At 44.3% G+C, this 72089-nt stretch overlaps 2 protein-coding genes across 4 annotated transcripts in view; both read right to left on the minus strand.

The window, feature by feature from the left end:
- Positions 1-19918: 19918 nt before the first annotated feature.
- On the minus strand, positions 19919-53063 carry LOC307215061 (vitelline membrane outer layer protein 1-like). Of its 3 annotated transcripts, none has more exons than XM_079974223.1 (4): positions 53011-53063; positions 24959-25163; positions 21527-21627; positions 19919-21148 (listed from the first exon to the last, which is right to left on the minus strand). In XM_079974223.1, the coding sequence occupies exons 2-4, from the start codon at positions 25127-25129 to the stop codon at positions 20857-20859; spliced, it is 564 nt and encodes a 187-aa protein (XP_079830349.1). In that variant the 5' UTR covers positions 25130-25163; positions 53011-53063; the 3' UTR covers positions 19919-20856. The 3 variants fall into 3 exon arrangements, with proteins under 3 accessions (XP_079830349.1, XP_079830350.1, XP_079830348.1); XM_079974224.1 differs by lacking the exon at positions 53011-53063 and adding an exon at positions 27537-27554; XM_079974222.1 differs by lacking the exon at positions 53011-53063 and adding an exon at positions 27574-27888 and having other exon boundaries at positions 19920-21148.
- Positions 53064-72021: 18958 nt separating this feature from the next.
- Positions 72022-72089, minus strand: part of LOC307213911 (uncharacterized protein) — a 15338-nt gene continuing 15270 nt past the window's right edge. The window contains exon 7 of the mRNA XM_079972144.1: positions 72022-72089. This exon is cut by the window's right edge and continues 610 nt beyond it. The gene's annotated coding sequence lies outside the window, so the exon portion shown is untranslated.

The raw sequence follows: 72089 nt of genomic DNA on the forward strand, positions 1-72089 counted from the left end.
TAAATGGGCACAAGATGTTGGACATAATATTATGATGGCTGACTGGGAACAGTTATGGACCACAGGTATGAAGTTCACGGCATGTAATGCCTTAAGAGAAAATTTAATGAAAATAATATACAGGTGGTACATGACACCAGTCAAGCTTGCAAAAATTTATCATTTGCCCGAAAATAAATGTTGGAAATGCAAAGAGACTGAAGGTACATTCTTTCACCTTTGGTGGACATGCCCAAGGATTAAGACTTTCTGGGAGATCTATAATGAAATGAAAAAGGTATTTAAATATACCTTTCTGAAGAAACCAGAGGCCTTTCTCCTGGGCATGGTCGGCCAATTGGTGTCAAAGAAGGATAGAACTTTCTTTATGTATGCCACAACATCAGCAAGAATACTTATTGCAAAGTACTGGAAGACACAAGATTTGGCAGATGAAGGTGATGGACTACATGGAACTGGCGGAAATGACTGGCAGAATCCGAGACCAGGGAGAAGAGTCGGTGGAGGAAGACTGGAAATAATTTAAAGACTATCTACAGAAACTTTTTAATGAATGTTAGAAGGATGTTGGAATGAAGTTATGTGGTTTTGGCAGAAATGTTATAAGGGTTTAGGAAAAAATAGACTGTTAATTGGTGAAAGGAGGGAAAGTAAAGTTACACTATATTAAGATAAATTACAGAACAAAAATTGGAAAAGATGGAAAGGATTTGCTGAAATAGTCAACCGAACTAGAATACAAAAAAGGGAGGTGTGAGGAGGTCAAGGAAACAAGCAAATGAAAGATAAGTTATGGGAAGATTTTTTCTTTCTTTCTTCCTTATTGTGATGTGTTGTCTTGGTTTTGTTCATTGTGGTGTTTTGTTTTTTTGTGTTTGTTTTTTTAAAAATAGATATTAAATCTAATTTAATCATAGCTGATTTGACCGTTTCATCCTGTGTATTCCATTTTAACAGCAAGTTATACATTCTTGACAGTATCTTAGTTTTCGGTTCTAACAGTTCTGTTTCCAATTTTGATTTTTCCACCTGGAAGCCTATTTTTTTATCCAATTTATAGGCCTCTCTAATTTGATAATAATGCAACCAATCTCGCACTTTATCTTTTAATTTCTCAAAACTCTGCAATTTCAATGTATCTCCTTCTTGTTCTAATATCTCCCAATATTTCGGCCACTTGGCCTCCATATTGAGTCTTTTCAGAGCCTTAGCTTCCAAAGGTGACAACCACCTTGGGGTCTTGCTTTCCAATAAGTCTTTGTATCTTGTCCAGACATTAAACACCGCTTTCCTGACAATATGATTTTTGAATGCTCTATGAGCTTTAACCTTGTCGTACCATAGATATGCATGACACCCAAAAGCATTATTAAAACCTTCTAGGTCCAAAATGTCAGTGTTCTCAAGAAGCAGCCAATCTTTCAACCAGCAGAATGCTGCTGATTCATAGTAAAGCTTAATGTCTGGCAGGGCAAACCCACCTCTTTCCTTTGCATCAGTTAATATTTTAAATTTTATTCTGGGCTTTTTGCCCTGCTAGACAAATTTAGAGATGTCTTTCTGCCACTTCTTGAAATAATCCATCTTGTCCACAATCCGCAAATTTTGAAACAAAAATAACATTTTTGGCAATACACTCATCTTTATAGCTGCAATTCGACCCAACAAGGAAAGCTTCAATTTTGACCAAATTTCTAAATCCTTTTTAACTTCTGACCAACATTTCTCATAGTTATCTTTAAATAAATTCAAGTTTTTTGCAGTCATATTAATCCCTAGGTATTTCACTTTCTTAGCCACAATTAAACCTGTCTCATTCTGAAACCCTTCTTTTTCCATTGATGTTAAGTTTTTCTCTAAAACCTTAGTTTTTACTTGTTTAATTTAAATCCTGCCACATGACCAAATTCTTGAATCAATTCTAAAACCCTTTTCGTACTAGATTCTGGCTCCTGTAATGTCAAAGCCAGGTCATCTGCAAAGGCCTTCAATTTATATTGTTTGGCTCCGACCTGAATTCCTTTAATCAACCGATCCCTTCTAATCATGTTCAACAGTACCTCCAGGACCGAAATAAATAGTAATGGAGAGATAGGGCAGCCCTGACGTGTTCCTTTTTCTATCTTAAATTCTTCTGTCACCACATTATTGACTATCAATTTTGCTTTTTGTTCTGAATAGATTGCATCTATACCATTTTCAAACCCCTGTCCCACTCCCATTCCCTTAAGATTTTTCTTCATAAAGTTCCAAGAGATATTATCAAAGGCCTTCTCCGCATCAATGAGAATCAATACTGCTTTTGTATTAATATTCATTTGCAGCAGCTCCAAAATATCAATTATGTTCCTTGTGTTATCAGACAAATGTCTACCTGGTGGAAAGCCTGCCTGATCCTTATGTATCACTTCTGTTAACACTCTTTTTAATCTATTAGCTAGAATGTCTGCGAAAATTTTGTAATCCACATTTAAAAGGGAGATGGGACGGTAGTTCTTGAGTTGTGTCTTTTCAGATTCTATTTTCGGTATAAGTGTGACGAAAGCTTCTTTCCACGTCTCCGGCGCCTTCTTCCCCTCCATAATTCCGTTACAGACCTCCTTTAGTGGTTGAATTAAATAGTCTTTCAAAGTCCTATAGTATTTGGAGGTTAGCCCGTCCGGCCCTGGAGACTTGCCCAGTTGCATATTCTGAATGGCACCTTCAATCTCCTGTTCTGTAATTTTATAGTTCAACATTATCTTATTTTCTTGAGATATTTTTTGTAATCCATTAGTTCTTAAAAATTGGTCTATATCAGTCTCTTTCTGTGGCCCTTGAGTATAAAGTTGTTTGAAGTATCTCTGGAAGCACTTTCTAATCTCCACCGGATTCTGAATTTTTTCCCCTTCGATCTCAAGATTTGTAATCGTATTTAACTTCTGTCTTTTTTTCAACTGCCACGCTAATAATTTTCCACATTTATCAGCTGACTCAAAAGTCTTTTCTCTCATTTGTTTAATTTTCCACTCTACTTCCTGATTTATCAGTTTCATATATTGTACTTGATATAACTTAATTTCTCTCAGAATCTCTTGTGACTTTGGTTTCGATCTTAATTTCTTCTCTCCTTCTTTTATTTTCTCCAAAATTTTGTCTTTTTTCTCATTTTGAGATCTCTTTTTTATTGCATTCTGTTGTATCAAGAACCCTCTTTATTTTTTATTTTTGTAACCTCAGAACTTTAATAAATATTATTGAAAAAAAAGAAGGGAAATTACCAAAGACTTTTTTTTTCGATGACTAAGAATTGTAATTTGGTTGATATCTGGAGACTTAGACACCCATTAGAGAAGCAATTTACTTATTACTCAGATCCGAATCAGTCAGTGTCAAGAATTGATCAAATATGGGTCTCAAATGAACTGACTCCAAGAATCCAGCAAGTAGAAATACAGCCTAAAATAATTTCAGATCACGACAGAAAAACTTCGAGTTTGCTAACAAATCAGGAAAACTACTTGCATGGCAAATTAAAAAGAGAAAAGAACAGAACACAATTGTCAGGGAACTGACATCAGAGCGAGAGGCGGAGGCAGGGCTCCAGAGCGATGCCGGAGAGGGGACCAGCAGGGGAGAAGGAATTCAGCGTAACACCAGTAGAGAAGAGAGGGAGATGGAGGAATTGGTGACAGGGCTCCAAGACCCTTCACCAGAAACTAGTGGAGAGAGCGCTGGCACGCCCAGCCTTCCCCTTACTTGCGCAGATGAGTTCCACGCAGGGAACATAGGCGGAGACTTGGCGTCAAACAGCTTTTATGCTGGAAGAGGTTCAAGAAACGCCCACTGACGGATTCTGCAAGTGACTAACAGGTCACGGAGGGTGAGCTGTGAGCCTAAGCATGGTTGGGCAAGCAATCAAACTAAGCCGAAGGCAATTTACGCACAAGTAACCCCCTTACAACCATTACAATGATCAACAAAATTATTGTAAATGGTGAAGAGATAGTTAATTCAAAAGAAATCAGAAAAGGAATCTTGGACTTCTATAGGCAATTATATAAAAATAAAGAGAGAAACAACTTAAAGAAAATAGAAAAATTTCTAAAACATAAAAAGGTGCAGATGATCCCAACAGAACAAAAAGACCAGCTGAATACTCCAATAGAAGTGGAAGAGATCAAAGAGGTGATAAAAGAATTGAAGAGGGGTAAAGCCCCAGGGACGCAGGTGGCGCTGTGGGTTAAAGCCTCAGCGCCTAGGACTTGCCGATCGAAAGGTCGGTGGTTCGAATCCCTGCGGTGGGGTGCGCTCCCACTGCTCAGTCCCAGCGCCTGCCAACCTAGCAGTTCGAAAGCACCTCCAGGTGCAAGTAGATAAATAGGGACCGCTTACCAGCGGGAAGGTAAACGGCGTTTCCGTGTGCGGCTCTGGCTTGCCAGAGCAGCGATGTCACGCTGGCCACGTGACCCGGAAGTGTCTCCGGACAGCGCTGGCCCCTGGCCTCTTAAGTGAGATGGGCGCACAACCCCAGAATCTGTCAAGACTGGCCCGTACGGGCAGGGGTACCTTTACCTTTACCTTTAAAGCCCCAGGACCAGATGGATTTACTGCAGGATATTACAAAGAAATGAGAAGTATTTTGCTATTTCCATTGAAAGAAGTTATGAACAATATTTTAAAAACAAGAGAAATCCCAGAAACGTGGAAGGAAGCATTTATTACTCTGATCCTGAAACAAGATTCTGATTTGACTCAAGTTAAAAATTACAGGCCTATCTCTTTATTGAATACGGATTACAAAATATTTGCAGGAATTTTGGTGAAGAGATTGAAAAAGATTCTGACAAATATTATCCACAAAGATCAGGCAGGGTTTTTGCCAGGCAGACAAATGAAAGATAATGTAAGGAATATAATTAATATTTTGGAATATTTGACTGCCAGAAATGAGAAACAAGCGATATTGATGTTTGTGGATGCTGAAAAGGCCTTTGATAATATTGTATGGGATTTTATGTTGAAAAATTTAGAGTATATGGAAGTGGGAAAAGAGTTTTTCAATGGAATTAAGGCAATATATACAGAGCAGAAAGCTAAACTGATAGTTAACAATGTTGTTACAGAAGATATAAAAATATCTAAAGGAACAAGGCAGGGCTGTCCGCTCTCGCCATTGTTATTTATAATGGTCCTGGAGGTCTTGTTAAATACGATTAGACAAATTAAATTAAAGGGGTGACAGTAGGTCAGAATGAATATAAAGTAAAAGCCTTTGCCGATGATCTGGTTATAACAATGGAAGAACCAGGGGAGAGTGTCAAAAAAGTATTGGAGGAGATTGAACAATTTGGAAAAGTGGCCGGTTTTAGATTGAATAAGAAGAAAAATAAAATAATGGTGAAAAATATGGAGTATGATAAGATAGAAACAATGCAACAACAGACAGAGATAGAAGTGGTAAAGAAAGTAAAATATTTAGGAATTTGGTTAATGCCTAAAAGTATTGACCTGTACCAGAATAACTACGTTCAGGTGTGGAAAGGAATTAAGAATGACCTGGAGGTGTGGGGTAGAATGAAACTGTCCTTTTGGGGCAGAATATCTACGATAAAGATGAATGTGCTTCCAAAGATGTTATTTTTATTTCAGACTATCCCCGTTGTTAAGGGGGTAGGGATTTTTAAAGATTGGCAAAGAGTAATTTCAAGGTATATCTGGCAGGGCAAGAAGCCAAGAATAAAATACAAACTATTAACAGATGTGAAGGAAAGGGGAGGCTTCACCCTGCCAGATATGAAATTATACTATGAAGCAGCATGTCTTTGCTGGGTAAAGGAATGGATAAAATTAGAAAATACGGAATTATTGGACTTAGAGGGTTTTAATAACAGATTTGGGTGGCACGCTTACCTTTGGAGTGATAAGAAGAAAGTTCACAAAGGATTTGGGAACCACATTTTCAGGAGTTCACTAATAGAAGTATGGGACAGGTATAAAAACCTTCTGGAGCCAAGAGTTCCACATTGGCTATCTCCACTAGAGGTTATGTTCGTAAAGAAAATTAACACGAGAGGGAAATGGGCTACGTACGGAGAATTAATAATTAAAGAAGGAGGAAAATGGAAACTAAAACCATATGACTATGTTAAAGATTATGTGTATGACTGGTTGCATTATTTCCAGGTAAATGAAATGCTTAAAAAAGATATAAAGGAAAGTGGATATGCAGAAAAAGATTCAAAATTCCAAACAGAGATAATAAATAATGAATATAAAACTCTGTCAAAAATGTATAAGATATTGTTAGAATGGTATATGAAAGACGAAGAGGTTAAATTGGTAATGATACAGTGGGCCAAAGATCTTGGATATAATATTCAATTTGAAGACTGGGAAAAATTATGAAAGGAAAATTTAAAATTTACTGCATGCATGGGGTTGAAGGAAAATGTAATGAAAATGTTTTATAGATGGTACATTACACCAGCAAAATTGGCAAAAATGTATAAAACATGTAATAAGTGTTGGAAATGTAAAGAAAAAGAGGGAACGTTTTACCATATGTGGTGGGAATGTAAGAAAGTAAAGAGTTTCTGGGAAGCAATATATAATGAATTGAAAAAGATGTTAAAATACACTTTTGTTAAGAAACCAGAAGCTTTTCTTTTAGGGATTACAGGAAAAGAAATAAGAAGAAAAGACTGTAAATTATTCCAGTATGCAGTTACGGCAGCAATAATTTTATTGGCCCAGAAATGGAAACAAGAGGAAATACCAACGATTCAAGAATGGAGAATGAAATTGACTGACTATGCAGAACTGGACAAATTGACTGGGAAAATAAGATATGCCCGAAACCAAAAGTTCATCGAGGATTGGGGAAAATTTGTAGATTATCTGAAAAATATATGTGAGGTGCAAACAACGCTAGTGGGGTTTCAAGAAGCACTGTAAAATTTAAAGAGATATTGTTAAAAAGAAATAGAAAAGGGAGGGAAGACAAATGGCAATGCAATTAAAGGAATGTGTATTAAAGGGTAAATATGGATGATTACCAGAAAATCTGAAGGAAGACCAAAAAAAGTATTTTGTTAAAATTTGGATAAAATTGTATGATTATATTGGAAAATTAATAAAAATTTATTATATAAAAAAAACCTTGTTTAAGTTATTTTTGAGTCCCTTTTTAATGCATGGTCTCCCCAGCAAGCTCTCTGCAGCGCTACCATACTGCAAATAGCCAACAATAGTACCCATGTAGAAAACAAAATGGAAAATCCCTTTTTAATGCATGGTCTCCCCAGCAAGCTCTCTGCAGCGCTACCATACTGCAAATAGCCAACAATAGTACCCATGTAGAAAACAAAATGGAAAATAGATATTGTGTGTTTTACAAAAGGGGGGGTTGCTATTGTAGTTAACCAAACTAGGACTCTGACAACACTCACATTCAGACTGCGTCTGCAGTCTGAATTTTCCAAAGTACTAGCTTGCAACCTGAATAAGCAGTTATCTGTTCATAATTACATGTCCCTAATTGTGTAGCTTTTTGGTGCAACCAGTCCAATGGGCCCCAAGTAAGCAAACGTGATAGGGAAAAATTGATCTTTTTTTTTTTTTTTTTTATAATGATTTTTATTAATTTTCCACACATAAAATAAAGAACAATGTAACACAGTATAACTTCATAATCATCGGTTCATAACCTTTTTTCTTTGACTTCCCCATACCTCCCTATCCCTGCATCCTTGTTTAAAATTCTTTAGCAACCCTTAAGTCCATTGTCTTAGTTCTTTTTCATACAAATTTCTTAAGTTTTTTTTTTTTTGTTTACTGCTGCAATTCTTTACTTCTTACCCCCTGACATCTTAACATTCCTCAATTTTACAGTTATTTTTAAGATATATCTTAAAATTCTTCCAGTCCTCTTCCACTGTCTCTTTCCCCTGGTCCCGGATTCTGCCCGTCATCTCAGCCAGTCCCATAAAGTCAATCACCTTTGTTTGCCATTCTTCCAGAGTAGGTAGTTCTTGCGTCTTCCAATACTTTGCCAGTAGAATTCTTGCTGCTGTAGTGGCATACATAAAGAATGTCCTATCCTTCCTTAACACCACTTGGCCCACCATACCCAAGAGGAAAGCCTCTGGTTTCTTAGGAAAAGTCCACTTAAGGACCTTCTTAATTTCATTATAGATCATTTCCCAGAAAGCTTTAACCTTTGGGCAGGTCCACCAAAGGTGGTAGAAAGTGCCTTCAGTCTCATTACATTTCCAACACTTATTATTAGGCAAATGATAAATTTTTGCAAGCTTGACTGGGGTCATGTACCACCGGTAGATCATTTTCATAATATTTTCTTTTAAAGCATTACATGCAGTAAATTTAATACCGGTGGTCCATAACTGTTCCCAGTCAGCAAACATAATATCATGACCTATGTCTTGTGCCCATTTAATCATAGCTGATTTCACCGTTTCATCCTGTGTATTCCATTTTAACAGCAAGTTATACATTCTTGATAAATTCTTAGTATTGGGTTCCAACAATTCTGTTTCTAATTTTGACTTCTCTTTCTGAAATCCTATTTTCCTGTCCTGTTTAAACGTCTCATTTATCTGATGGTAATGCAACCAATCTCGAACCTTAGGTTTTAGTTTCTCATAACTCTGAAGTTTCACCCTTTCACCATCGTATTCTATAATCTCATGATATTTTGGCCATTTAGAATCCATATTAAGCTTTTTTACTTCCCTAGCTTCCATTGGTGACACCCACCTAGGGGTTTTGCTTTCCAACAGATCTTTGTATCTAATCCAAACGTTATACAATGCTTTCCTTACAATATGGTTTTTAAAACTTTTATACACCTTTACCTTGTCGTACCATAAATATGCATGCCAACCAAAGCTATTGTCATACCCTTCCAGATCCAAAATGTCAGTATTCTCAAGAAGTAGCCAGTGTTTCAACCAGCAGAAAGCTGCTGATTCATAGTAGAGTCTTAAGTCCGGCAGGGCAAACCCCCCTCTATCCTTTGCATCAGTTAAAATCTTAAATTTAATTCTGGGCTTTTTGCCCTGCCAGACAAATTTTGATATATCTTTCTGCCACTTCTTGAAACAATCCATCTTGTCCACAATCTGCAGCGTCTGGAATAAAAACAGCATTCTAGGCAATACATTCATCTTAATAGTAGCGATTCGGCCTAACAAGGAAAGTTTCAGCCTTGACCAAATTTCCAGATCCTTTTTAACTTCTGACCAACATTTTTCATAATTATCCTTAAATAAATTCACATTCTTAGATGTTAAGTTTACCCCTAGGTATTTTACCCTTTTTGTTATTTCCAAGCCTGTTTCATTCTGAAAACTCTCTCTTTCTTCCATTGTTAAATTTTTTTCCAACACTTTCGTTTTTTGTCTGTTCAATTTAAAACCTGCTACTCGACCAAATGTTTCAATTAGTTCTAAAACTCTTTTAGTACTAGTGTCTGGCTGTTGCAAGGTCAATACTAGATCATCTGCAAATGCTCTTAATTTATAATGTCTAACTCCGACCTGAACTCCTTTAACCAACTGGTCCTTTCTGATCATGTTTAACAAAACCTCCAGGACTGATATAAAAAGTAAAGGGGATATTGGGCAACCTTGTCGTGTACCTTTTTCTATAGGTATTTCTTCTGTTACCACGTTATTTACAATTAATTTGGCTTTTTGTTGAAAATATATTGCACCTATACCGTTTTCAAAACCTTGACCTACCCCCATCCCTTGGAGATTCTTTTTCATAAAAGTCCAACAAATGTTGTCAAAGGCTTTCTCCGCATCCACAAAAATCAAAACTGCTTTCCTATTAATGTCAACGTCCAGCAGCTCCAAAATGTCTATAATGTTCCTCACATTGTCTGACATATGTCTACCTGGGAGAAAGCCTGTTTGGTCCTTATGAATCTCTTCTACCAACACTCTTTTCAATCTTTTTGCCAAAATGTCTGCAAAAATTTTGTAATCCACATTGAGTAAAGATATAGGGCGGTAGTTTTTAACTTGGTTCTTCTCAGTCTCTGTTTTCGGTATAAGTGAGATGAAAGCCTCTTTCCACGATTCAGGTGCCTTTTTCCCCTTCAAAATTTCATTGCAAACTTCCTTCAATGGTTGTATCAGCCATTCTTTCAGCATTTTGTAATATTTGGCCGTCAGGCCATCTGGTCCTGGTGATTTTCCCAGTTTCATATTTTGAATGGCACCCTCTATTTCTTGTTCTGTTATTTCCTCGTTTAAGATCCTTTTACTTTGTTCTGAGATTTTTGGTAAACCGTATTTTCTGATGAATTCTTCTATTTCTTGCTCGTTGGTTGGCCCTTGTGCATACAGTTTCTTAAAAAAGCTTTGAAAACAATTGTTGATCTCGTTGGGTTTGTGGATAATCTTTCCATCCATTTCTAAACTTGTTACCGTATTCATTTTCTGCCTTTTTTTCAATTGCCATGACAGAAGTTTCCCACATTTATCCGCTGATTCAAAAGTTTTTTGTCTCATTTGCTTTATCTTCCATTCTATTTGTTGGTTCATGAGTTCCATATATTGCATCTGATGAAACTTTATTTCTCTCAAAATCTCATGAGACTTTGGTTTGGACCTCAACTTCTTCTCTCCTTCTTTTATTTTTTCTAAAATTTTTTCCTTCTTTTCATTTTGTTGCTTCCTCTTAATAGAATTTTGTTGAATTAGGAAACCTCGCATCACGGCTTTGCTTGCGTCCCAAATTATTCTTTTTTCCACATCTGTTTTCCTGTTGATCTCAAAATAATCTTTTAATGTTTTAAGGGCCTTCTTGTGGATCTCTTCGTCCTTAAAAAGGGTGTCATTCATTCTCCATCTAAAGGAACCAGTAGTTGTTAGTTTCATCTCCATCTTGACCGCGTTGTGGTCGGAGCACGTTTTTGGGCAGATTTCTACTTTTTTTGTTCTTGACGCCAGACTGCTAGAAATCCAAATTTGGTCTATTCTTGTCCATGTCATTTTTGCTTCTGAGAAGAAAGTTCCCTCTCTCTCTAAAGGATTCTTTGTTCTCCAAATGTCAATCAAGTCCATTGTTTCAGTCATTTCAAAAAAGATCCTTGGTAGTCTCCCTTCTTTCGAGATCACTTGTCTCTGTGCTTTATCCATGTTTGTTGAGACAACTCCATTCATATCTCCCATCATTAGGATTTTATAATCTAAAAAGTCAACTACTGTCTCATGCAACTTCCTAAAGAATTCAGCCTTCCCTTCATTTGGGGCATAAACTCCCACAATTAATATCTTTTCTCCTTGAATTTGTATTTCAATTGCCAGGTATCTTCCTTGTTCATCTTTAAATATCAATTTTGGAGCCAACTTTTCCTTTGCATAGATCACCACACCTCTTTTCTTTACTTTGTCTGATGAGATGAATTCTTGACCGAGTCTCTTATTTATTAATAATTTCCTGTGTATCCTGGCAATATGGGTTTCTTGCAAACATATTATGTCTAATTGTTCTTTCTTCAAAATGTGAAAAACCTGTCTTCTTTTCCGAGGAAGGTTCAAACCATTACAGTTCCAACTAAGGAGTTGCAGAGACATTTTGTATTTAGGTAGCTGTTCCTCCAACTGCTCCAAGCTTCTGCTCTTCCTCCGATGGTGGTAATGAAAGTCCAAATGACAAATTTGCTATATCGGGTGGTTCCCTCTCCTCCACGGTTCCTTTCTGCAAATCCTCCAGATACTTCTCTAGGAATAGTTCTTTGTCCTGAATTGTTTTTATTTTAATCTTCCTTCCATTGAAGTTAAAGGACAATCCTTGTGGAAATTCCCATCTGAATGGTATAGTGTTTTTCTTCAGCAAGTCTACTAAACTCTTGTAATATGTTCTCACCTCTAAAATGTATTTAGGAATGTCCTTAAAAATCTGTATCTGACAATTTTGGATCACCAGTGCCTTTTGGTAGTGCAAATTCAATATTCTATCTCTTTCTTCTTTTGATCTCAATGTAATTAGGCAGTCCCTTGGTTTTTTGTCCTGCCTTCTACCCAGTCGAAAGGCTGATATTATCTCAAGTTCCTCATCTTCCTCCCATTCCTCCCGCCAAAAAGTTATAATGTTCTCTGTGAGAAATTTCACAAGGTTGTCCCCTTCCACTTCAGGCACCAATCTAAATTTTAAATTCTTCTCTTTACGTTGAAGTTCCAGTAAGGCGAGGGCTGCATCATGCTCATTCACTTTTTTAATAATAGGCCCAAATTTTTCCCTTGTCTCTTCAGCTGTTATTTTTGCACTTTCTGCAATCTTTCGTGTTTCTGAATTTTCCTGAATTAATCTATTTATAGAATCTGTGTTCGATGCGACACTAGCCGTATTCACATCCAACCTTGTTGTCAACTCTGTTAATTTTTTAGAATTCTCTGTCGAAAGTTTTGTCAATGCTTCCAGGGATTGATTTATTTTAAGTAGAGCCTGAGTCATAGGATCCATAGAAGCTGGTGTTTTTTCCTGCACAGCTGCAGTTCCTGATATAGAGGCCCTTTTCTTGTGAGATTGTTTTGCTTTCTGCCTTGTTACTATCTCTTCTGTAGGGGCACTCATATCCTCAAGGTCGTTTTCACAGAGTTGATTCCCAAGTGGAAAATCCCACTGTTACTTTTTCAAGTGCAACAGTTTCAAATAGAGCCCTCTAGAGGGAGCATTCAATTGTATCCAAATGGCAAAGATGGAAAAAAACAAAGAAGCAAGGGAGTATAACAGTAGCCAAAAGTTTCCAATGTCCAAATTGTAAAGTCTCTATTTTTCTATGTGGCCAAAATGCAGCAAAGTACATCTAAAGTCCGATAACTTTTTTACAAACAAGTCCCCACTTCTCAAAGTTTGACAGTCCACGTCCCAGGTGTCTTGTTTGGGCAGCCCGACCCCAGGGGATTTGGCAATGGAAGGTCTTAATTTTCCATTAATTTTCCAGCAGATTAACAACGTTCCAATCCCTTCCCCCCTTCTCCTGCCAGTCTGGGGGGAGGTTTTAAGTCCGATGTCAGTTTGACAGCTTAAAAAAATTAGAAAGGTTCCCTTTAAGTGCAGCTTGATTTTCGTTGCTTTATTCCTTCTGCAGTTCCGGGGAGGCAGACTTCCTTAATTTTTGCCTTTCCCGTTTTCAGCCAATTTTATTTTTTAAAAGTCCCGTTGCTTTTCCAATCTTACTCACGGGTGTTGTGGTCAAATTCCAATTGCAGGAAGGAATCGGCGCTCTCCGCTCATGGCGACGCGGCTTCACTCCGCTAGCTGGGTGACGACTCTCAGCACCGCGCTTACCCCGATGCCGCTCAGAAGCCTTTAAAAAGGCTCCCTCACAGTACCGGGGGGCGCAAAGGGTGCCCACCGAATCTCCTTTGTTCACAGGCTCCGCGCCTGTGATTTTAGGGGTCTCCCGCTTGCCGTAGCGGGTGAGACCCGAACTAACGGAGCAGTCCTGCCTCGGAGCTCGAGGCTCGGACCGCCATTAAGCGCTGGCGCCGACCGGAAGCCGGGGAAAAATTGATCTTGCTAATGGCTGCCTAAGGCATCCTCAATCCCTCTCTTATGTCTTCATGTGCTACAGCAGGTTTCCTTCAGTTTGTGAAGTTAGGGTTGCCATATTATTTCAAGAAGCAAGAATCCAAACACAAAAAGTTGTTAAGCTGTCGGGGGGGGGGTTGTTGAAATCCTGGACATGTCAGGGAAAATCTGGACGTATGGCAACCCACCTAGAAAACACCAGAACTTACCTGGGTTGCTTCCACACTAACGGTTTAGTCTGTATTTTCCAGTTGGACGCTCACTTTTCAGGAAGATAAACCTGACCACAATATTGCCAGCTCACTGCACTCCAAACTTTTCTGTATCCTTGTCCCTTTTTTCCTCCACGCCAGATTCATGGTTGTTTTCTTTTACGTAAAATGCAATTCACTCTAAGCCTCTCCAGGATGGATTGACAAAGTGGCATGGAGACTTTTTAGAGCTATTAAATCTTTAAGCATGGCAGTCAACATTTCAAAGCACCTTGCAGACAGTAATATGCAGGCAATGGGTTCAGAAAGAAAGATGGAAAGCAACTTAAAATATATATATTATATTATTGTGACTACTCGATTGGGATCAGGGTATCAAAAAGAAGATATAGATAAGCCTTTACCTTCAGTGAGAATCCGTATGCATGCCCTGAGGGACAGAATTCAATTTTTCCCCATTCTCCCCACTTCCCGCCATTGTCCACTGTGAGGACTGAATTATAGCTTCGATCTCCTGCCTCACAGAGATGGTAGGTGAGGAACAAGAAGACCACAGCACTGGTAGAGAGATCCATGGCAGGTGGACTGCACCAGATCGAGCTGCAAAAACTGAATGGAAGAATAACAGCCTTGAGAATTTATTCCCCAGAAAATGTGGTTCTCCCTCCTCTGCTCAAAATCTTCCTGAATCTTGTGTTTCCCCCGGGAGAGAAGTGTGATTACTTCAGCTTGGACTAAGTGCCTCCAACATCAGAGATACACAATTTAGCAGGGGCTTCGCTCTAGGAACACAGGAAATTGCCTTATTCAAAGCCAGACTATTGGTTATCTAGCTTAGTTCTGTCTACACTAGAGCTACTCTCCAAAGTTTCAGACAGGGGACTTCCCAGCCCTACTAGGAGATGCTGGAGGATATACCTGGGACCTCCTGCAACACTGATCTACAAATTTTTACATGGAAAGGGCATAGCCTTGCAGCACCCCTTAGTCCAACCTTCCCCACAGACTGCAACTCCCATCATCCCCAGCCAGCAAACACAGTGCTGGTTCCAGCTGATGGGAATTGTAGTCCAGAACATCTAGAGATCACAAGGTCGGGGGATGCTGCCATAGATTTGCAACACTTCCAAAGGAATGCATGGTTAAATACCCTGAAATCTTTTGTGAAAAGCGGGGTACACTTTTCACAAAAGTAGGGCCTAATACCACTAACAAGAATGCTTGACTGAATCCCCACTGGTTACTGGCTACTGATCAGGCTTCTGTAATTCTGGCCATGTTGCAAGCCTTCTCTTCCCTTACTAAACTTCTCAGAGCAGAGCAAGGTAGTTCTTCTTACTGTCTCTCAGCTGCCAGGCAGAATGAAAACGTCCTTAAGCCGAGTAAGGAAATATGAATGTGAGCAGGGGATTTAAAGGGGACAGGACCTTTAGGAAATGCCTCCACAACCAGAACCCATTTGCCTGTGGGAGTGGGGAGGGCTGTCAGAAGGGTGAGGACATCATGTCAGTGCCAAAGACCAGTACTGTGCACTGTGCTTTAGAACAGGATTCGGCAACTTGCTGCTCTATGATCCATTATCAAAAACAGGGAGTGATCTACCACCCAGGGATGGGTGCAGGGTGGGCCGCCACCTAGCTGTCTCCCCCCCCAAGCCAGCCCTTTCTCTCTCTCCCTCCCGCCCCCCCAGCAGCTAGCTCTCCCCCCCCCCAAACCATTTGGGCTGCGGAGCTGTCCTGTGCGAAACCTCTCCTACCCTGAAATATACTTGGAGTCCTGCAGTGATTTCGTGCTCTTTATTGCTGCTTGTAAAACAGTGATTGAATTCCCCCCCCCCAAAAAAAAAAACACCCTCGGGCCTTTATATACATTATTTACACAATGAGTCCCGTCTGATTGGCTGATTCTGCTTCCCTCCTGGAGCCTGATGGGTCTTTTACTGCAGGCCAATCAGTTGTTGCATTCTACAATCCTACCAGCCTAATAGGCTGATTAACTTCCTCCTGGAGCCTGATGGGTCTTCTCCTGCAGGCCAATCAGTTGTTGCATTCTAGGATCCTACCTGCCTATTGTTCTAGGATCCAAGCTTAGTACATAACATACCCCCACCCCCCAAACAGCGTGCGAGGTAGTTCTTCTTACTGTCTCTCAGCTGCCAGGCAGAATGAAAGCGTCCTTAAGCCGAGTGAGGAAATATGAATGTGAGCAGGGGATTTAAAGGGGACAGGACCTTTAGGAAATGCCTCCACAACCAGAACCCATTTGCCTGTGGGAGTGGGGAGGGCTGTCAGAAGGGTGAGGACATCATGTCAGTGCCAAAGACCAGTACTGTGCACTGTGCTTTAGGACAGGATTCAGGAACTTGCTGCTCTATGATCCATTATCAAAAACAGGGAGTGATCTACCACCCAGGGATGGGTGCAGGGTGGGCCGGCACCTAGCTGTCTCCCCCCCCCAAGCCAGCCTTTCTCTCCCTCCCTCCCGCCCCCCCAGCAGCTAGCTCTCTCCCCCCCCCCAAACCAGTTGGGCTGCGGAGCTGTCCTGTGCGAAACCTCTCCTACCCTGAAATATACTTGGAGTCCTGCAGTGATTTCGCGCTCTTTATTGCTGCTTGTAAAACAGTGATTGAATTCCCCCCCAAAAAAAAAAACCACCCTCGGGCCTTTATATACATTATTTACACAATGAATCCCGTCTGATTGGCTGATTCTGCTTCCCTCCTGGAGCCTGATGGGTCTTCTCCTGCAGGCCAATCAGTTGTTGCATTCTAGGATCCTACCTGCCTATTGTTCTAGGATCCAAGCTTAGTACATAACATACCCCCACCCCCCAAACAGCGTGCAATCTCTCTTCCCCCTTGTCAACAGGAGCCACGCAGCTGATGTGGATGCCGATAGCGCCTGCCCTCTCCCTCCCTCCTTCCCTCCCTGTCAAAGGGAGCCTTCCCACTTGGCTCCTCCTTGTGCCTCCCTCTGTCTCCAGCAGCCACCCCCTTCCCCATTGGGAAAACCACGCTAAGCCTGCCTCCTGCGCCTGCACTTCTGCATCTGATGTTGGGTTGTGGGTTTGAACCCTACATCATGCATTGCAGGGGATGGGACTAGATGACTCTCGTAGTCCTTTCCAACTCTATTACTCTATGATTCAATTATTAATTTCACTATTCCTAAATAACTTATTTGCACAAATATGTTCACGAATTTATTTATTTTTAGGGGGGGGTCATGGACAAGTGAGGATTAACAATTAAGATCCACCCTCTATTGTGTGGGCAGGTAATCCCTCCCCTTACCTGGCCTGGTTTCCCTGGCAACGCTTCCCCCAGGTGGGATTGGACAACTCACTGGGGTAGGCGGGGACCTCCAGGTATCCCACCTGAGGGAAGGCAAAGCCTATGCTGATGGGGCCACTCCAGATCCAGGGCTGCACGCGTCCACGCAAAAGGCGCCCCCAATTTTAAGTGGGGAGCGGTCATTCTCAACTGGAGGTTGGAAGATATGAGGGCAAAAAGAGCAGTGCTGCCTTTTTAACCTGTGGAGGAAGGAACACGAAAACTCAGAGGGACCAAAAAACAATGGAAATGGTTGACAACACAGACACACACTCACTGACTGGGTCGTCATCTCCAAATACCTGACTGTGTGGACTAATGAGGGCAAATTCAAAATGATAAAACGTGGATTCCTAGTGAGTTACAGCTCAAATGAGGACAAGTCCCAAGACAGATTTTATTTTTACAAGAAACACTTGTTACAGTCCACAAACCTACATTTACTCTATAGGATGTGTAAGAGATAAACATATGCTTCAGTTTATTTTATTTCTTTTTTAACAGTGAAAGAACAGAACAGGCGGACAATGAATGTATTATAGAAAGATGTCTCTCATGTGTTTTTTTGTATGAGAGAAATAATCAAAAGGAATTCTGTAAGAGGAAATAACATATATAGTTTCTGTTGTCACAAAATTTGGTATTCCAATGATTCATAAATGAACTTCATTCCATCTTTCAATAAATTTGTCTGGTGAATGTCTTTTTTTATAATATTTTCACTGAGTTTTAATATAACAACAAAAAAGTGAACTGTAACAAAGTATCAAATGACACAGAGAATTAACCAAACATTTTCCCCAAACGTAACATGAGGGTTAGCATGTGTAATATTTTAAGACTTAATTGAAACAAGAGAATCACTTAGCTTTTTTAATGATCTGGTGCATGTCTACTTCATTATAAGTAAGCTTGTGTTGTTATTGTTTAAAAAAAAAGCAGTCCACATATGCTTGTAGCAGTTGAAAATTGAAAGAGACCCCAGAGATTTCCAAAATCATGCTATATTCTGTCTAAATATTGCCTTATCTGATTCAGGGGGAGGGGAATCAGTTACCCTTCCAACAGATGAGTCACTGCTGCTTACAAGGAAAGACACTTCTAACTTTGTTCTTTTCAACCCTTCTTCCAAGCTTTGTGTCCTTTTAGTAACCTCCTTTATTTGTCCCTTCAATTCATTCACGTCACTTCTATTTTTTTATCCATTTGTCCTATTTTTTTATCCACCTGTTCTAATTTGGATTCTGTATTTTTTTCACTTTGTTTTATGTCCTTTTTAATTTCAGCAAACATTTTTTATATATTCCCTTTAAGTTCTGACTCCTGTCTTGAGCCCTTCCTGTCCCCTGGTGTCGCTCCCTCACTTGTTTTTTTCTGTGAGTGAGTTTTTTTCTTGCTGCTTCCATCCTTGGGCTAATAATATTCTTGCTGTGGTTGTTGCATATAAAAACAGTTTCTTGTCTATGTATTTCACTACCCACAATACCAATTAAGAAGGCTTCTGGGTTTTTTTTACAAATGTTTATTTCAACATTTATTAAATTTCATTGTATATCATCTCCCAGAAAGCCTTTACCTCCTTAAAAGTCCACCACATGTGGTAGAAAGTACCTTCTTTTCCTTTACCTTTCCAACATTGGTTATTTATTTTATACATTTTTGCTAACTTCACTGGTGTAATGTACCATGTACACATCATTTTCATTACATTTTCTTTAAGTGAACAGCAAGCTGTAAAGTTTATTCCTTCCTTCCATAAATTTTCCCAATCCTCAAGCTGTATATTATGGCCTGTGTCTTTACCCCAGTATATCATAACTGATTTAACCTCTTCATCCTTGACATGCCATTCCAAAAGTAATTTATACATTTTTGATAATATTTTAACCTTATTACTTAACAACTGTAATTCAAATCTTGATTTTGTATATTCACATCCATTTTTCTTTTTATCTTCTTTAAACATTTCAGGGCTGGAGGTAGACTTGTGTCCATTATCCATGATCTTCCTGCTAGATTAACTGCAGTGAGTTATAGGTGGGGTGACTTTGAAAAGAGTACAGAAAGTTCTGCATAGGGTATCAAGACTCTTAAAGGGCTTCTGGAAAATTTCACTATATTGCACTAGTGATTTATTGTCTACTCTGGCTTCCAGTCATTTCTGGTTCCAGTTCAAGGCACTGTTCTTGACCATTAAAGTCCTTAAATGACCTGGGAGCATCTTACCTCAAGGATCACCTCTTCCCAGGTCTACTTACCTGGACCCCGATATCATCATCAGAGGCTCTCTTCCAGTGCTCCTGGATACAGGGTCTTATAGGTGGTGTCAGCCTGGTTATGAAATGCCTTACCCTGGAAAGGCCCACCTGGTGCCATCTTTGTGGTCTTTATTGTCCGAAGTTTTAAAACTGAACCTTTGAATTCACAGGGTTTTAGATGTGTGCTGTGTATATTTTTTGTGATGTTGTGTATTCATCTTTATATTGTGTTATTGAAACTGTTGCTTTTTAAAGCTGGAGTGAGGGGGCTGCTTCTATTGAGATTTATTTTTTAATTAATTCAATGTGTTTGCCCAGAACAACACAAAGTGACTTACAACGAGCCATTAGTGCATTTTAGAGAGGGCATCGCCATATCCCAGTTCTCTTTTGGCAATATCTCTTCCCCCACCTCTTCATTTCACTTTAGGAAGCAGTTGTGCACACTTCCGGCTTTCTGCATTCTGAGGCCTTTTCCTCCTCTTAGCCAGGTGACCTCTGCATCTTCCTAGGGCTGAGCACTATGGGAAGCAGCTCCTCCTAACCCACTTCTGTCTGCCACGACCACAAGAGGTGAATGTCTCGCCTTGTCACCCCTAGTTTGCTCGCACACACTCTGACACACATGCTGCCTGTATCTCCTCTTCCTGCTCCTCTCACAGCTGATAAGAAGGGACACACTTACTCTTCATTTCATTTCATTTTTTTATAGGTGAAAGAACAGAACAGGCAATCAATGATATTATAGAAATATGTCTTTCCTGTACTTGCGTATGAGAGAAATAATAAAAAGGAATTCAGTAAGAGAAAATAACATATATAGTCTATGCTGTCAGAAAATTTAGTATTCCGGTGATTCATAAATGAACGTCATTCCGGCGTTCAATAAATTTGTCTGGTGAATGTCTTTTTTATTAATATTTTCAATGAGTTTTACTGTAACAGCAAAAGAGTGAACTACAACGAAATGTATCTCAAATGATACAGAGAATGAACCAAACATTTTCCCCAAACATAACATGACTGTTAGCGTGTGTAATATTTTAAGACTTAATTGAAACAAGAGAATCACTTAGCCGGTTTTTATGATCTGGTGCATGACTACTACATTATAAGCAAGCTTGATATTTTTTTTTAAGCAGCCTAAATATATTGAAAGTTGAAAGAGACCCCAGAGATTTCCAAAATCATGCTATATTCTGTCTAAATACAATCCCTTTATCTCATTCAGAGGGTGGGGAATCGGTGACCCCTCCAACAGATGAGTCACTGCTGCTTACAAGGAAGGACAGAAAGAGAAGCAGTGGGCACAGTGCAAACACACCAGCAGGAGTACTGGATTGGCTCTGCCAGTGTGTTTGCACCACACCAAGCTCCACAATGACATGCCCCTCTCCCTTCCAGCAAGCAGCAGCAGTTCAGCTGTCAGGAGGCCAGGTAAGCACCACCATTCCACCCTGTCATCCTCTGTTGCCAGTGGAAGAGGGCTGTGCAGCAGGGTGGTGGATCAGTCACAACAGAACATCTTCACGTCACGAAGTTCTACTTTACCAAGCATTTGATTCTCATTCGCCACCCTTGTTTGGATGCCACATATGAAGCCACTAGGGCAGCGCTTGCTCATTTTGCCCTCTTCCATCCGTTGAAAGATATCTTTCTTCACTTTAGCCCCACCACTGCAGAGGACCTGAAGGTTACTGACTGCATGAGGAATTAGTGGTTGTGGCAATTCAATAGTCAAAGAAAAGGACACCATGTTGCCTTGGGGGCATTTCTGAACCGCAACCCATTCCCCGAGCCTGTAAAGAGAAGGACAAGGATGGCAATGTCTAAATAGAAATTTAGATACCACAACTTTGTCAATGTATTTTTATTTTTAAAGTCTCTCCAGAGATATAATTCCAATTTAGAGCAAAAAGCTTTATTTCAGAAAGGATGTATAGAACAGATTCACCTTCAAATGTGAACCAATTTGAATTTTGCCTCCATCCCTAGAAGTAAGTTCCACATGACTTTGTACAAGCAGATATATTTGGGGGCTGTTAAACTCAGAGTACGTCCAGATTACCATTTGCCTTTAATCTAGCATGAAATTTTTCAATCTACCCCTCCCGCTCCTACCCCAAACTTCCAAGCAACAAGTTAATAAAGGAAGAGAAATTCAAAAAGCTACTCACTTTCCACTTTTAGACTCTACTGTTTTTCCGTCAGTGCAGTGGAGACGGATGCCCTTCAGAGTGAAATCTTTTCTAAAGGCTTCATTTACATCTCTGCGAAACTGGTGGAGAACAGGGGGCGGGGGGAGAGACTGGTGCTTCAATCTGCATCTGCAGTACTGGCAACATTTATTTGTGAGCAAAACAACATTTTTTCAGTGCAAATTTCTATGTGCAAGGGCTTGCAATGACCTAACTAGATCAGCAATGAGCAGTAGTAGCTCATGTCATGTGCACAAAATTGCCCGCAGGTACTGGACATAGATGACGCAGGTGGCGCTGTAGGTTAAAGCCTCAGCGCCTAGGACTTGCCGATCGAAAGGTCGGCGGTTCGAATCCCTGCGGCGGGGTGCGCTCCTGCTGCTCGGTCCCAGCGCCTGCCAACCTAGCAGTTCGAAAGCACCTCCGGGTGCAAGTAGATAAATAGGGACCGCTTACGAGCGGGAAGGTAAACGGCGTTTCCGTGTGCAGCTCTGGCTTACCAGAGCAGCGATGTCACGCTGGCCATGTGACCCGGAAGTGTCTCCGGACAGCGCTGGCCCCTGGCCTCTTAAGTGAGATGGGCGCACAACCCCAGAGTCTGTCAAGACTGGCCCGTATGGGCAGGGGTACCTTTACCTTTACCTAACTTTATTTAACTTTTTTTGCTCTAACATAAAAACCAAGCACTGGTATTAAAATTTCTATGTGCAAGGGCTTGCAATGACCTAACTAGATCAGCAATGAGCAGTAGTAGCTCATGTCATGTGCACAAAATTGCCCGCAGGTACTGGACATAGATGACGCAGGTGGCGCTGTGGGTTAAAGCCTCAGCGCCTAGGACTTGCCGATCGAAAGGTCGGCGGTTCGAATCCCTGCGGCGGGGTGCGCTCCTGCTGCTCGGTCCCAGCGCCTGCCAACCTAGCAGTTCGAAAGCACCTCCGGGTGCAAGTAGATAAATAGGGACCGCTTACCAGCGGGAAGGTAAACGGCGTTTCCGTGTGCGGCTCTGGCTTGCCAGAGCAGCGATGTCACGCTGGCCACGTGACCCGGAAGTGTCTCCGGACAGCGCTGGCCCCTGGCCTCTTAAGTGAGATGGGCGCACAACCCCAGAGTCTGTCAAGACTGGCCCATACGGGCAGGGGTACCTTTACCTTTACTTTACTGGGCATAGATGAGGATTTACATTCACCTCAAATAACAAAAACATTTCCATCAGTAGGATGGAGATGAACAAATGTGGGGTGGGGAATCAGCCTTTCTATTCAGCAGTGGCAGACCTTGGGGTCTCAAATTTCAGGAGCGGCCTGTACAATGCCAAAATTTGGCACCCCTCCACTTCCTGACTTCCATTCTAAATAATAGTTGTGGCACACTCTGAGGCACCCCCAGAACTCTTCATGCAGTGCGACCCAACCAGCCACGCTCCCCTAAATCTGTCCCTGCAAATTGCTGGCATGGACAACCTGCATCCACTTCTGTGCAATCCAGATGAGCAAACATTATGAGAAATTCCTTCCAGTAGCACGTTAAAGACCAACTAAGTTAGTTCTAGGTATGAGCTTTCGTGTGCATGCACACTTCTTCAGATACACTGAAACAGAAGTCACCAGACCCTTCACGAGAATCACAAGACAGAGAAACCAGTAGGAGAACACTTCAATCTCCCAGGACATTCTATAGTTGGTCTTTAAAGTGCTACTGGAAGGAATTTTTTGTTTTGACTATGGCAGACCAACATGGCTACCTATCTGTAACTGGAATTATGAGAAATGTAACAGCTCTCAGAATGAAACCCACACAGGCCTGTTCTTACGTCTCTTTATTATTTAAGAGAAAGGAGAAAATCTGTCCCCTAGTTTTAGTATGTCAGACCATTTGGTCTTCTAGACCATTTCTGTCTACTCTGACCAGGAATAGCTCAACAGGATCCCAAAGCAAACCCTTTCCCAGACTTGTAATATGGAAATCATTAGGTTTAAACCTGAGACCTTCCATATGAAAAGCATATAGTCTGGCACTGGGTTGTGGTCCCTTCTACCTACCCACTCCCCTCCTTTAACAACTCAAAGTTGTCATTGTTGCATGAGCTGTTTGGGTGCCAGGTGAGAAGATTCTCTGGAGGTCTAGAGCTGTTCTTTTCCTCTCCTGCTTCTGCCTCTTTTTCTGGTTCTTGGAATCTCCACAGTTTGCCCTTCCTTTCTTCCCAATGACCAGGATGCGTCTTTCTTGTGGTTGGCTCATCTGAAATCGGGTACTACCTGGAAGTTATTTTCTGCAGTTCCTACTGCAGGATAATTGCGAGCGGGTGTGAAATCATCCCCTCCACACACACAGCAACTGTACTTTGCAAAGAGGCTTAGGCATGTCTGAAGAATTCACTGTATAATTAACTTAATAGGTCTATTCAGAAGTCTTTCTTTGTTTAATGGGGCTTACTCCCAAATACATGGATGCAATATTGCAGCCCTTGCTTTGGTTTAGGGTTGGCCTTCAGGGAAAGTAGGGTTTTTGTGCCTTTCCCAGCTGTGTCAGAGACAGAAATTCAGCCGGTTATCCCTTCTCTAGTATGGAAATACAGTGATGGGGAAAAGCTTTAACTCTTTGTATTCTGTCTGTGAGACTTTTTATTATATTTGTGGTTACTGATTTATTTTGGGGCACTCTACTCCACCCTCAAAAGAGGACAATATTTGCATATTACACAAAGCATATGCAAATTTAATGAAAAGCTGTCCTCAGAGGTGTCGGAGCCTCCGCTACGACCGAGCTGGAAAAGCTCATCCTCCGGTCGAGTCCTCTGGAATCGCCTCCGACGATGATTAACGACCTGAGCCTCTGATAAGGCTCCAGGCACATTTCCTCATTACGTAGAGTATCCAGCAGCAGGGAAGGGAATGAGCTACATTGCAAAGAGTTTGATTTCTAGTTACGCAGACAGAAAAGCATACATCCGCTCTCTGTGAAAGCAGAGAGCAACTGGAAAACAAAGGAACAGGAAACCAGTAACATCACATCCGTCTCCCATCTTTCGTGAGACTTCCAACAGCCTGGAATCTCTGGAATGCAAAACAGAGTCTTGTGACTCCAAGCACTGCACAATGGCAACACACAGAAACCTAACATGAGGACCCAGGCCATATACTGTGTGTTGGGGACAGAAAATCCTGTTGGCATGCCTGGGATTCAGTAATTAGTAAACTGAACTGTATATTACATGCTACAGACTTGGCATCTTGGTGTTTCTGGGACCCTGCGTGGGTTCTGTGATAGAGGCTGCATTTTTCATTCTGTCTGCTGCTTTCCCTGCCCTTCTTTCTAAATAAAGGTGTTTGTTTGTGCTTTTCATACGTCTGTATAATATTGTGCCTTAGCATCAGGGTGTCAAAACTGAGACTATAGATAGGCATTTACCTTCATTTGGAATCCATTTGCATATCCCGTGGGACAGAATTCAGGTTTTCCCCATATACCATCCTTCCCTCCATTGGACACAGTGAGGACTGCATTATGTTTTCGGTCTTCTGCATCACAGAGATGGTAGGAGAAGAAGAGGAAGACCACAGCACTGACAGGGAGCTCCATGGAAAGTGATCTGCACCAGATCTAGCTGCAAAAACTAAATGGATGAATAACAGCCTTGAGAATTTATTCCTTAGGAATAGTGGCTCTTTCCTCTGGTCCCAAATTTGCATTTTCCTCTGGAGGGAAGTGTGGTTACTTTTGTTTGATGTAGTAAAATCAGTTGATGGCTTTTCTGACCACACCTTTTGATTTCTAACTAACTAAAACGTGAATTTCTTACCCACCCTTCACCCTTGCCAAAATGTACAGCCGTACCTTGGTTCTTGAACAGAATCCGTTCCGAAAGCCCATTCAACTTCCAAAAACATTAAATACCAAGACGCAGCTTCTGATTGGCTGCAGGATCTTCTTGCACTCAATCGGAAGCCATGGAAGCCCCATCGGATGTTTGGGTTCCAAAGAACATTTGCAAACCAGAACACTCACTTCCAGCTTTGCGGCATTCAGGAGCCAAAACGTTCGAGTCGCAAGGCGTTCAACAACCAAGTTGTTGTATTTCCTATGTCTTGGCAGTTTGGCCTTCCTATTAAAACTCCCCCTCCAATTTCTGTTTCTCTTTTTCTTAAGGGATTTCTCTCTCTCTCTCTCTCTCTCTCTCTCTCTCACACACACACACACACACACACACACACAGTCTCAGGTGTAAAACAGAAAGGAGAAATTGCCACACCTAGGGATGGGAAGTCAAATTGTCATTTAACTTGAAACAAACACATACTTCCTATCAGCCCCAAATACAGTGGTACCTCGCAAGACGAATGCGTCGCAAGACGAAAAATGCGCAAGACGAAAGAATTTTCCGTTTTTTGAGTCGTTCCGCAAGACCTATGGGCTTGCTTTGCAAGACGAAACATCTTGCGAGTTCTTGCAAGTTTGTTTCCTTTTTCTTAAAGCTGCTAAGCCGTTAATAGCCGTGCTTCGCAAGACGAAAAAACCGCAAGACGAAGAGACTTGCGGAACGGATTAATTTCGTCTTGCGAGGCACCCCTGTAGCTCAATAAAGTAAAATGGTTTAGGGTGAAGACATGTGTAACATTTAAATAGAATTGACAGGAGACTCCACTCAGCTACCTGCCATCATGACAATTTATTTGGCAGATGCACATACTAGCAAGTAGAAAGCATAAATAAATAAATAAATAAATAAATAAATAAATAAATAAATAAATAAGAAAGTACCATACTTCCTCTACATTTGTCTTTCTTGCTCCAGCCTGCTCTTGTTTTTCACCTCAAGGGGTGTCCCCTCAGTGCATTCCTGTAAGTGTAATTCTGTGTGCACTGTAGCTGAGGTGCACAAATCAATCGGTGTACACTCTTTCACACAAGCACTAGTATATGTGTGGAGAAAGGATACACCTCTGCCCAGTGTAATGTGTGCATAAGCCTAAGACATGTGCCTAACTGAAGGTGGGTGAGTTTTCCTTACTTCTGTCTCTGCCTAATGCCTTAGCAGAGCCAATCACCTTCCCACCAGCTCTACAGGGAAGAGGTACCCTGTAGCCAACCCATCCTTAAGCATCTTGGAACTTATGGTAGCAAACTCACAGCATTATTAATTCCACACCAGAGCACTGGTTTGAAAAGCAGTTGGAAACTGTCCCTAAGAGATGAACCGGTCCTCTTTCCCACAGCTTTGCACGGCACAGTGGGGAATACCAGTGAGCTTCTGCAGGCACCAGTATTCTGCTGGTCTTACTAAAGTCTGATGTTGGTGGGAGAGGGGTAGACAACACAGAGGGAGTAGATATATTTCTTCTGCAGAGCTCTTTATAATAGCCATTTTTGCCTATTAAAAAAAAAGTATTCAGCTTCGACTAAGTGCCTCCAACATCAGAGATATGCACTTTGGCAGGGGCTTCACTCTAGGAGCACAGGAAATTGCCTTATTCTAAGTCAGGCCATTGGTTATCTAGCTTAGTTCTGTCTACACTAGAGCTACGCTCCAAAGTTTCAGACAGGGGACTTCCCAGCCCTACTAGGAGATGCTGGAGGATATACCTGGGACCTCCTGCAACACTGATCTACAAATTTTTACATGGAAAGGGCATAGCCTTGCAGCGCCCCTTAGGCCAACCTTCCCCACCCTGGTAAATTCCTTATGCTCTGGACTGCAACTCCCATCATCCCCAGCCAGCAAACACGGTGCTGGTTCCAGCTGATGGGAATTGTAGTCCAGAACGTCTAGAGATCACAAGGTCGGGGGATTCTGCCATAGATTTGCAACACTTCCAAAGGAATGCATCGTTAAATACCCTGAAATCTTTTGTGAAAAGCGGGGTACACTTTTCACAAAACATAGGCCTATTAACACTAACAAGAATGCTTGACTGGATCCCCACTGGTTACTGGCTACTGATCAGGCCTCTGTAATTCTGGCCATGTTGCAACCCTTGTCTTCCCTTACCAAACTTCTCAGAGCAGAGCAAGGTAGTTCTACTTACTGTCTCTCAGCTGCCAGGCAGAATGAAAGCGTCCTTAAGCCGAGTGAGGAAATATGAATGTGAGCAGGGGATTTCAAGGGGGCAGGACAATGAAGTGTAGGAACTCTCTGTCCTGAGCAACACCTCCTCTGAGCCATCACAAAGCAGAGCATTGGGAAGGCTATGAAATCTTCTTTGTCCTGCCCACACCCCCATTACCAGTGGCTTTAGGAAATGCCTCCACAACCAGAACCCATTTGCCTGTGGGAGTGGGGAGGGCTGTCAGAAGGGTGAGGACATCATGTCAGTGCCAAAGACCAGTACTGTGTACTGTGCTTTAGAACAGGATTCAGCAACTTGCTGCTCTGTGATCCATTATCAAAAACAGGGAGTGATCTACCACCCAGGGATGGGTGCAGGGTGGGCAGGCAGGTACTGGCTGCTTCCCCCGAGGGTGGCAGTGGTGGGTGCAGGGTGGGCCGGAACCTAGCTGTCTCCCCCCCCCCCAAGCCAGCCCTTTCTCTCTCTCCCTCCCTCCCCCAGCAACTCTCTCTCTCCCCCCCCTCAAACCAGTTGGGCTGCGGAGCTGTCCTGTGCGAAACTTCTCCTCCCCTGAAATATACTTGGAGTCCTGCAGTGATTTCGTGCTCTTTATTGCTGCTTGTAAAACAGTGATTGAATTCCCCCCCCCCCAAAAAAAAAACCCACCCCCGGTCCTTTATATACATTATTTACACAATGAGTCCCGTCTGATTGGCTGATTCTGCTTCCCTCCTGGAGCCTGATGGGTCTTCTCCTGCAGGCCAATCAGTTGTTGCATTCTACGATCCTACCAGCCTAATAGGCTGATTAACTTCCTCCTGGAGCCTGATTGGTCTTCTCCTGCAAGCCAATCAGCTGTTGCATTCTAGGATCCTACCTGTCTATTGTTCGAGGATCCAAGCTTAGTACATAACATACCCACACTCCCAAAACAGTGTGCGATCTCTCTTCCGCCTTGTCAACAGGAGCCACGCAGCTGATGTGGATCCCGATGCCTGGCTTAGAGGGTAGCATGAGACTCTTAATCTCAGGGTCATGGGCTTGTGCCCTACATCCTGATTCTATTATTATTCTAAATAACTTATGTGCACAAATTTTTACCTTCCTCCCAGAGTGGTACCTGTTTATCTACTTGCACTGGTGTGCTTGCACTAGTCTGAATTTTCCAGAGTAGTAGCTTGCAACATGAATAAGCAGTTATCTGTTCATAATTACATGTCCCTAATTGTGTACAAGTATTACTGGTTCTGGTTTGAGATTTACATTCTGAGTTGCATCAAAAGACAGTAGCTTTTTGGTGCAACTAGTCCAATGGGCCCCAAGTAAGCAAACTTAATAGGGAAAAATTGATCTTGCTAATGACTGGCTAAGGCACCCTCAATCCCTCTCTTATGTCTTCATGTGCTACAGCAGGTTTCTGTTAGAAAATGAAGCTTAATTGGTTTACGACCCCAATTAGCTGCAGTTTATAGCGGTCCGGCACGCTCCTCAGCCAAGCTGCGCCAATCTGCGTCTCTCCGGTTTCGCCTTGCAGAGTAAAAACACAGCGGAAAAACTGTTGCTTCAGATCCATGCAAACACACCAGGCACTTGTGTGTCCATTTTATCAGTCTTTTATTACAGCAGAATATTTACAACTCAGCATTTCTCAGATAAATTCTCCCGGACTTCTAGCACTCATGGCTAATGGCTGCTGTCTCTCTCGAAGACACAGAGACAAGTAAGGCAAAACTCCTCCCACCTTCCAAATTACACGTCAGAATGTGAGGCATCACTCAGAATATCTTAACCCTGTAAGTTCTGAATCCCAACACCACCTCTTGCCTTGCATTCTGACAAGACCTGTGGAACATCCTCACAACTCTCAGAGTCGCATTGTGGCCTGATACCTTTCAGGTGGAATGCCCTTTGTTGTGCGACTTGACCGTCTGGGCACAAACTCAGGTACTTCCTCTGACTCACTGTGGTCAGCAGGTGTATCCTCTGCATCACGGGATTCCCCCTCTGACTTAAAGCGTCTTCGAATCCTCTGCATTATGCTAACAGGAGAACTAGGCTCACTCTTGGGCTCTCTTTTTACAACTTGTGGAGATGCCCCATCCTGTTCCTGACTTTGGTCAGTGAGCTGATCGTCATCAGCAGACTCAGCCTCTCCTTCCTCCTCATCAGAACCTTCCTGCTCTGAATCAGAAAAACATTCTGAGAGAACATCACGCTTTGCAGGAGTCTTTGACCTTTCATCCTGCTCATAGAATTCAGCGTGTTTACTGATCAGCAGCTTACTCTGATCACCTGATGGGTACGCAAACCTCCATGCTTTAGAAACTGGCTCATACCCACAGAAGATCATTTTCTGGAACTTGGGTTCATCTGGCCCTCGCAAAGCCTCAGGCACCGGCACAGATGCAACAGACCCAAAAGAACGCAGAAAGTGAATCTGGGGTTTCCTGCCGTGCAACATGAAAAAAGGTGTGTCACCTACCACTGAATTGTAGATCCGATTCCAGGTGAAGCTCACATACTTAATTGCCTCCATCCAAAAACTTGGAGGTAATCCAGAGTCTGACAGCATCACCTGTGCAGCCTTAACCAGAGCCTCACTTCTGAGCTCTGCCACCCCCCTCTGTTGAGGAGAAGTCACTTTGTGACGTATCCCTTTCTGTTGAAAGAACTTCTGTAAAGCAGACCCAGTAAACTGTGCACCTCGGTCACTAGTGACTGCTTGCACCTTGGTGGAGAACCTTAGTTCCACCTCCTCAACCCAACTTTTAATCAGTTGTGCTGCATCTTCCCTGGATTTGAGAGCATGAGTCCAGGAGTTCTGCGAAAAACTATCCTGCATCGTCAGCAGAAACCTGGCCCCTCCCAGACTTGGTTCCTTCATGGGACCCAACAGATCTATGTGAACAAGATCAAAAGGTTTTGTGGTTACCCTGTCCACCTTTGGGTAACTACACCCTTTTACCTTTGCTTGTCTGCAAGTCTCACAATCTATGGCACTTCCACATTCCTGAATTTTACAGCCTTTGGTGCATTCCTGTAACACCTGAATTTCTTCAAGAGAACTATGAGCTGTCTTCTTGTGCCAAGCACATGCACATGAAACATGAGTGGGAACTGTAGCACGCATCGCTTGTGCTCTCTCAACCTTCCCCTCACCCTCCAGAGGCGTTTTAAGAATGAAGAGATCATTCTGCCCCTTTTCAACTCTGACTAGTTGCTTCCCTGCTTTGGAAATTGTGCACACATCATGTTCAAAACAAACTTTAAACCCCTTTTTTAACAAATAAGGTACAGATAAAAGACAGTGATGCATCCCTGGTACAGTGCAAACCTCCAACTCATCCTGCAAAACAGAAAGAAAGATTTTTGCAACATTAGTTACATTTCTTTTTTCCCCATCTGCAAACAGAACAGTTTTCCCAGCTGGAATTGCCTTGCAATTCCACATCTCGACAGCAGGGGTCTCTGGAATCAAGTTGTGGTTCGCTGCTGAGTCGATTACAAAGCAGAGTTCATTGTCTCTCTCAGAGCTGTCCTCAAACATTGCCATACTGGCTGTCAGCTGATAAGCTACTTCGTTGTCTTTAGCACCAAAAGTCTCGCTGCCCCCTCCCTCTGGGCGTCTGCAGCAGTTCTCTCTGGTTGCCATGTCAACCAACTCCCCCTTATTCAGGACCTGACCAGCTTCAGTAGAAACAACGTCCTCTGTTGCCTTGGAGACCGGACTGGCCTCTGCTTTCCCATGCAACTCTTTGGGGCTTAACTGGACTTTTCGCAGGTGGCTGGCCTTGAAGCGTCTCAGCTTTCCAGACCTCTGCGCACGACGAAAACAACTCTTGGTAGCCTTTGGAACATAAGCCGTTTCTGAGCTTTCACCGCTCACTGCCCCCCCACTGCTCTCAGGGCTCCCAGGACGTTTTCCTGCACCCCCTCTGGTGGGTAAAGGGCTCCCAACGCTTGGCCTCTGGCCTGGCTCCTCACACAGGCACGGTGCAGCACTCAAACAGCTGCCAGCAACAGTCCCTTCGTCCCCCTCTGGGGGCCCACAGCTTCCCTCAGCTGTGTGCTGGCTCTCAAGAATGTGCCCAGCGCCATCGGATGCAGCCACGTCTAGGCTCTGGCGTTCCACTCCTGCTTCACAAGCCTCACGGAGTGCTAGCCATGCAACCTCAGGCCTCTTAGCATCTTGGACAATAGGCTTCAGCGCATCGCTTACATTCTCTGCCAGGAAAACTAGCACACACTTCTCAGCTTCACTCAGCTCTGTAGCTGCTCCAGCCACTCCAGCCAAAGGCTTTCTCCGACCAATAACAGTTCTACGTGGAGGCTCCACGTCCACCAGCCTTCACGCATCAGCTTTTCACATGGCAGCTTAAGCTTAAAGCCATGCTTCTGGAACTGCGCCATCTTCTCCCCCAGTGCCCCAGCTTACTCACGTTGAAGCAGCCTGCGGCACCTGTCTCTGGAGAAGCGATTCTCAGCTGCTCTCAGCTCCTCAGCATCAGGCAAAACAGTGTCTTTCAGCGTCTTTCAGCCAGCTGCTCTGCCTCAGAACGCAGACCTCCACTTCGGTAGTGTCTTCCCAGCTGACCCAGCTGACTTCAAAACATCCTTCGCAAACTCAGCAACAGTTTTATAACGGTAATTAGGTCCATAACCTGTTAGAAAATGAAGCTTAATTGGTTTACGACCCCAATTAGCTGCAGTTTATAGCGGTCCGGCACGCTCCTCAGCCAAGCTGCGCCGATCTGCGTCTCTCCGGTTTCGCCTTGCAGAGTAAAAACACAGCGGAAAAACTGTTGCTTCAGATCCATGCAAACACACCGGGCACTTGTGTGTCCATTTTATCAGTCTTTTATTACAGCAGAATATTTACAATTCAGCATTTCTCAGATAAATTCTCCCGGACTTCTAGCACTCATGGCTAATGGCTGCTGTCTCTCTCGAAGACACAGAGACAAGTAAGGCAAAACTCCTCCCACCTTCCAAATTACACGTCAGAATGTGAGGCATCACTCAGAATATCTTAACCCTGTAAGTTCTGAATCCCAGCAGTTTCCTCCAGTTTGTGAAGTTAGGGTTGCCATATTATTTCAAGAAGTAAGAATCCAAACACAAAAAGTTGTTGCTTTTTGGAGGAATGTTGTTGAAATCCTGGACATGTCAGGGAAAATCTGGATTTATGGCAACCCTTCTAGAAAGCACCAGAACTTACCTGGGTTACTTCCACACTAACGGTTTAGTCTGTATTTTCCAGTTGGACACTCACTTTCCAGGAAGTTAAAACTGACCACAAAATTGCCAGCTCATTGCACTCCAAACTTTTCTGTATCCTTGTCCCTTTTTTCCTCCAGTCCATCCAGATTCATGGTAGTTTTCTTTTATGTAAAATGCAATTCACTCTAAGCCTCTCAAGTGTGGATTGACAAAGTGGCATGGAGACTTTTAGAGCTATTAAATCTTTAAGCATGGCAGTCAACACTTGAAAGCATCTTGCAGGCAGCAATATGCAGGCAATGGGTTCAGAAAGAAAGATGGGAAGCAACTTGAAATATATATATATATTATATTATTGTGACTATTCCTTGGGATCGGGGTATCAAAAAGAAGATATAGATAAGCCTTTACCTGCAGTGAGAATCCGTATGCATGTCCTTTGGGACAGGATTCAATTTTTCCCCATTCTCCCCACTCCCCACCATTGGCCACTGTGAGGATTGAATTATAGCTTCGATGTCCTGCCTCACAGAGGTGGTAGGTGAGGAACAGGAAGACCACAGCACTGGTAGAGAGATCCATGGCAGGTGGACTGCACCAGATCGAGCTGCAAAAACTGAGTGGAAGAATAACAGCCTTGAGAATTTATTCCCCAGAAAGTGTGGTTCTCTCTCCTCTGTTCAAAAGGTTCCTGGATCTTGTGTTTCCCCCTGGAGAGAAGTGTGATTACTTCTGGTTGATGAGTAAAACCACTTAATGGCTTTTCTGACTACACTTCTGATTTCAATAGACAACTCAGAGTTGCTGGACACTGGGGCTAGATCAATTCCTCAAACAGAAAGGCAAGGCAGGATGGCAAGAATTGTGCCACATTGGTAACCGCTGATGTAAGCTAACTAACTAAAATGTGCAGCTTCCGGTTCTATTCTGCCTTAATGGAGGCAGACCCCACGACAGCAAAAGATTGTTGGTGAAGGAAAAGCAAAGATGATTGTGGGCAATTATCCTTGCAAATTCCCCCCAGGGACAGGGAGAAATAGGCGTCACTCACAGTTCTTCTCTTCATCCAGGCTCCCGCCAGGGAGGTGCTGAGTGCAAAAGCACTTTGCCTCCTGAAAACCCTCCAATGCCGCCATTAAGAAGCAGAGGTTATTATTGGATTGTAATTGAAAACTAATAAAAATATTATTTAAAAAAAACTAAGATTTCTTACCCTTTGCCCTTGCTAAAATGTCTCTCCTATGCAAACTCCCTCCATTTCTGTTTTATAGACTTGCAACCCTTCAAAAGAAATGTATATTTAAATACCCTGAAAACTTGTGTGGAAAGTGGGGTACACTTTTCACAATAGGGCCTAATGCCAAGAGCAAGAATACTTGGCTGAATCTCCCACCCAGCTCTACTTCACTCAAGTCTGACAGTTGACCAGGCCTACATCATTCTGGCTACATTGCAACCCTTACCTTTCTTTGCCCTCACTTGGAGTTCTGCTTACCGTCTCTCAGCTGACAATTACTCTACGGGCAGAAAGAGAGAGTCCATAAAATGAGTAATGAAACATGGGTATGATCAGGGAATTTAAAGGGTTCCGGACAATGAAATGTAGGCACTCTCTGTCCTGAGCAACACCTCCCATGCTCCACTGATCCATCACAGAGCAGAGCAGATGGAGAGGACTATGAAGTCTTCCTGGTCCTGGGCTTACCTCACCCCCATTACCAGTGGCTTTTAGGAGGTGCCTGCACAAGCAGAAGCCATTTGCAAGGGGGAGTGAGGAGATCTATCGGAAGGGTGAGGACATCATTTCAAGACCAAAGACCAGGACCGTACAATTGGCTTTAGAACAGGGTTTGGCAAACTGTCACTCTTCAGCCACATGCGTGTCCTCAGTGTAATTGCCACAAGTCCACAAGCAGGTAGTTCAGACTTCCAGCAAAAGTGATGTTTCCTTTTCATGGGAAACCACTAGGCATGAGGAAATGGGGGGGGGGCAACACAGACAGAAGAGGGTTTCAGAGAGAGGGAAAAGAAGGTGGCTTGTATCTTGATAACTGTAGCTCCACTGTGTGTATCTTTCTCAAAGATAGAGTTACAATTCCCTTATCCATCTGCTGTTCAAAAAAGCATTCAGGTGAAACCATGACAGTTCACTTGGTAGAAATCTGATATAACTTTGTATTGTAAATATATCCACAAAATACTAGAACTGCTGAATTTCACCTTCAGCTTCATAGTACCCTTTAGAATTTTACAGGAAGCCACACTGTGAGGTGTGTTTTTACAGGAAGCCACACTGTGAGGTCTATTAGAGACCTGCAAAGACCTGTTGGAGGATACAAACAATCATGCAGAGGAAAGGCCAATATAGAGCTGCCAAGTCTTTTAAATGTTTATGAGGAGTGGGGAGATGGTGGCATGAGGCAAGCGCTTCCTATCCGGATACAGCAATGACTATCCCTATGAGCCATAAAAATGGGCCAGGATATACCACACTTGGTGCATTTAGGTTTGGAAAATCAGCAAGCACCACTTCAGCGAATGAAAGCAATATTGCCCACTACTTTTGTTTGAATGGAAGGCACTTAGGGACACTTAGCGACATCAACAAAGGTCCGTATAGTTAAAGCTATGGTTTTCCCAGTAGTGATGTATGGAAGTGAGAGCTGGACCACAAACAAGGCTGTTTACTCTTCAAGCTAGGACTTTGCAGCAGCATTGCTTCATTATCGTAACAAAGAATGGGGTTGTTTTGTAAGGTCCGGGTACATTGGTGCCATGTAGCATTTGCTTTAAGCATCTTTAAGCATGGCAGTCAACACTTCAAAGCACCTTGCAGACAGTAATATGCAGGCAATGGCTTCATAAAGAAAGATGGAAAGCAACTTGAAATATATATATATATTACATTATTGTGACTATTCCTTGGGATCAGGGTATCAAAAAGAAGATATAGATAAGCCTTTACCTTCAGTGAGAATCCATATGCATGTCCTGAGGGACAGAATGCCACTACCGAACTGACCTTCAGGAGAGGGTGGGGTTGCGGGCTCACGCCCCCACCCACACTCCCGCGGGGCTGACGCCAGCCTTGCGGGAAGCAGGGATTCCCCTTAATTTGCATCCCCCGCGGCACCAGCCAATCGGCTGGCGGCGGGGGCGGGCCGAACAAAGGCCACTTAAGGTCGGGGCGACGCTGGCTCGCCCCTTTTCTCCGCTTCAGCAGCTGCGGTTAGGCATTGGCCAGGGTATTGTCATGCAAATGAGGTGGGGGGGGGGAGGAATGCCATCACCTCCCCCAAGGCTTGAAGGGTAGTTCGTTAAAGGACTCCGAGGGGCGTCGCCTCGTCCGAAACCTACGGAGGCTAGGGCCTAAAGCACGCCCCCGAGCGGTAACCCCTTGGGGAGCGCCCAGGGATATGCATCTCGGGTGGCTCCCCCTGTTGGTGTTTAACCCTTCCCGGTTAGACCGGATAGTGTTTAGGGCCAATGCCTAAAGCCAATACCCCTCTTACCTGTAATCAATAAAGTTGTGGCCATTTTCGCCCATTAACCTAAATTCTTGTGTCCTGTGTCTTTATTTATTCCACCTGTGGGGGGGGGGAATAGCCACGGAATTCAATTTTTCCCCATTCTCCCCACTTCCCGCCATTGGACACCATGAGGACTGAATTATAGCTTCGTTGTTCTGCCACACAGAGGTGGTAGGTGAGGAACAAGAAGACCACAGCACTGGTAGAGAGATCCATGGCAGGTGGACTACACCAGATCGAGCTGCAAAAACTGAATGGAAGAATAACAGCCTTGAGAATTTATTCCCCAGAAAGTGTGGTTCTCTCTCCTCTGCTCAAAATCTTCCTGAATCTTGTGTTTCCCCCCAGAGGGAAGTGTGATTACTTCTGGTTGATGAGTAAAACCAATTAATGGCTTTTCAGGCTACACTTCTGATTTCAAAAGACAACTCAGAGTTGCTGGACATTGGGGCTAGATCAGTTCCTCAAACAGAAAGGCAAGGCAGGATGGCAGGAATTGGCTGATGTAAGCTAACTAACTAAAATGTGCAGCTTCCAGTTCCGTTCTGCCTTTCTGGAAGCAGACCCCATGGCAGTGGGAGACTGTTGGCAAAGGAAAAACAAAGATGGTTGAGGGTAATTATCCTTGCAAATTCCTCCTAGGGACAGAGGGGAATAGGCTTCACTCGCAGTTCGTGTCAGTACCTGGCTCTCGGTCCGGCACAGCAGGGAGGTGCTGAGTGCAAAAGCACTTTGCCTGCTGAAAACCCTCCAATGCCTCCATTAAGAAGCAGAGGTTCTCCTGTTAATTAGAGCTTAATTGGACTAAAGTTACAGGCGTCCGCTAGAAGAGATGAGATCACAAACTGTAGAACAAAACCAACCACAATGACTTTAAGGTTAAAACTTGAGAGAAGACTTCATCTGGTGCAAAAGATGGTGTGGGGAGGAGGGGAGCCTATGGCTTCTTTATTTAAAGTTTTCTTCTCTGCATTTATGATTCATCAACCCTCCTCTGAGTGTTAGTTCAAATTATATGTGTTCAAGCGAGGATGGAAGAAATTGGGTTATAGATATGGAATATAACATTAGATGGAACTGGAGTGGGGGAGGAGAAAGGGAGGGAAGCTCTATTTTGCAAAAGGTTTACGATGGAAACATAGAGGTAACTCTTCCCCATCCGTTATTTACAAAGTGAACTGAATAACTGAAGGACTTGGAGTTTAATTTAATTGGAAGTGTAATTGCTCATATATCTTCAGTTGGAAGGGAGGATGAAAGGAGTCTGTGAACTGGCCAAGGAACTGATAATGTTCATTACTGAGTCATCTGCAGTTCAACAGACTGTGAAACCGTAGCGTGGCTAATTGGTATTGGACCCCAATTAGGTGCAGCTAATTGAATGGGAGCCCGGCACACTTCCTCTGCACGCCTCTCTGCTCCCGGTCCACCGTCCTCCGTCAGCCACTTTCGCAGAGCTTTCTTTCGCAGCGTGGAAGCTGCCTGTGTCCGGTGTTTAGCAGATCAAACACACTTAGGCATCAGTGTGTATATATTTCAGCCTTTATTCAAGCAGTTAAAACAACAAAGAGATTTCCTGGGCTTAAAGCGCTCATCCTGCTTCTTTTCCCTTCAGAAGCCGGAACAAGACAGAGAAACACTCCCCTCTGCTTCGAACCTTGGCCACGCCTCAGGAATGTGAGATGTCACTCAGAACTCCTTAACCCTGTGAGTTCTGAAACTAGCCACACCCCCTCTCGTTTCCAGTCCATTCAATTAGCTGCACCTAATTGGGGTCCAATACCAATTAGCCACGCAACATTTCACACAGACCACTCTTCTACCCAGGCTGAGAGGAAAAATGATAAAGATGGGTTATTTATTGGGACAGAGTGACTTTTGCAGCTGTTGTTAAAGTTGCAAAACAATGAAGCATGGGACAGAGCAATAGAGAAATTTCTAGAACAACAATGAGATATCAGTTCTGCCCAAGGCATGATGGATAACAGCAACAACCAGGGGAAAGAAAGACATAATATCTTACAAGGACTGGAAGAAAAACCACGGACAGAATAATTGCCACACACAGGAAGAACAAAGATATAGTTTAGGTTTTTCACTTGTACATTTATAAATCATTTAATGTGTCAACACAAATAGAAATTATTAATATTGCATTTGTTATATAAGGGATTATTGTTATTATGACCAGAATGCAATGAAAATCAATAAGATTTTGGAATGGAGAAATAAAGCAAACAATCAAGCCATCAATTCTAGCACGTGTGGGGCCACTTTAACTAAATTACAATCATACCTCGGGTTACAGACGCTTCACGCTGCGTGATTTCGGGATACAGACGCGCCAAAACCCGGAAGTACCAGAAACACTAGATTGTGCTTTGCGCGAGCTCAGAAGCACCTAATCGCAACCCGCGCGTGCGGAGACGAGGCGCTGAGGGTTCCGGATGCTGCGGGTTGCGAACATTCCTCCCACACAGATCACATTCACAACCCAAGAGTCCACTGTATATAATTTGATATTTAAATTATTGATATCAATAATTGTATTATAAACTGGTATTGTTATAATGAGGCTATTATTGGATTGTAAAGGAAAACTAATAAAAATATTATGGGGAGGGAACTAAAATGTGCATTTCTTACCCAGCCTTTGCCCTTGCTAAAATGTCTCTCCTATGCAAACTCCCTCCATTTCTGTTTTATAGACTTGCAACCCTTCAAAAGAAATGCATATTTAAATACCCTGAAAAGTTTTGCGAAAAGTGAGGTACATTTTCACAAAAAGGGCCTAATACCAAGAGCAAGAATACTTGGCTGAATCCCCCACCCAGCTCTACTTCACTCAAGTCTGACAGTTGACCAGGCCTACATCATTCTGGCTACATTGCAACACTTACCTATCTTTGCCCTCACTTGGAGTTCTGCTTACCGTCTCTCAGCTGACAATTACTCTACGGGCAGAAAGAGAGAGTCCATAAAATGAGTAATGAAACATGGATATGATCAGGGAATTTAAAGGGTTCCGGACAATGAAATGTAGGCACTCTCTGTCCTGAGCAACACCTCCTATGCACCACTGATCCATCACAGAGCAGAGCAGATGGAGAGGACTATGAAGTCTTCCTGGTCCTGGGCTTACCTCACCCCCATTACCAGTAGCTTTTAGGAAGTGCCTGCACAAGCAGAAGCCATTTGCAAGGGGGAGTGAGGAGAGCTATCGGAAGGGTGAGGACATCATTTCAGGGACAAAGACCAGGACCATACAATTGGCTTTAGAACAGGGTTGGGCAAACTGCTACTCTTGAGCCACATGCGTTCCTCAGCCTAATTGCCACAAGTCCTCAAGCAGGGAGTTCAGACTTCCAGCAAAAGTGATGTTACCTTTTCATGGGAAACCACTAGGCATAGAGGAAATGGGGAGGGAGGGCAACACATACAGAAGAGGGTGTCAGAGAGAGGGAAAAGAAGGTGTCTTGTATCTTGATAACTGTAGCTCCACTGTGTGTATACTAGTTTTCTCAAAGGGAGAGTTAGTTCCCTCATCAATCTGCTGTTCACAAAACCATTCAGGTGAAGCCATGACAGTTCACCTGATAGAAATGTGATATAACTTTGTGGTGTAGATACCGTATGTCCACAGATAACTAGAACGGCAGAATTTCACCATCAGCTTCATAGTACCCTTCAGACTTTCACAGCAAGCCTCATACTGTGAGGTCTATTAGAGACCTGCAAAGACCTGTTGGAGGACACAAACAATCATGAGAAAGAAAGGCTAATGCACAGCTGCAAAGTCTTTGTTTATGAGGAGTGGGGAGATGGTGGCATGAGGCAAGCGCTTCCTATCCGGATACAGCAATGACTATCCCTATGAGCCAAAATAATGGGCCAAGATATACCACACTTGGTGCCTTTAGGTTTGGAAAATCAGCAAGCACCACTTCAGCGAATGAAAGCAATACTGCCCACTGCTTTTGTTTGAATGGAAGGCACTTAGGGACACTTAGAGACATCACCTTGCCAACAAAGGTCCGTATAGTTAAAGCTATGGTTTTCCCTGTAGTGATGTATGGAAGTGAGAGCTGGACCACAAAGAATGCTGATCGCCGAAGAATTGATGCTTTTGAATCATGCTGCTGGAGGAGACTCTTGAGAGTCCCATGGACTGCAAGAAGATCAAACCTCTCCATTCTGAAGGAAATCAGCCCTGAGTGCTCACTGGAAGGACAGATCCCTGAAGCTGAGGCTCCAATACTTTGGCCACCTCATGAGAAGAGAAGACTCCCTGGAAAAGACCCTGATGTTGGGAAATGCACAAGGAGAAGGGGACGGCAGAGGACGAGACGGTTGGATAGTGTTCTCGAAGCTACTAACATGAGCTGACCAAACTGCAGGAGGCAGTGGAAGACAGGAGGGCCTGGCGCGCTCTGGTCCATAGGATCACGGAAAGTCGGACATGACTAAACAACAGCAGGAGCACTTATATTTGAATGGAAGGCAGTTACGGACACATCCAAACAAGGCAGCCGACCTGAAAAACATGGTGCCTACTCGGGATGAAAAGCACTCCAACGGAACAACAGCAAGAGCTGCAACAGCTTTAGTGAATGCTTTGAAGGAAGAAGTGTCTCTGCAATTGATGTCTAAACAGAAGCATATGAATATATGGATGGACATTCTGGAAGCAAAGTTTGGGATTTAAAAACAAAGGTGGAGGATAATGAAACAATGATCCATTCACATAGACATCGGAAATCTGTTTGTGCAATGGGACTTTTCGTTTCTTTTCTTCTTCCGCCAGCTCCTCATCTCCCCCTAAAAATCTGCTCTGGAGGGTTCCCCAACCCTTTGGAGCACCTGTTGAGGTTCTGCAAGGGATGCAAACGGAGGAAAGGAAGTTCCATTGCTCAAGGGAGTGTTCTCCACTCGAGTACATCTATGAACTTTAATTTCTAAAACAGATTATTGACTCTAGAAAACTGGCTAATCCAAATACCAAAGCTAACTGCTGAAACTAACTGCTGCTTGAAGGCAAGCACTGAAACAAATTGCTGAACTGTCCATTTCACTATTTGTTTGCTGAAATGAATCATTCATTGAAATGAATTTTTATCAGCTTAATATGATACACTATAACCTTACAGGGCTGGAGGTAGTCTTGTGTCCATTATCCATGATCTTCCTGTTAGATTAACTGAAGTGAGTTATGCGTGGGGTGACTCTGAAAACAGTACAGAAAGTTCCGCATGGGGTATCAAGGCTCTTAAAGGGCTTGTGGACAATTTCACTATATTGCACTAGTGATTTATTGTCTACTCCTTAAATGGCCTGGGAGCAGCTTACCTCAAGCATCACCTCCTCCCAGGTCTAGTTACCTGGACCCCAATATCATCATCAGAGGCTCACTTCCAGTGCTCCTGAATACAGGGTCTTATAGGTGGTGACAGCCTAGTTATGAAATGCCTTCCCTGGAAAGGCCCACCTGGTGCCATCTTTGTGATGTTTACTGTCCAAAGTTTTAAAAATGAAACTTTGAATTCACAGGGTTTTAGATGTGTGCTGTATATTTTTTAGTGATGTTGTATATTCAGCTTCATATTGGCTTATACTTTGCTATTGAAACTGTTGCTTTTTAATGCTGGACTGTGGTGGCTGCTTCTATTGAGATAGAAGCCACGACCACAATAGGTGAATGTCTCGCCTTGTCACCCCTAGTTTGCTCGCACACACTCTGACACACATGCTGCCTGTATCTCCTCTTCCTGCTCCTCTCACAGCTGATAAGAAGGGACACACTCTGCCAAGAGGGTGGCAGTCTAGGTCACTCAGCTACAACAGCCGTTTACCAGTGCAGCAAACAGAAGAGGGGGGAAACTTCTATTCTGGCCACCTGAGCATTTGGGACCACTGATGTGATCATGGATCCATTACTCCACTGCTCTCTATCCATAGTTTTGATTGCTGTTCTTTGGGACTCAGAAGAAAATAACATATCTGTGATGGGTTAAGGGGTTGCTTGTGCGTAAATGGTTGAGTTCTCAACTCATGCAATCGGTTTCTAAACTCTCCCAGTCCGCGGAGCTATGGATGCATGGCTACCTCAATCACTGGCAGAATCCGTCAGTGGGCGCTTCCGGAATTTACGCCAACATAAGAGTTCCTTAACGGAAACTCTCCTGCTGGATTCTCTGCGTGACAGTTTCCTGCGCGGAGTAGGCGTCCCCAGCGGAGGTCCTGAGACCTCTCCGCTGTTCTCACTGGAAGTATCTTGGAGCCATCCCTCCGACTGAGTTTCTGCGGGAACTCTCTCTCTCCCCCTGCTGGTTCCTTCCTCAGCATCCGAGGGTCTCCTAGCCTCCTTGAGCCCTTCCACCACCTGACTCTCCGATGGCAGTTCCCTGACATCCACCTCCCCTCCAGGACCCCCCTCACCCCCCGTTTCCCCCTCCTCTCTGGGTGGTGAGGCTGGGAACCCCCTGAAAGAATCCTCCTCATCTTCGGATGACTCGAAAACCGCCCTCCACCTACTACTGTCCCTTCTTCCCGAATACTCTTCCCCATCTGATTCTTCTTCCTCTTCTTGTCCTGATTCTGGGAACCCCTCGAACTCCCCTTCTTCGTCAGTGGTGCCGAAGTGTTCGTCCCAGAACCTAGCCAAGGGCTGAGGCTTCCTTGGGTACCGTAGATGAAACGTTCCTACTAAAACCTCATCATCAACCGTTTCTGCCGGTACCCAGGTATTTTCGGACTCCGGTTCCCCTTCCCATGCCACTAAGTACTCCACCTGTTTACCCTTCCACCGAGAGTCGAGTATTTCTGCTACATGACTGCTGCTCTCCCTCTCTTCTACTTCCGGTGCCGCGGGAACCTCACCTTCACGCCCCAAAAATTCCCGCCCCTCCCGGTATGGTGACAGTAATGACCTATGGAATACTGGATGCAGTTTCATGTTGTCTGGCAACCTGAGTCTGAAGGCCACCGGATTGACCTGTTGTATAACTTCGAAGGGTCCCAGTCGTTTCGGCCTCAATTTCTTGCACCCGCCCTTGAATGGCAACCCTTGTGTTGACAACCACACCCGGCCCCCCACCCTTATGGTCTCTCCTTCCCTTCTGCTCCTATCGGCCTGCTTCTTGTATTCTTCCTTGGCCCTATCCAAATTCATCTTGAGCTGTTGATGTATGGCTTCCATTTCATCGACGAAATGTTCTGCTGCCGGTACGCTCCATCTTTCCCCTCCTTCCCCTGGAAAGGCCCTAGGGTGACACCCGTAATTGGCCATAAATGGACTCATTCCCGTGGACACATTTTCCGCGTTATTGTAGGCGAATTCGGCCAGGGCCAATTTCTCTACCCAATCATTCTCTCTGTCATTTACATAACACCTCAGATATTGTTGCAGAATACTGTTTGCCCTTTCCGCCTGCCCATTTGTTTCTGGGTGTCTGGCGGTCGAGAAATTGACCTCTACGTGCAGTAAGCTCATGAGCTTCCTCCAGAACCTGGACGTAAATTGTTTCCCTCTGTCTGAGACCACCCTCAAGGGGGCGCCATGCAACCTAAAAATGTGTTCTATAAACAACCTGGCGGTTTCTTCCGCTGTCACTGCATGTGAGCAAGCTATAAAGTGGCACATCTTGGTTAACAGGTCTACCACTACCATTACCGCAGTCTTTACCTTGGATTTTGGTAAATCCGTCATAAAATCTATGGAAACTGCCTCCCATGGCGGTTCGGGTGTGGGTAATGGTTCCAGCAACCCCGCCGGTGCCACCCTCTCCCCCTTTGCTCGCTGGCAGCGGTCGCACCCCCTTACATACTCTCGTACATCTTCCCTCACCTTGGGCCACCAGAACTGCCTGGTAACTAACCACATGGTTTTGTGTTGCCCAAAGTGCCCTGCGGTGGGGCTGTCGTGTAGTTGTTTGAGTACTCTACCCCTCAATTCCCCTTCCGGTATGTACAATGCCCCTTTGTAATACAACGCCCCGTTCCTTTCTTCAAACCCCCCTGTGTTCTCCCCGGCTCTCCTGAGCCCTCTGAGCTTATCTTGGGCGTATTCATCGTTCTCTGTCCCTTCTACCAGTTCCCTTTGCCCCACCAATGCTGCTCCACAAACCCAGTGGTCCTCTGGGATAATATGCCTTTCCTCAGGCGCTCCCTCCCCCTCCATATACTCTGGCTTTCAAGAGAGAGCGTCCGCCCTGACGTTCTCTGGTCCCAGTACGTAGCGAATCTCAAAATGGAATTTGGAGAACTCCTGTGCCCATCTCACTTGTCTCTGGTTCAGTACTCGGGCCGTTCTCCAATATTCCAGATTTTTGTGGTCCGTGCACACCTGGACCTTGTGCTGCGCTCCAATCAGCAGGTGTCGCCACCGCCGAAACGCTTCATGAATGGCGAGCAGTTCCCGGTCGTACACTGTGTAGTTCCTTTCGGATTTATTCAACTTCCGCGAGAAGAAGGCACACGGTCTCCATTCCGACGCATCTTTTCCCGGCTGGAGAAGCACCGCCCCTACCGCTCGATCAGATGCGTCCGTCTCTACCCTCATCGGCTTCTGTAGATCTACGTGCAAGAGCTGTTCCTCCGATGCAAACGCTTTCTTTAGCTGTTCAAACGCTCGCTGCGCCTCTTCCGTCCAGGCAAATTTCTTCTTACTACTGAGACAATCGGTGATGGGCGCCGTTAAGTGGGCAAAGTTTTTGATGAACTTCCGATAGAAGTTTCCAAACCCCAGGAATCTCTGCACGTCCTTCCTGGTTCTGGGTGTCTTCCATTCCAGTACCGCTTGGACTTTACTGGGATCCATGGCCAATCCCTTGTCTGACAAACGGTACCCCAGGAACTCCACCTCTCTGGTATGGAACTGGCACTTCTCCAGTTTTACCCACAGCTGGTTTGCTTGCAGCCTGCTTAGGACCTCCCGGACATCTCAGACATGCTGCTCCTCATCCTCTGAGTAGACTAACACATCGTCTAGGAAGGCCACACAGTTCTTATAGAGCAGAGGTCCCAGGACGTGATGCATGAATGATTGGAAGCATGCGGAGCCCGCCTGTAATCCGAAGGGCATAATGAGATACTCAAAGGCCCCCAAGGGGGTGAACATGGTGGTCTTCCATTCATCCCCCTTCCTCATCCGTATCAGGTTATACGCCCCCCTCAGGTCCAGCTTGGTAAAAATCTTTCCCTTCCTCACCCTGGTCAGAATGTCGTCAATCCTGGGCATGGGAAAAGCCACTGGTTCTGACACCGAATTGACGGCCCGGAAGTCCACGACCAGCCTGGGTTTATTCGAGTCCTTTTTGCCCACAAAAAACACTGGGCTGCCCCCCACTGCTCTTGACTCCCTGATGAACCCTCGTTTCAGGTTCTTGTCTATGAACTCCCTTAACTCCTGCATCTCCCTGTCCGACATAGCGTACAGTTTGCCCACTGGTAGCTGGGCTCCCGGGAGTAGGTTAATTTGACAGTCAAAGGGTCTATGCGGGGGCAGTCTGTCTGCTTCCTTCTCGCTGAAAACATCACTCAGGTCTGCGTATTGTGGTGGTATTTCTCCCTTTTCTCCCACCACCATCCCTGCCAGACTTGCCCTAGCCAACCCCTGAGTTTCTCTTCCCTTGCAGTGCTCTAGGCAATGAGCTGACCCAAAAGAGACTGTCCGCTGGTGCCATCCCACTAGCGGGTCATGTAGCGCCAGCCAGCTCATTCCTAATATGATGGGCGGCCCCGCCATGGTGTCTACGTGAAATGCAATGACTTCCGTGTGCCTTGCCACCCTCATTGTCATGGGGACCGTTTGTTGGCTCACTTCCCCTCCCAGAAGTTCCCTCCCATCAATCGTGGTCACCTGCAAGGAATTCCTTAAGGGCAGCGTCTGTATCTGGTGCTCTGATGCAAACTCCTTACTCATGAAATTGCAGGAGCTGCCTGAGTCTAACAGGGCTTTTATCGTCAGTGGATGTCCATTGGGTAGCTCTAGCAGCACCTCTACGACTAGAGCCGCTCTTGGGGGTTCAGGCTTGGGCACGTTCACTGATCCTTGGCCTGGCTGCTGTGCCCTGTCGCTGGCAGCCAGGCGTTGGCATTTACCTGCTCCTTAACCCCCTCCTCCTCACTCCCAACAGCTCCCACCATTCCTTGCCATCCCTTCCTTTGTGGGCACACTCCGGCAAAATGTCCTGGCTGTTGACAGAGGAAGCATTTTTTGGCGCTCTTCCCCTCCTTCTTCCACCCTTCGTTGACGTTTGAAATTCCGCGCGCACGCACGCAGTCCCAATCTCCATTGGTTCCACTGGCGGGGAAGGTTGCTCCGGCATCTCAGGAATGCGGAAATCACTCCAACGCTCTCCTCTCCCTTCCCCCTTCTCCAGAGCCCTTGCCTCTTGGCGTGCTCCAATCGCAAGAGCCGATTTGGTCAGATGATCCATGGACTCCAGGCGGGGCGCGCGGGAAAGTTCATCTTTCACCGCCGGGGCTAGCCCTTCTTCAAACAGCATTTGAATCGGGTCCAAAGACAGGTCCCACCCCAATTTATGTATGAGCATGGTAAACTGTGTCCAATACTCTCGGACGGACTGATTCCCCTGTTTGCATGCCATTAACTGTCTGCGTACCACGCCCTGTTCAATCTGGCTGGAAAACATCAAGTCCATCGCGATAAAGAATTTCCTCAAGTCCTTTAGGGCATCATTATTCGATGCCATCAGGGGCCTCACCCATTCTCTAGCTCCCCCCTCGAGGTGCCCAATCACAAAAGCCACTCTCGATTCCTCATCGGCAAAGTCATCAAACTGCAGGTTCAGTGCGTACTGCATTTCTGTCTTAAAGGCTTGGTAGCTTCTTGTGTCACCCCCGAATTTCTGTACCAACCCCGGTACCTTCCTTGCGATGGGGGTGGGCTTCCCCTGTGCATCCTGAGCTCTCCTCTCCTCGAGACGCACCGTTAGCAGTGCCAGCTGGTGTTCCAACGCTCTGTTTCTCTCCTCCAGAGTTGGTCCCGCTCCAGCTCCTCCCGCTGCCCCGTTTCCAGTTGGGTTGCTCATGATGCCTCTCTTTCGCACACGCAGCGTCGAAGACTGACGGATTGCTGTGATGGGTTAAGGGGCTGCTTGTGCGTAAATGGTTGAGTTCTCAACTCATGCAATCAGTTTCTAAACTCTCCCAGTCCGCGGAGCCATGGATGCATGGCTACCTCAATCGCTGGCAGAATCCGTCAGTGGGCGCTTCCGGAATTTACGCCAACATAAGAGTTCCTTAACGGAAACTCTCCTGCTGGATTCTCTGCATGACAGTTTCCTGCGCGGAGTAGGCGTCCCCAGCGGAGGTCCTGAGACCTCTCCGCTGTTCTCACTGGAAGTATCTTGGAGCCATCCCTCCGACTGAGTTTCTGCGGGAACTCTCTCTCTCCCCCTGCTGTTTAGTTCCTCAGCATCTGAGAGTCTCCTAGCCTCCTTGAGCCCTTCCACCACCTGACTCTCCGATGGCAGTTCCCTGACAATATCCATTCATCAATCCCTGTATGACAGGAGCAGGGAAGCGATTTTGCCCCAAGGTGTAGATTGGAATGTGGCCATTCTTCCATGGGTGGATGGGGCCAAAAGCAGAATAAAAATCCCCCCAAAAAATGGAATTAGAAAATAAATAAAATCCACAGGCACACACATAGAGAGAGAGGCAGGCAGACAAGTATACATACATACATTCAGAAAGCCAGAGATCCCTTTCCCTAACCTTTAAGAAAAAAAACCAGCTTTTTACTCTCCAAGAGCAAGCAGAGTCTTTTCTCTGGTTTCAGCATTGTGCAAAGATTGAAGGTAAGTGAAATGCTGCCTGCACTTTAAGAGTAAAGGCATTTCCAACCTCCTCCACCACACTCCTGGAGTAGGAATATGTGCAAATGTGGCCTTCAGCGCTGTGGGTTAAACCACAGAAGCTAGGACTTGCCGATCAGAAGGTCGACGGTTCGAATCCCTGCGACGGGGTGAGTTCCCATTGCTCGGTCCCTGCTCCTGCCAACCTAGCAGTTCGAAAGCATGTCAAAGTGCATGTAGATAAATAGGTACTGCTCCGGCAGGAAGGTAAACGGCGTTTCCATGTGCTGCTCTGGTTTGCCAGAAGTGGCTTAGTCATGCTGGCCACATGACCTGGAAAGCTGTATGCCGGCTCCCAATGCCAATAAAGCGAGATGAGCGCCACAACCCCAGAGTTAGTCATGACTGGCCCTAATGGTCAACGGTCCCTTTACCTTTACTCTCAAATAACAGCCCAAGGCTTATCTCTGAGCATAGCACTTTGAGCTCTTGGTGGTGTTTGGTGCCAGGGGTGCTGACTTGAATACAATATGGGGGGAGGCAGGTAAGCTCTGCCCCACATAATTGATCACATGATGCACACCATTTGAATGGCAATGCCCATCAACTTGGGGGGGGGTGTTAAGATATTCCGTTCCACCTTAAGAGGAACAGCCTATTGTGTGTCATATGCCTGTTTACATTCCAGCACAGCTTGCTGGGAACTTCCGTTTTGTGTATAGTTTTGCTTATGCTTCTTGCTTTGGACATGAAGGAGAGCAGACATGTTTTCTTTGTCCTGATGTATGCTAAATAAACTACTCTAAATATGCTTTACACAGTCTCTCTCTGCCCGTCTGTTGTGAAGAGTTTTATTCTCTGCTGGCTTGCGTGCTCAACCTTCTGAAGGTTTCTGAGGCTTGAGTTGCAATTACATGCTGATCCAAGGACTGGAGATCGCCCAGCTGACAGCTGGTGGCCTGGAGCCAGCTGGGGGCCTGCCAATTGCCCCCGTTTCCTTGGACACATCCCAACAACAGACCTCGGCCCCCAGGAGTTGGCTGCTATGCTTGGTGCCTAAGATGGCTGGTGATTGGCAAGTGGGTGTAATTTGTTCAAAGCAACCTCATAGGACAAACTGAGAGGCTGGTGGGCCTGGCAAGATCAATGGGCTAAAGATAGCACACGGGTCTAGGATGGGACCCTCTTTTATATTGCATTGGCCTCCCATCCAAAACCAAGTCACGCAGGGTTAAGGAATTGAGATCAGGAAGGGACGAAGCTACAAACGATACACAAAACTCGTTGGTTAAGATTTATTGTTGGTTAAGTTTCATGCCAACAAACCATTAGAACACAGGCAGCTGTGTTGTAGCAGAATGAAGCCCAGGTGATTCAGTCACAGCAGAAGAACTTGACATCATTAAGTGCTGTGTTATCACCTCGAGCTAGATCCTTCACCTTTGTTTGGATCCCACAGATGGCACCAGCGGTGCAGGGCTTGCTCCAGTGGCCATAAGTACCGAAGTCGGTGGACTCGCCCTCCAGTACAGTCCCATCTGTACATTTGAACTGGATGTTGTTGGCTGCCGTATCATCACCTATCCCTTGTGGGGCTTCCACCTTCAGAGCGAAAGCAACCAGGTAGCCCTTGGGGCATGCCTTAACCTTTGTCCACTTTCCCCACCTGCAAAAAAGAGAAGACAATGTGGTAATGTCTGCCTCTCTGGAAAGACGACCCAAATTGGAATGATTTGCTTTCCACTACGAAAGTCAAGAGGGTAGTTCTCTCCTTAGATTTTTAAAAGGCGTCTTTTGTTGACCTCATCAGGTATAGTGTGTCTACCAAACTTCAACTTCTAAGTAAGGCTGTGTGTTGTAACCCCTGGAGTTGGTGGATCTGCCCCATGCCACCCGGGGTCCACCCACACCACACCCTCCCAATCTGCCCCTGGAAGATGGAGCTAGAGAATCGTTAAAGGGGTTTTGAACCCCAATCTTCTGTTAAGAATGAGGTTCTTTTGTAAGGTCAGGGTGCATCAGTGCCACATAGGATTTGCTGCTCTTGCCTAACAGATGTTAAGCAGAACGACCTGATTCTGTGTGGTGCTGCTGCTTCTTCGTGAAGACCAATGACCAGCACCATGCAGGATGGGATTCACTCACTTAAGTGGTGACGACTTTCCTACCAGAAAGCCACGGGCAAGGCAGCACCTGCACCCCACAGGATCAAGGTCATGGCTAAACAGCTGTTGAGCAGAGGCATTGATCTTTTAAGCCAGTGCATCCGCCAGGAAGGAGAGCCGCAGTATTGTGCCTACTTTCTCTCAGGAAGGCACAGCCACTGGTTAGGTAGGTCTTGGCCTTTTCATACTCAGCCTGCCTCTCCTTCCTGCCTGAGGTCCTGACCCCTGACAATCACAGATATTCATGAGGACCAGACAGAGAAGCCTGGGGGACCACATTTGACCCCTGGGCTTGAGGTTCCCCACTCTCAGGATAGATGGTGCTTTCCTCTTGCTCTCTCTTTCCTTGGCATATGTGGTCCTCAGGAAGAAACACTGCTTTTCCTTTCCTTTGTACTCTGTTGTTGCATCCTCCTTTCTCTTTGTTATGTGGGGCTTGGGTTCCTCTGAAATTTGGAAGGCAACCTAGAGTTGGTATCGTTAGACTCAGAGAGCTAAGAATGAGGCTGATGGACCCTGACATTATCCTCCCCTGGTGCTGGAACACAATAGATTTCACCCAGCCCCTCACATCATCACTTTCCAAGCAGCAAAGAGAAAAATCAAGAAGATGCTTACGGTCCGACAGTGGATTGTACAACTCCACCACTACTGCAATGGAGACGGATGGCATTGAGGGAAGTATCATCATCAATCCATCCTTGTGCTTCCTCTGTCTGGTGCAAATGAGAGAAAGAGACTGCAATAAAGCTGTTTTTGCAAGCTAGGACTCTGTTTTATATTCTTTATTGAAAAATAAAGAGGACAAAATTACAAGCGCACAGAGTAAGACCAGGCACAAAAAGGAAGAAACAAGAAATAGTACCCATGCAGAAAACAAAACGGAAAAAAGATATTGTGTATGTTACAAAAGGGGGTGTGTTATTGTAGTTAATCAAACTAGTCTGAACTTTCCAAAGTAGTAGCTTGCAACATGAATAAGCAGTTATCTGTTCATAATTACATGTCCCTAACTGTGTACAAGTATTACTGGTTCTGAATTGAGATTTACATTCTGAGTTGCATCAAAAGACGCTAGCTTTTTGGTGCAACCAGTCCAATGGGCCCCAAGTAAGCAAACTTGATAGGGAAAAATTGATCTTGCTAATGGCTGCCTAAGGCATCCTCAAGCCCTCTCTTATGTCTTCATGTGCTACAGCGGGCTTTCTCCAGTTTGTGAAGTTAGGGTTGCCATATTATTTCAAGAAGTAAGAATCCAAACACAAAAAGTTGTTGAGGTTTTTGGAGGAAAGTTGTTGAAATCCTGGACATGTCATGGAAAATCTGGATTTATGGCAACCCTCCTAGAAAGCACCAGAACTCACCTGGGTTGCTTCCACACTAACCGTTTAGTCTGTATTTTCCAGTTGGGCACTCACTTTTCAGGAAGATAAAACTGACCACAATATTGCCAGCTCATTGCACTCCAAACTTTTCTGTGTCCTGGTCCCTTTTTCCTCCAGTCCATCCAGGTTTCTTTTATGTAAAATACAATTCACTCTAAGCCTCTCCAGTATGGATTCACAAAGTGGCATGGAGACATTTTAGAGCTATTAAATCTTTAAGAATGGCAGTCAACACTTCAAAGCAACTTGCAGGCAGCAATATGCAGGCAATGGGTTCAGAAAGAAAGATGGGAAGCAACTATATATATATATATATATATATATATATATTATTGTGACTATTCTTTGGGATCGGGGTATCAAAAAGAAGATATAGATAAGCCTTTACCTTCAGTGAGAATCCGTATGCATGTCCTTCGGGACAGGATTCAATTTTTCCCCATTCTCCCCACTCCCCACCATTGGCCACTGTGAGGATTGAATTATAGCTTCGATCTCCTGCCTCACAGAGGTGGTAGGTGAGGAACAAGAAGACCACAGCACTGGTAGAGAGATCCATGGCAGGTGGACTGCACCAGATCGAGCTGCAAAAACTGAATGGAAGAATAACAGCCTTGAGAATTTATTCCCCAGAAAGTGTGGTTCTCTGTCCTCTGCTCAAAATCTTCCTGAATCTTGAGTTTCCCCCGGGAGAGAAGTGTGATTACTTCAGCTTGGACTAAGTGCCTCCAACATCAGAGATACACACTTTAGCAGGGGCTTCGCTCTAGGAGCACAGGAAATTGCCTTATTCAAAGCCAGGCTATTGGTTATCTAGCTTAGTTCTGTCTACTCTCCAAAGTTTCAGACAGGGGACTTCCCAGCCCTACTAGGAGATGCTGGAGGATATACCTGGGACCTCCTGCAACACTGATCTACAAATTTTTACATGGAAAGGGCATAGCCTTGCAGCGCCCCTTAGGCCAACCTTCCCCACCTTGGTAAATTCCATATGCTCCAGACTGCAACTCCCATCATCCCCAGCCAGCAAACACAGTGCTGGTTCCAGCTGATGGGAATTGTAGTCCAGAACATCTAGAGATCACAAGGTCGGGGGATGCTTTCATAGATTTGCAACACTTCCAAAGGAATGCATCGTTAAATACCCTGAAATCTTTTGTGAAAAGCGGGGTACACTTTTCACAAAACATAGGCCTATTAACACTAACAAGAATGCTTGACTGGATCCCCACTGGTTACTGGCTACTGATCAGGCCTCTGTAATTCAGGTCATGTTGCAACCCTTTTCTTCCCTTACCAAACTTCTCAGAGCAGAGCAAGGTAGTTCTTCTTACTGTCTCTCAGCTGCCAGGCAGAATGAAAGCGTCCTTAAGCCGAGTGAGGAAATATGAATTGTGAGCAGGGGATTTCAAGGGGGCAGGACAATGAAGTGTAGGAACTCTCTGTCCTGAGCAACACCTCCTCTGAGCCATCACAAAGCAGAGCATTGGGAAGGCTATGAAATCTTCTTTGTCCTGCCCCCCCCATTACCAGTGCCTTTAGGAAATGCCTCCACAACCAGAACCCATTTGCCGGTGGGTGTGGGCAGGGCTATCAGAAGAGTGAGGACATCATGTCAGAGGTGGTAGGTGAGGAACAGGAAGACCACAGCACTGGTAGAGAGATCCATGGCAGGTGGACTGCACCAGATTGAGCTGCAATAACTGAGTGGAAGAATAACCTCCTTGAGAATTTATTCCCCAGAAAGTGTGGTTCTCTCTCCTCTGTTCAAAAGGTTCCTGAATCTTGTGCCCCCCCCCCCCGAGGTAAGTGTGATTACTTCTGGTTGATGAGTAAAACCAATTAATGGCTTTTCAGGCTACACTTCTGATTTCAAAAGACAACTCAGAGTTGCTGGACATTGGGGCTAGATCAATTCCTCAAACAGAAAGGCAAGGCAGGATGGCAGGAATTGGCTGATGTAAGCTAACTAACTAAAATGTGCAGCTTCCAGTTCCATTCTGCCTTTCTGGAAGCAGACCCCATGGCAGTGGGAGACTATTGGCAAAGGAAAAACAAAGATGGTTGAGGGTAATTATCCTTGCAAATTCCTCCTAGGGGCAGAGGGGAATAGGCTTCACTCACAGTTCGTCTCAGTACCTCGCTCTCGCTCCGGTATAGCAGGGAGGTGCTGAGTGCAAAAGCACTTTGCCTGCTGAAAACCCTCGAATGCCTCCATTAAGAAGCAGAGGTTCTCCTGTTAATTACAGCTTAATTGGACTAAAGTACAGGCGCACGCTAGAAGAGATGAGATCACAAACTGTAGAACAAAACCAACTACAACGACTTTAAGGTTAATACTTGAGAGAAGACTTCATCTGGTGCAAAAGATGGTGTGGGGGGAGGGGAGCCTACGGCTTCTTTATTTAAAGTTTTCTTCTCTACATTTATGATTCATCAACCCTCCTCTGAGTGTTAGTTCAAATTACATTTGTTCAAGCAAGGATGGAAGAAATTGGGTTATAGATATGGAATATAACATTAAATGGAACTGGGGTGGGGGAGGAGAAAGGGAGGGAAGCTCTATTTTGCAAATGGTTTACGATGGAAACATAGAGCTAACTCTTCCCCATCCTTTATTATTTACAAAGTGAACTGAATAACTGAAGGACTTGGAGTTTAATTTAATTGGAAGTGTAATTGCTCATATATCTTCAGTTGGAAGGGAGGATGAAAGGAGTCTGTGAACTGGCCGAGGAACTGATAATGTTCATTACTGAGTCATCTGCAGTTCAACAGACCACTCTTCTACCCAGGCTGAGAGGAAAAATGGTAAAGATGGGTTATTTATTGGGACAGAGTGACTTTTGCAGCTGTTGTTAAAGTTGCAAAACAATGAAGCATGGGACAGAGCCAGAGAGAAATTTCTAGAACAACAATGAGATATCAGTTCTGCCCAAGGCATGATGGATAACAGCAACAACTGGGGGAAAGAAAGACATAATGTCTTACAAGGACAGGAAGAAAAACCACGGACAGAATAATTGCCACACACAGGAAGAACAAAGAAATAGTTTAAGTTTTTCACTTGTACATTTATAGATCATTTAATGTGTCAACACAAATAGAAATTATTAATATTGCAGTTGTTATATAAGGGATTATTATTATTATGACCAGAATGCAATGAAAATTAATAAGATTTTGGAATGGAGAAATAAAGCAAACAATCAAGCCATCAATTCTAGCACGTGTGGGGCCACTTTAACTAAATTACAATCATACCTCGGGTTACAGACGCTTCACGCTGCGTGATTTCGGGATACAGACGCGCCAAAACCTGGAAGTACCAGAAACACTAGATTGTGCTTTGCGCGAGCTCAGAAGCACCTAATCGCAACCCGCGTGTGCGGAGACGAAGCGCTGTGGGTTGCTAATGCTGCGGGTTGCGAACATTCGTCCCACACAGATCACATTCACAACCCAAGAGTCCACTGTATATAATTCGATATTTAAATTATTGATATCAGTAATTGTATTATAAACTGGTATTGTTATAATGAGGCTATTATTGGATTGTATAGGAAAACTAATAAAAATATTATGGGGAGGGGACTAAAATGTGCATTTCTTACCCACCCTTTGCCCTTGCTAAAATGTCTCTCCTATGCAAACTCCCTCCATTTCTGTTTTATAGACTTGCAACCCTTCAAAAGAAATGCATATTTAAATACCCTGAAAAATTTTGCGAAAAGTGAGGTATATTTTCACAAAAAGGGCCTAATGACAAGAGCAAGAATACTTGGCTGAATCCCCCACCCAGCTCTACTTCACTCAAGTCTGACAGTTGACCAGGCCTACATCATTCTGGCTACATTGCAACCCTTGCCTTTCTTTGCCCTCACTTGGAGTTCTGCTTACCGTCTCTCAGCTGACAATTACTCTACGGGCAGAAAGAGAGAGTCCATAAACTGAGTAATGAAACATGGACATGAGCAGGGAATTTAAAGGGTTCAGGACAGTGAAATGTAGGCACTCTCTGTCCTGAGCAACACCTCCCATGCTCCACTGATCCATCACAGAGCAGAGCAGGCGGAGAGGACTATGAAGTCTTCCTGGTCCTGGGCTTACCTCACCCCCATTACCAGTGGCTTTTAGGAAGTGCCTGCACAAGCAGAAGCCATTTCCCAGGAGGAGGGGAGAGAGCTATCGGAAGGGTGAGGACATCATTTCAGGGACAAAGACCAGGACCATACAATTGGCTTTAGAACAGGGTTGGGCAAACTGTCACTCTTCAGCTACATGCGGGTCCTCAGCCTAATTGCCACAAGTCCTCAAGCAGGGAGTTCAGACTTCCGGCAAAAGTGATGTTTCCTTCTCATGGGAAACCACTAGGCATGGAGGAAATGGGGAGGGAGGGCAACACATACAGAAGAGGGTGTCAGAGAGAGGGAAAAGAAGGTGTCTTGTATCTTGATAACTGTAGCTCCACTGTATGTGTGGATTAGTTTTCTCAAAGGGAGAGTTACAGTTCTCTCATCAATCTGCTGTTCAAAAAAGCATTCAGGTGAAGCCATGACAGTTCACTTGGTAGAAATCTGATATAACTTTGTAGTGTAAATATATCCACAGAATACCAGAACTGCCAAAGTTCACCCTCAGCTTCATAGTACCCTTCAAAATTTAACAGGAAGCCACACTGTGAGGTCTATTATAGAGACCTGCAAAGACCTGTTGGAGGATACAAACAATCATGCGGAAGAAAGGCCAATGTAGAGCTGCCAAGTCTTTAAAAATGTTTATGAGGAGTGGGGAGATGGTGGCATGAGGCAAGCGCTTCCTATCCGGATACAGCAATGACTATCCCTATGAGCCAAAATAATGGGCCAAGATATACCACACTTGGTGCCTTTAGGTTTAGAAAATCAGCAAGCACCACTTCAGCGAATGAAAGCAATACTGCCCACTGCTTTTGTTTGAATGGAAGGCACTTAGGGACACTTAGAGACATCACCTTGCCAACAAAGGTCCGTATAGTTAAAGCTATGGTTTTCCCAGATGTACGGAAGTGAGAGCTGGACCACAAAGAAGGCTGATCGCCGAAGAATTGATGTTTTTGAATTATGCTGCTGGAGGAGACTCTTGAGAGTCCCATGGACTGCAAGAAGATCAAACCTCTCCATTCTGAAGGAAATCAGCCCTGAGTGCTCACTGGAAGGACAGATCCTGAAGCTGAGGCTCCAATACTTTGGCCACCTCATGAGAAGAGAAGGCTCCCTGGAAAAGACCCTGATGTTGGGAAATGCACAAGGAGAAGGGGACGGCAGAGGACGAGATGGTTGGATAGTGGTCTCGAAGCTACTAACATAAGCTGACCAAACTGCAGGAGGCAGTGGAAGACAGGAGGGCCTGGCGTGCTCTGGTCCATGGGGTCACGAAAAGTCGGATACGACTAAACAACAGCAGCAGCACTTTTGTTTGAATGGAAGGCAGTTACGGACACATCCAGACAAGGAAGCAGACCTGAAAAACATGGTGCCAACTCGGGATGAAAAGCCCTCCAACGGAACAACAGCAAGAGCTGCAACAGCTTTAGTGAATGCTTTGAAGGAAGAAATGTCTCTGCAATTGATGTCAAAACAGGATCATGTGAATATATGGATGGACATTTTGGAAGCAAAGTTTGGGAATTTAAAAACAAAGGTATAGGATAATGAAACAATGATCCATTCACATGGACATCACAAATCTGTTTGTGCAATGGGACATTTCATTTCTTTTCTTCTTCCGCCAGCTCCTCATCTCCCCCCTAAAAATCTGCTCTGGAGGGTTCCCCAACCCTTTGGAGCACCTGTTGAGGTTCTGCAGGGGATGCCAAGGGAGGAAAGGAAGTTCCATTGCTCAAGGGAGTGTTCTCCACTCGAGTACATCCATGACCTTTAATTTCTAAAACAGATTATTGACCCTAGAAAACTGGCTAATCCAACTACCAAAGCTAATTGCTGAAACTAACTGCTGCTTGAAGGCAAGCACTGAAACAAATTGCTGAACTGTCCATTTCACCATTTTCCCCCTGAAATGAATCATTCATTGAAATGAATTTTTATCAGCTTAATCTGATACACTATAACCTTACAGGGCTGGAGGTAGTCTTGTGTCCATTATCCATGATCTTCCTGTTAGATTAACTGAAGTGAGCTATACGTGGGGTGACTTTGAAAACAGTACAGAAAGTTCCGCTTGGGGTATCAAGGCTCTTAAAGGGCTTGTGGACAATTTCTCTATATTGCACTAGTGATTTATTGTCTACTCCTTAAATGGCCTGGGAGCAGCTTACCTCAAGCATCACCTCCTCCCAGGTCTACTTACCTGGACCCCGATATCATCATCAGAGGCTCTCTTCCAGTGCTCCTGGATACAGGGTCTTATAGGTGGTGTCAGCCTGGTTATGAAATGCCTTCCCTGGAAAGGCCCACCTGGTGCCATCTTTGTGATGTTTACTGTCCAAAGTTTTAAAAATGAAACTTTGAATTCACAGGGTTTTAGATGTGTGCTGTATATTTTTTAGTGATGTTGTATATTCATCTTCATATTGGCTTATACTTTGCTATTAAAACTGTTGCTTTTTAATGCTGGAATGTGGGGGCTGCTTCTATTGAGATATATTTTATTGATTAAATGTGTTTGGCCAGAGCAACACAAAGTGACTTACAATCAGCCATTAGTGTATTTTAGGGAGCAATCCTATGTTTCTTAGAGGGCATCCCAGGGGCCTATGAAGTGGGGAATTCACCATGCCCTGGTTCTCTTTTGGCAACATCTCTTCCCTCATCTCTTCATTTCACTTTAGGAAGCAGTGGTACAAACTTCCGGCTTTCTGCATTCTGAGGCCTTTTCCTCCTCTTAGCCAGGTGACCTCTGCATCTTCCTAGGGCTGAGCACTATGGGAAGCAGCTCCTCCCGACCCACCTCTGTCTGCCACAACCACAAGAGGTGAATGTCTCGCCTTGTCACCCCTAGTTTGCTCGCACACACTCTGACACACATGCTGCCTGTATCTCCTCTTCCTGCTCCTCTCACAGCTGATAAGAAGGGACACACTCTGCCAAGAGGGTGGCAGTCTAGGTCACTCAGCTACAACAGCTGTTTACCAGTGTAGCAAACAGAAGAGGGGGGAAACTTCTATTCTGGCCACCTGAGCATTTGGGACCACTGATGTGATCATGGATCCATTACTCCACTGCTCTCTAACTATAGTTTTGATTGCTGTCCTTCAGGACTCAGAAGAAAATAACATAATATAACATATCCATTCATCAATCCCTATATGGCAGGAGCAGGGAAGCAATTTTGCCCCAAGGTGTAGATTGGAATGTGGCTATTCTTCCATGGGTGGATGGGGCCAAAGGCAGAATAAAAAAAAAATGGAATTAGAAAATAAATAAAATCCACAGGCACACACATAGAGAGAGAGGCAGGCAGACAAGTATACATACACACATTCAGAAAGCCAGAGATCCCTTTCCCTAGCCTTTAAGAATAAAAAACAGCTTTTTACTCTCCAAGAGCAAGCAAAGATTGAAGGTAAGTGAAATGCTGCCTGCACTTTAAGAGTAAAGGCATTTGCAACCTCCTCCACCACACTCCTGGAGTAGGAATATGTGCAAATGTGGCCTTCAGCGCTGTGGGTTAAACCACAGAGACTAGGACTTGCCGATCAGAAGGTCGACGGTTCGAATCCCTGCGACGGGGTGAGTTCCCATTGCTCGGTCCCTGCTCCTGCCAACCTAGCAGTTCGAAAGCACGTCAAAGTGCATGTAGATAAATAGGTACCACTCTGGCAGGAAGATAAACGGCGTTTCCATGTGCTACTCTGGTTTGCCAGAAGTGGCTTAGTCATGCTGGCCACATGACCTGGAAAGCTGTACGCCGGCTCCCAATGCCAATAAAGCGAGATGAGCGCCACAACCCCAGAGTTAGTCACGACTGGCCCTAATGGTCAGGGGTCCCTTTACCTTTACTCTCAAATAGCAGCCCGAGGCTTATCTCTGAGCTGAGCACTGTTGGGCAGAGTGCTAAAATTCGGGATAAGACTCTGCTTCCACTTTGAGCTCTTGCTGGTGCTTGGTGCCAGGGGTGCCGACTTGAATACAATATGGGGGGAGGCAGGTAAGCTCTGTCCCACATAATTGATCACATGATGCACACCATTTGAATGGCAATGCCCATCAACTTGATGGGGGGGAGTGTGTTAAGATATTCCGTTCCACCTTAAGAGGAACAGCCTATTGTGTGTCACATGCCTGTTTACATTCCAGCACAGCTTGCTGGGAACTTCCGTTTTGTGTATAGTTTTGCTTATGCTTCTTGCTTTGGACATGAAGGAGAGCAGACATGTTTTCTTTGTCCTGATGTATGCTAAATAAACTACTCTAAATATGCTTTACACAGTCTCTCTCTGCCCGTCTGTTGTGAAGAGTTTTATTCTCTGCTGGCTTGCGTGCTCAACCTTCTGAAGGTTTCTGAGGCTTGAGTTGCAATTACATGCTGATCCAAGGACTGGAGATCGCCCAGCTGACAGCTGGTGGCCTGGAGCCAGCTGGGGGCCTGCCAATTGCCCCCGTTTCCTTGGACACATCCCAACAACAGACCTCGGCCCCCAGGAGTTGGCTGCTATGCTTGGTGCCTATGATGGCTGGTGATTGGCAAGTGGGTGTAATTTGTTCAAAGCAACCTCATGGGACAAACTGAGAGGCTGGTGGGCCTGGCAAGATCAATGGGCTAAAGATAGCACACGGGTCTAGGATGGGACCCTCTTTTATATTGCATTGGCCTCCCATCCAAAACCAAGTCACGCAGGGTTAAGGAATTGAGATCAGGAAGGGACAAAGCTACAAACGATACACACAACTCGTTGGTTAAGATTTATTGTTGGTTAAGTTTCATGCCAACAAACCATTAGAACACAGGCAGCTGTGTTGTAGCAGAATGAAGCCCAGGTGATTCAGTCACAGCAGAAGAACTTGACATCATTAAGTGTTATCACCTCGAGCTAGATCCTTCACCTTTGTTTGGATCCCGCAGATGGCACCAGTGGGGCAGCGCTTGCTCCAGTGGCCATAAGTACCGAAGTCGGTGGACTCGCCCTCCAGTACAGTCCCATCTTCACATTTGAACTGGATGTTGTTGGCTGCCGTATCATCACCTATCCCTTGTGGGGCTTCCACCTTCAGAGCAAAGGCAAGCAGGTAGCACTTGGGGCATTTCTTAACCTCTGTCCACTTTCCCCACCTGCAAAAAAGAGAAGACAATGTGGTAATGTCTGCCTCTCTGGAAAAACAACCCAAATTGGAATGATTTGCTTTCCACTACGAAAGTCAAGAGGGTAGTTCTCTCCTTAGATTTTTAAAAGGTGTCTTTTGTAGACCTCATCAGGTATAGTGTGTCTACCAAACCTCAACTTCTAAGTAAGGCTGTGTGTTGTAACCCCTGGAGTAGGTGGATCTGCCCTATGCCACCCAGGGTCCACCCACACCACACCCTCCCAATCTGCCCCTGGAAGATGGAGCTAGAGAATCGTTAAAGGGGTTTTGAACCCCAATCTTCTGTTAAGAATGAGGTTCTTTTGTAAGGTCAGGGTGCATCAGTGCCACATAGGATTTGCTGCTCTTGCCTAACAGAAGTTAAGCAGAACGACCTGATTCTGTGTGGTGGTGCTGCTGCTTCTTCGTGAAGACCAATGACCAGCACCATTACTGGTTCTGAATTGAGATTTACATTCCCAGCTGCATCAAAAGACACTAGCTTTTTGGTGCAACCAGTCCAATGGGCCCCAAGTAAGCAAACTTGATAGGGAAAAATTGATCTTGCTAATGGCTGCCTAAGGCATCCTCAAGCCCTCTCTTATGTCTTCATGTGCTACAGCGGGTTTTCTCCAGTTTGTGAAGTTAGGGTTGCCATATTATTTCAAGAAGAATCCAAACACAAAAAGTTGTTGAGGTTTTTGGAGGAAAGTTGTTGAAATCCTGGACATGTCATGGAAAATCTGGATTTATGGCAACCCTCCTAGAAAGCACCAGAACTCACCTGGGTTGCTTCCACACTAACCGTTTAGTCTGTATTTTCCAGTTGGGCACTCACTTTTCAGGAAGATAAAACTGACCACAATATTGCCAGCTCACTGCACTCCAAACTTTTCTGTATCCTTGTCCCTTTTTTCCTCCAGTCCATCCAGATTCATGGTAGTTTTCTTTTATGTAAAATACAATTCACTCTAAGCCTCTCCAGTATGGATTCACAAAGTGGCATGGAGACTTTTTAGAGCTATTAAATCTTTAAGCATGGCAGTCAACACTTCAAAGCAACTTGCAGGCAGCAATATGCAGGCAATTGATTCAGAAAGAAAGATGGGAAACAACTATATATATATATATATATATATATATATATATATATTATTGTGACTATTCCTTGGGATCGGGGACAGGATTCAATTTTTCCCCATTCCCCCCACTCCCCGCCATTGGACACCATGAGGACTGAATTATAGTTTCGATGTCCTGCCTCACAGAGGTGGTAGGTGAGGAACAGGAAGACCACAGCACTGGTAGAGAGATCCATGGCAGGTGGACTGCACCAGATCGAGCTGCAAAAACTGAGTGGAAGAATAACAGCCTTGAGAATTTATTCCTCAGAAAGTGTGGTTCTCTCTCCTCTGCTCAAAATCTTCCTGAATCTTGTGTTTCCCCCGGGAGAGAAGTGTGATTACTTCAGCTTGGACTAAGTGCCTCCAACATCAGAGATACACACTTTAGCAGGGGCTTCGCTCTAGGAGCACAGGAAATTGCCTTATTCTAAGGCTGGCTATTGGTTATCTAGCTTAGTTCTGTCTACACTAGAGCTACGCTCCAAAGTTTCAGACAGGGGACTTCCCAGCCCTACTAGGAGATGCTGGAGGATATACCTGGGACCTCCTGCAACACTGATCTACAAATTTTTACATGAAAAGGGCATAGCCTTGCAGCGCCCCTTAGGCCAACCTTCCCCACCCTGGTAAATTCCATATGCTCTGGACTGCAACTCCCATCATGCCCAGCCAGCAAACACGGTGCTGGTTCCAGCTGATGGGAATTGTAGTCCAGAACATCTAGAGATCACAAGGTCGGGGGATGCTGCCATAGATTTGCAACACTTCCAAAGGAATGCATCGTTAAATAGCCTGAATCTTTTGTGAAAAGCGGGGTACACTTTTCACAAAACATAGGGCCTAATACCACTAACAAAAATGCTTGACTGGATCCCCACTGGTTACTGGCTACTGATCAGGCCTCTGTAATTCTGGCCATGTTGCAACCCTTTTCTTCCCTTACCAAACTTCTCAGAGCAGAGCAAGGTAGTTCTTCTTACTGTCTCTCAGCTGCCAGGCAGAATGAAAGCATCCTTAAGCCGAGTGAGGAAATATGAATGTGAGCAGGGGATTTATAGCCGGCAGGACAATGAAGTGTAGGAACTCTCTGTCCTGAGCAACACCTCCTCTGAGCCATCACAAAGCAGAGCATTGGGAAGGCTTTGAAATCTTCTTTGTCCTGCCCCCACCCTATTACCAGTAGCCTTTAGGAAATGCCTCCACAACCAGAACCCATTTGCCTGTGGGAGTGGGGAGGGCTGTCAGAAGGGTGAGGACATCATGTCAGAGATGGTAGGTGAGGAACAAGAAGACCACAGCACTGGTAGAGAGATCCATGGCAGGTGGACTGCACCAGATTGAGCTGCAATAACTGAGTGGAAGAATAACCTCCTTGAGAATTTATTCCCCAGAAAGTGTAGTTCTCTCTCCTCTGCTCAAAATCTTCCTGAATCTTGTGTTTCCCCCTGTAGAGAAGTGTGATTAATGGCTTTTCTGACTACACTTCTGATATCAATAGACAATAGGCAAGAATTGTGCGACATTGGTAACCACTGATGTAAGCTAACTAATTAATATGTGCAGCTTCCGGTTCTGTTCTGCCTTAATGGAGGCAGACCCCACGATAGCAGAAGATTGTTGGCGATGGAAAAACAAAGATGATTGAGGGTAATTATCCTTGCAAATTCCCCCCAGGGACAGGGAGAAATAGGCTTCACTCACAATTCGTCTTTTTACCCAGGCTCCCGCCAGGGAGGTGCTGACTGCAAAAGCACTTTGCCTGCTGAAAACCCTCCAATGCCGCCATTAAGAAGCAGAGGTTATTATTGGATTGTAATTGAAAAATAATAAAAATATTATTTTAAAAAACTAACGTAAGATGTGCATTTCTTTTTTAAAAACAAAAAATTATTAAATTTTTCCATAAAATCTCCAATCATACAAATTTCCACATCACATATTTTAACTTATTGGACCTCCCTCAACTTCTCTGACAATCATTCGTAGTTAAATTTCTATCTTCACATTCCTTAATTTTGGTATTGCCTTTAAGTACAATATTTCTGTCCTCATTTACATTCTTGCAATATTCCTTATTTTTTCACAAAGCTTCTTTAAAACACACTAGCGTTGTATATTCCTCACATACAGTTTTCAAATATTCTCTAAATTTTCCCCAGTCCTCTAAAAACTTGTGGTCCCTTTGAAATCTAATTTTTCCAGTTAGTTTATCCAGTTCTGCATAGTCTGTTAGTTTTGTTCTCCATTCTTCCAAGGTCGGTACTTCTTCTTGTTTCCATTTTTGAGCCATTAATGTTCTCGCTGCTGTTATTGCGTACTGAAAGAGTTTACAGTCCCTCTTATTTATATCCGTTCTAGTTATTCCCAGCAGAAAGCTATATTTCAGCATTTTCTTTAACTCATTATATATCATTTCCCAGAACCCCTTTACTTTCTTACATTCCCACCACATATGCATAAATGTACCTTCTTTCTCTTTACATTTCCAACATTTGTTACAAGTTTTGTACATTTTTGCTAATTTGGCTGGTGTCATATACCATCTATATAACATTTTCATAACATTTTCTTTTAATGTAGTACATGCTGTAAACTTCAAATTTTCGTTCCATATTTTTTTCCAATCTTCCATATCTATATTATACCCTAGATCTCTGGCCCATTGAATCATTACCACTTTTACTTCCTCATCTAACGTGTGCCATTCCAATAAAATTTTGTACATTTACGAAATTATCTTACAATCATTATTAACAATTTTTGTTTGAAATTTTTAGTCTTTTTCTTTATACCCTTTTTCTTTCACATCCTTTTTAAACATATCACTTATCTGGTAATAGTGCAACCAATCATATACATGTTCTTTTACTTGCTCATATGGTTTCAGTCTCCATTTCTCTCCTTCTTTCACCACCAAATCTCCATAAGTAATCCATTCACTCCTCATATTAGTTTTTTTATCACCTATAACCTCGGGGATAACCAATGTGGGACCCCCATTTCTAACATATTTTTATATCTGTCCCAAACTTCAGTTAGCAATCTCCGGAAGATATGGTTTTCAAACGATTTATAACCCTTTTTCTTTTTTTTCCATAGATGCGCATGCCACCCAAATCTGTTATCAAATCCTTCTAAGTCCAGAAGTTTTGTATTTTTAAGTTTTATCCATTCTTTTAACCAGCAAAGACATGATGCCTCATAGTATAACTTCAAATCTGGCAGGGCGAAGCCTCCTCTTTCTTTTGCATCTGTTAATAATTTATATTTAATTCTCGGCTTTTTGCCCTGCCAGATATATCTTGAAATCATTCTTTGCCATTCCTTGAAAATCGTCACTCCTTTTAGTATTGGAATCATCTGAAATAAGAATAACATCTTTGGTAGCACCGACATCTTAATCATTGAAATTCTACCCCAAGGGGAAATTCTTACCTGGCAGGGGAGACACCATGATCAAGATGTGCATTTCTTACCCACCCTTTGCCCTTGCTAAAATGTCTCTCCTATGCAAACTCCCTCCATTTCTGTTTTATAGACTTGCAACCCTTCAAAAGAAATGCATATTTAAATACCCTGAAAACTTGTGTGGAAAGTGGGGTACACTTTTCACAATAGGGCCTAATGCCAAGAGCAAGAATACTTGGCTGAATCCCCCACCCAGCTCTACTTCACTCAAGTCTGACAGTTGACCAGGCCTACATCATTCTGGCTACATTGCAACCCTTACCTTTCTTTGCCCTCACTTGGAGTTCTGCTTACCATCTCTCAGCTGACAATTACTCTACGGGCAGAAAGAGAGAGTCCATAAACTGAGTAATGAAACATGGATATGAGCAGGGAATTTAAAAGGGACACCATAATGAAATGTAGGAACTCTCTGTCCTGAGCAACACCTCCCATGCTCCACTGATCCATCATGGAGCAGAGCAGATGGAGAGGGCTATGAAGTCTTCTGGTCCTGTGCTTTCCTCACCTCTATTACCAGTGGCTTTTAGGAAGTTCCTGCACAAGCAGAAGCCATTTGCCAGGAGGAGGGGAGAGAGCTATCGGAAGGGTGAGGGCATCATTTCCAGACCAAAGACAAGGACCGTACAATTTGCTTTAGAACAGGGTTTGGCAAACTGTCACTCTTCAGCCACATGCGGGTCCTCAGCCTAATTGCCACAAGTCCTCAAGCCGGGAGTTCAGACTGTTGGGATACCGCCAGGGAGACAAAGGCCATCTCCATGCCCCCAAGCTGTCTCCGGACGATCCATCGATCTCTGGTAGAAACACAGTATTAGTCAATTAGCGACACAAAGCCTCAGAAATAGCTTGCCACATTCCAAGGACTAGTGCATGCTCTATCAGCAGAGTTCGTACAATGAAAGGTGCACCCAGGAGTGCATTATTTACAACTTTATTCAGCGATGATCAGAACAAAGAAAAAACATGACTGCCTGCTTCGATGTTCAGGCGCAGAGAGAGAAACCGAAAGCAATGTACAAAACATAAACTTCCTGTGAACAGGAAATACGCAGGCTGTGACACAACAACCTGCTCCCTTCTTAAGGTGGAACGGAAATATCCTAACATCCTCCCCCTTTCCGTGTAACCTGTAGTACCTGTGGTTCAACCCAATTGCAACCTCTGTACGTAAACCTTAAGTTGTTCTCTGTTAACAACCTTAGACAACAGATCAGCAGGGATTTCATTTCCTGGCATGTAGGACACCTGAATGAGCCCTTTCTGAATACACTCTCTTGCACGATGTAGCTTAATCTGCAAATACTTGGTTCTTTGCTTGCAACTCTCTGAGTTCAGCAAAGCCAAACAGGATCTATTGTCTTGATACATTTGTATAGGACATTTCACAGAAACTCTGATGTCCTTAAACAGTTGCATCAACCCTTCACAATCCATGAGTGAAAATGACAGGGCATTGAGTTCTGCTTCACAGGAACTTAGGCTTACTGTCGTTTGCTTCTTGCACAGCCAGTCAAACAGACAGTGGTTGTACATGTAGCATACTCCAGAAGTGCTTGTACCATCCGTGGTGTCACTCCCAAAACTAGCATCTGCAAAGATTTCAAGACCTCCAGTCTTCTGACTGGTGAACCTCAGCCTGTAGTGCAAAGTCCCTTTCAAATAGCGGGCTATGCACTTCAGAGCTTTCCAATCCTGAACGGTAGGATTGTTAGCATGTCTGCTAAGCAGGTTAGTGCTTACAGCTATGTCAGGTCTTGAACATCTAGCAATGAAATTCAACTTGCCTAGAATGCACCTGTACAGCGTAGTGTCAGAAAACGCTTCAGCAGTACTATCTACCTGGTAACCTGTCACCATCGGTGTGTCTGCTGGGTTTGCATCAACCAAATTCAACCTGGTTAATACATCAGCAATTTTCTGTGTTTGGTGTACCAGAAAATTACCTGCTTGGTCCCTCTCCACCTGCAGAGAAAGATAGTTGGATACCTCACCAAGATCCTTCATGTCAAAGTGCTCCTGCAGTTGAGCTAGGGTGCTTTGGTACAAAGCCTGATTCTTCCAAAACATCAGAAGATCATCAACAAAACATAAACAATACAGTTTGTTTTGCCCCTCCTCCTTGACAAACACACATGGATCAGCTTTGCCCTGGTGAAAACCTAGAGAAAGCAATGTCTCAGTGAGTTTTGTGTTCCAACACCTGGCACTCTGCTTGAGACCATATAAGGATTTCCGAAGTTTACAGACCATTCCCTTCTGTATCTGCATTCCATCAGGTGGAAGCATAAACAGCTCCTCCCCCAAAACCCCGTACAAAAAAGCTGTATTAATGTCATGATGGGAAACATGCAGTTTCTCCTCTGCAGCAATCTTGAGCATTAGCCGAATGCTCTCATACTTGACGGTGGGTGAGTAGGTCTCGTGGTAATCCTGTCCTGGTACCCGTGAAAAACCTCTGCAACCAATCTGGCTTTGTGTCTGACAACCTTGCCATTCTGGTCTGTCTTGGCCTTGAAGACCCATTTGCTGCCAACCAGTCTCATTCCTGGGACTACCAGTACCAGCTCCCAAGTTTGGTTCCTCTTCAAGGAATCAACTTCAGTCTTCATGGCATTAAGCCAAGGCTCAGCATCTTTAGAGGTTAACTCCTGAACCTCTTTGAAGCTTGAAGGTTCCCATACCTTCTCTGAGCTACTAAGAACAGCAGTTGCCGTCTTAGCAAACTCATCAGCAAATCTCTTTGGAGGTCTGCCTTTGGTCGCCCTTTCAGATCTGCGTACTAGACGCAAGTCTTCTGGACTCATCTCCTCCTTCTTAGGAGAAAAGTGACCAATGGTGAACAGTGGTTCTTCCAGTTCATTGTCAGACGCATCAGATGGTCTGACTGAGGCCTTTGCGCTCTTGTAGTCTGCTGTGTCATCACTTTCACTGACACCAGCAGCAGCGCCACCAGCTGAACTGGAATCCGAACTCTGATCATCATCAGCAGCAGCAGCAGCTTCCTCTTCTATCTCAACATATCTGATTTTTTCACATCACCTTCATCTTCCTCTGGGTAAGTCTGGAAAATTCCCACATTTTCCCCCCACTTAGGATTGTACTCAACACTCTTTGTGAACTTAATGGACTTAGAGTCAGTCAGCCATACCCTGTATGAACCTTTTTTTGTACCCCATGAACAAACCATGTGCCCCATGCTTCCCAAGCTTGTTGCTCTGTGGGGTGTGTACCCACATGTCAGAACCAAAGATTCTCATGTGCTTGATGTAAGGTTTCTTATCAAACATCTTCTCATAGGGAGTACACCCAATAGGTGATGACAGTCTCCTGTTATAGGAATAAACAAACGTTGACAAAGACTCCCCCAAAAACTTCTCAGGGAGATTGGCATCATGCAACAAGGTTTTTAGGCCTTGAAACAATGTCTGGTTTGCTCGCTCAGCAAGTCCATTCTGCCATGGTGATCTAGGCGTTGAGAGGTCATACTGGATTCCCTTCTCAGTCAGGAAAGCTTCAAACTGCTGAGAAGTGAATTCCCCGCCTCGATCAGTAAACAAACAGCCGATACGTTCATTGTGAGCATTCTCCAACCAAGCACAGAATGCGTTGAACCTAGGAAATGCTTGCGATTTCTGCTCAAGCATAAACACATGAATGTACCTGGAAAAAGAATCAATTAGAACCATGAAGTACCTTGGTCCACCCAAAGAGGGCGCAAGTGAACCAACCAGGTCTGCGTGGACTAGCTGGTAGGGTTTGGAAGCCTGCCTGCTAGACTCCTTGCCTTTTGGAGCAACCTTCACCTTGTTCTCTGCACAAGATACACATTTCATGTGAAACTTACAGGGCTTGATGTTCAAACCCTGAACCAACTCAGGCATCTGGGCCAGTGCCTGCCAAGACATGTGAGCAAACCTTCTGTGTGCCTCGTGAATGCATCCTGCATGAAGAACTTTGTTAGTTTGTGCAACACAACAAGAATCAACATTAGACACAGCAGCACCATTGTCATCATAAGGACGAGATGGTTGGATAGTGTTTTTGAGGTTACCAGCATGAGTTTGACCAAACTGCGGGAAGTAGTGGAGGTCAGAGGTGCCTGGCATGCTCTGGTCCAGGGGGTCACGAAGAGTCGGACACGACTAAATGACTAACCAACAACAACATGTGGGGAGGGCTGTCAGAAGGGTGAGGACATCATGTCAGTGCCAAAGACCAGTACTGTGCACTGTGCTTTAGAACAGTATTTGGCAACTCGCTGCTCTATGATCCATTATTAAAAACAGGGAGTGATCTACCACCCAGGGATGGGTGCAGGGTGGGCAGGCAGGTACTGGCTGCTTCCCCCGAGGGGGGCAGGGGTGGGTGCAGGATGGGTGGCAGGGGTGGGTGCAGGGTGGGCCGGAACAGTTATACAGAACAAACCATCTATAAACTTTGCATGCAAAATGTCCTCTTTGCCTTTCCTGATGACACAGACGCTCCTCTTGAAGGAAATCTCAAAGCCACGCCCAGTCAGCAGAGCAAGGTAGTTCTTCTTACTGTCTCTCAGCTGCCAGGCAGAATGAAAGCGTCCTTAAGCCGAGTGAGGAAATATGAATGTGAGCAGGGGATTTAAAGGGGACAGGACCTTTAGGAAATGCCTCCACAACCAGAACCCATTTGCCTGTGGGAGTGGGGAGGGCTGTCAGAAGGGTGAGGACATCATGTCAGTGCCAAAGACCAGTACTGTGCACTGTGCTTTAGGACAGGATTCAGGAACTTGCTGCTCTATGATCCATTATCAAAAACAGGGAGTGATCTACCACCCAGGGATGGGTGCAGGGTGGGCCGGCACCTAGCTGTCTCCCCCCCCCAAGCCAGCCTTTCTCTCCCTCCCTCCCGCCCCCCCAGCAGCTAGCTCTCTCCCCCCCCCCAAACCAGTTGGGCTGCGGAGCTGTCCTGTGCGAAACCTCTCCTACCCTGAAATATACTTGGAGTCCTGCAGTGATTTCGCGCTCTTTATTGCTGCTTGTAAAACAGTGATTGAATTCCCCCCCAAAAAAAAAAACCACCCTCGGGCCTTTATATACATTATTTACACAATGAATCCCGTCTGATTGGCTGATTCTGCTTCCCTCCTGGAGCCTGATGGGTCTTCTCCTGCAGGCCAATCAGTTGTTGCATTCTAGGATCCTACCTGCCTATTGTTCTAGGATCCAAGCTTAGTACATAACATACCCCCACCCCCCAAACAGCGTGCAATCTCTCTTCCCCCTTGTCAACAGGAGCCACGCAGCTGATGTGGATCCCGATAGCGCCTGCCCTCTCCCTCCCTCCTTCCCTCCCTGTCAAAGGGAGCCTTCCCACTTGGCTCCTCCTTGTGCCTCCCTCTGTCTCCAGCAGCCACCCCCTTCCCCATTGGGAAAACCACGCTAAGCCTGCCTCCTGCGCCTGCACTTCTGCATCTGATGTTGGGTTGTGGGTTTGAACCCTACATCATGCATTGCAGGGGATGGGACTAGATGACTCTCGTAGTCCTTTCCAACTCTATTACTCTATGATTCTATTATTAATTTCACTATTCCTAAATAACTTATTTGCACAAATATGTTCACGAATTTATTTATTTTTAGGGGGGGGTCATGGACATTCTCAGCTGGAGGTTGGAAGATATGAGGGGGGAAAGAGCAGTGCTGCCTTTTTAACCTGTGGAGGCAGGAACACGAAAACTCAGAGGGACCAAAAAACAATGGAAATGGTTGACAACACAGACACACACTCACTGACTGGGTCCTCAACTCCAAATACCTGACTGTGTGGACTAATGAGGGCAAATTCAAAATGATAAAACGTGGATTCCTAGTGAGTTACAGCTCAAATGAGGACAAGTCCCAAGACAAATTTTATTTTTACAAGAAACACTTGTTACAGTCCACAGACCTACATTTACTCCATAGGATGTGTAAGAGATAAACATATGCTTCAGCTTATTTTATTTCTTTTTTAACAGTGAAAGAACAGAACAGGCGGTCAAAGAATGTATTATAGAAAGATGTCTCTCGTGTGTTTTTCTGTATGAGAGAAATAATCAAAAGGAATTCTGTAAGAGGAAATAACATATATAGTTTCTGTTGTCACAAAATTTGGTATTCCAATGATTCATAAATGAACTTCATTCCATCTTTCAATAAATTTGTCTGGTGAATGTCTTTTTTATAATATTTTCACTGAGTTTTAATATAACAACAAAAAAGTGAACTGTAACAAAGTATCAAATGACGCAGAGAATTAACCAAACATTTTCCCCAAATGTAACACGAGGGTTAGCATGTCTAATATTTTAAGACTTAATTGAAACAAGAGAATCACTTAGCTTTTTTAATGATCTGGTGCATGACTACTTCATTATAAGTAAGCTTGTGTTGTTGTTGTTGTCGTTGTTGTTTTTAAAAAAGCAGTCCACATATGCTTGTAGCAGTTGAAAATTGAAAGAGACCCCAGAGATTTCCAAAATCATG

The sequence above is a fragment of the Podarcis cretensis genome (assembly GCF_951804945.1).
Source record: "Podarcis cretensis genome assembly, chromosome: 4".
NCBI lineage: Eukaryota > Metazoa > Chordata > Lepidosauria > Squamata > Lacertidae > Podarcis > Podarcis cretensis.

Coding starts and splice junctions, on each gene's coding strand:
- LOC307215061 (XM_079974223.1), bottom strand. CDS start 25,129: ATGGAGCTCCCTGTCAGTGCTGTGGTCTTCCTCTTCTTCTCCTACCAT. Junction 21,628..24,958: donor CAAATGGATTCCAAATGAAG/GTAAATGCCTAT, acceptor GTTCTCCACCAG/TTTCGCAGAGATGTAAATGA. Junction 21,149..21,526: donor GTAGAGTCTAAAAGTGGAAA/GTGAGTAGCTTT, acceptor TTCTCTTTACAG/GCTCGGGGAATGGGTTGCGG.